We start from the raw sequence: 72,089 nt of genomic DNA, 5'->3' as shown, positions 1-72,089 counted from the left end.
ATAGAAGAGATTCAAATTGGAATGGATAGCCAGGGCTAGCCTGAGATCTTTTTCAGATGTCTTCAAGAATGGGAAAGGCTACCAACTACTGTCTCCCTAATGCAGGTGCCTCATAAGATCACCTTGTAAGATGTCTTCCTCATCCAAGATTCACCAGAGACACGGCTGGGCAACAGCTGTCATGCTTAATTTAAGAAGCTGCTGAGTGTGGTCGGGGTCAGAGGCAGTCCCTTTTAAGGGTATGTTTTGTTTCTGCTGCCATTTGGTAAAGGGAGGCACTGGGCTGGGAGACTCGTTTGACAACGGGGTCAGGAAAATGCCGATTGTGGATCCCAGGTGGCTAGAAAGCCTCCCAGGGAAGGTAAACAGAAGTGGAGATAGATCGGGGGTGAGGGGGTCACTCCATTAGGAGGCTGACAAGGCCAGCTGTCTTCTGGAGTGTCTGGAGTGAGGGACGCTGCTGTGATTGGCCTCAGTCTCAGGATGGGACAGAGAAGGAGTCAAAGGATGAGAGCACAGGGTGGAGGAAGGAGGCCCCAGCAAGCATGAGAAAGGGGCATCTCTAGCCCAGATGATTTCTGCGGTAGCATGGAGACTGCTAGCTTTGGGCAGGTACACCTTGTGCTGCAATTGTGCCAAATGGAGTTGAGTGGTTGGTGCAAAAAAATAAACCCAACAAACCCAACCCCCCCCCACTTACTCATTTGCATGTGGGTTTTTGCATCTCATTTGCATACTATTCACTTAATGTCAGTGCACATAACTTGCCAGCTCCTGCTTCTTTCCTTCCCCAATCCTCACCAAGCCTTTCCTCTCCTTCCTGGCTAACACTTCTCCCTCCACCCCCATGGCATTTTTTTTTTTTCTCTCCATGGTGTGCTCTTCCTCTTCCAAGGTAGTGCCAAGAGCACAGGTTTGGCCCTGAGTAGACTTGTACTCTTACCTGGCCTTCTGTGCTTACCTGTCTTTTGACCATCAACAAACCTGTCGTCTCTTATACACTCATCTCTAAAATGGGAACAATGATACCTACGTCTCAGAGCTGTTGTAAAGGATAAATGAAGTCAAGTCAGCATAAAGCACCTGGCCCTACAATAGGAACCTGACAAGAGATGCTGGTTCTGGTCTGGGCTCTCTCTCGATGGCTTCCCTGTCAATCAGGGAGTCTGTGACACTGGTCCCTAGTTGGTGCTTTCTTTGGAACTGATGGATAAGCCCATTGATTCTTTAAATTGTTGTCTTCTTGGTCACGTGTCCGTGCTGCATTTAGAGCCGGGGAAATCGGAGGAGGAACAGTGGTAACACCAGTGTTCCTTTCTGATATCTGCCAGTGTCCTCTGAGGGCTTTTCTCATTCATCTTCCATGGTGTCCGAAGCCTGAGGACGCCCCGGTTCCTAATCCCCGGGCGGGCCTGCTTCCCCTGCATCCTCCCTCCCAGGCTTCTCATCAGCCTAATCCCCAAAGCCCGTGGCACATCACCTAATCCCCGGCTCCACCAACGTCCCCGAGCAGGCCACCTGCCCCAGCCTGTCAGAGATACCCGGACCAGCTTCCGAGAACCCGTCGCCCCTTTATCCACATGACAACCTGGCTGCTCTCCGGGCATTAGCTTCAGAGGTTATATTTTGCGAGATATATAGCAAGGAGAAAACTGTTAAATCTCTACTGAGGAGTCACTTCTGTGAAACTCCCCTTACCTCGTCCAGGCAGCCATTTTTGTTTTCTTTTGTTTCTCTGAAGCAAGGGGGAGGGTTGTGTAGCTAACACTAGAGTGGCATTTACTAAACACTCTATGTGTATCATTTCATTTAATCCTCATGACAACCCTATGGAGAAGATATCATTATTATCCCCATTTTACAGATGAGACTGAGAAGTTAAATAACTTGTCTAAGGTCTCATACCTGGGAAGGGTGGAGACAGGATTTTAACCTGGGCAGTCAGCTCCAACAGCCATTCTCGTAACCACTGCTCATAGTGGATTAACATGGAGGAGATGTGTGCAGAAGAAAAAGTAATTATTCTTGATGGTTTCCAAGTACGGGATAACAGACTTATCATGTAGTAAGTTGAATTAGGTGACATCAGGTAGAACTTCCTGTTTCAAAGAATCAACAGCAGGGCTAGCATGATCATATGTATGTCATGCTCAGGTACTAAATAGTGGCTCTCTTGGGGTTTGCAAAAACCATGTGTCCCTCTGTAAGGAGGAAAGTCGGTGTCTATTAGTGAGGAGTTGGGACTGGGAAGAGGATTAAGGACTTCTGGAAGGTTATCAGAGAATCAATCAATTAATATTTGTTGAGTATTACATTTAAGGTATAATACTTAAATGAGAATTTACTGAGATCGTCTTCTGTACAAGTTCCTATGCCAGGCTCCGAGGAAGATGGGCTGGGACACCTCCTTGGGTCCTTTCCAGATTCAGAAGCCCACAGAGCCTCATAGTTTAGGCAGGTGTAGGGCAGACTTAATGGCCTCTAATTTTTCCTCTTGTTTCTGCCCTGATGTGGTCCAGATCACAGTCTATGCCTTCTCGGGTGCCAGAACCCTTGCTGCTGGGCTGGGGCAGCCCAACAATCTCTGGACTCAATCTGGACTTAGCTCCAGACCTCCTTCCCAAATGGGTTTGAGCAGAACAACATCCCGGATCTGCAGGTCTGTGAGGGCGTCTTCCTCAAGTTCCCTTTAAGGGCTCATCTGAACCTTGTCTAGTTGGTTCCTAGTAGGGTTTAGTGTCAGTTCTGTTTGACCTCTCACCTGGATGTAAATTTATAGGAGAGTCACTCATTCACTTAGCTATTGGTTCATTTATTCTCCAAACAGTTATTAATAGTCACATATGTGACAAATTCTGTGCAAGAGCCGAGGGATGTAGAGATCAAAGAGTTCTGTCTGTTCTTGCTCTCAAGGGCCCACTGTCTAGTGGCAGAGACAGACAACTTCAGAACAGGTGGCACCACATCCCCAGATCCATCCCGGCTTAGGGGGACAACCTAGAAAATCTGTCCCTTGATCAGGGACCCCAACGGTCCTGTATTTTTAGTATGGCTACATTTGCCATCCATTGTACCAATTAATTAATTAATTGCTTTTTATTTTATATTCTGGAAGTCTGGGTGTTTTGAAGGGAAAATGCAAATTCATGCAAATCAGCACATAAATTTATGCGAAGACAACATGGAAATGTGTCCCTAGATTTGCTGGGAAAAAAATCTGGAGGCCTCAGCCAGTCCCTCAGCAGGCTGCCTGTTCCCAGGCCTGTCCGGTCTTCCTTTTTGTGTGGGTTCTTAATCTGTGCTGGGCTCCCCGCCTGGCCACTCCGAGGTCAGTAATGCAGGTGGGCAGGCAGCAGCCTGGCCATCCATTATCCTGAAACCTCTCAGCTTCCTGAGCCACCAGAAAACTCCCTCGTTCCCTGTAATCGGCTTTCATTTGAAACAATCAAGAGATTTCCTACCATTTTCCCTACGACCAGGTCTCGGAAAACACCCAGATGCTGAGTTTCAGGTTTGGAGCTTGACTTGACAAAGGGACTTAATGGGCGAGGTTGGCAGTGTCTGCTTGTGGTTATTGAAAAATAAATCCAAACCATTTTACTGACCATCTTCTGTGTGCACAGCCCTGGTTCCCCGGAGAGCCGGGAGACAATGGTGCGGGGTGGGGAAGCAAGGGTTGGGAGGACTGCAGACACCGTGGCTCTGCAAGGTAAGGCTGCCCAGCAGGTGTCATGGTGATAAACAGCCTGTCTCCTGCTCTGGACAGCAAACCTCATGGAAGCCACATGGTGGAAGGAGGGACCGTGAGGGCAGAGGCTGACAGAGACAGCACGAGACGGGGATCAGCCTCGTCAACTTGCAGAGTGTGGTCAGGTAGGCTGTGGCTTTGCAGAGTCAGAGAGCAAGGGGAGCTGGACAGAGCTCAGGGCTCAGCCAGGGTGGAAAGGACAGCAGGAGGGAGCGCTGACCCGAGGGAGGAGCTGGCTACCCGTGGCCAGGAGAGCAAGGACGCAGCACGGTGTCCAGGTCTGTGCTGAGGCCTACGCAAGCACATGTGTCATCAGTTGTCAGTGTGGCCAGTCCCTCGTGGAACGTGGAAGCTGAAGGCTGCCTGAAGGATTCAATTTAGGCTGTGAAGAACTTCCGGAGGGTGGGCGTTGTGAGATACCAGAACAGGTGACTAAGAGGATGCTGCATCTCCTTCCCTTGGAGAGTCGTTGAACAAATCGGAAACCCATTTGTTGTGTGGGAGAGGAGGCACAGTTCTGTTTGGAGACAGCGAGATGGACTAGCTGACTTCTGGGAGTCCACGCAGACTAACGATAGATCTACCCAAGTGGATCTATGCACAGCATCAACTTGCCTGCTCATGTGTCGCCGTGTCCAGAGACAGAGTTGGGTCTTCTGTACTCTCTTTCCCTCCCTCCCTCCAGAGAGAGTCTCAGTAGATCAGTGGGTCAAGCCATCCCCTCCAGTGTGAAAAGGAACTCTGTTACCTCGGGTCATGCGTGCCCTCTGCCTTCGCTCTGTGGATGCAGAGCTCCTCCACGTCTCTGGGGGAGCTCCCTCCAGGCCAGCAGCGCTGGGCAGCCTTGTTGCCATTCCGGCTGGACCTGGAGCTCAGCCCTCTGGAGGGGCACAGGGCAGCGTTCTGGCAAGCGAGCATGTCAGAGCGGCTCTGGCGTTTCCCTAGAACAATTCAAATTGCTTTTTTTACACCTCACTGCACTATGCCAACCCTGATTCACATTATTTGTGCACTCGCTAAGTGTACATTATCTGATCCGTCACCCTGTAAAACGCTGCAAGAGGAATCTGTGGCTCCTGTCTGCTGCCGACTGTGGGTCAGGCACAGAAGTCTCTGTACAAATATTTTTGCAAAATGGGATGGAAGGAATAAACCCAATGCCACTGACAACAATAGCCCACGATGGCTGTGGGCTGGGAGAGAAAGTCCATGCCTCCAACTCAGACTCTCCTAGAAAAGACAGCTCAACCAGAAAGCTCCAGAACCTTTCCTTCCATGGCCTCCTTTCTGTGTCACATTATTTAACAGGAAGAGACAAGCAGGAGGGGAAAGAAGTCTTTGAACCCAGCTATGCAGATTCCCTCTGACTGATGCTAAGGGTCTGGAGAGAGCTGGAGGCAGGAGGGAGAGGGGGGAGGCATTGAGAACGAGCAGGAGGGACAATACTCTCTGTCTTGTGAGTGTCTCAGCCTCTCTAGGGGTGAATAGGGCTCCCTGTTCTGCTCAGCACAAGGTACTCTGAAAATTGATCAAAGCCCCTGGAATCCTTCCATTCTGGGTCAGCTGGGAGCTTTGCTAACTGGCAGCTCCCCATACCAAGCCCCAGAAATAGCTTATCTGTAGGAAGCCCAAGTATTCTAAAGTTAGTAGAAAATTGATGGCTCTTGCTTAGGACCAGACATCATTCTGCCCTTCTGCCTATCTCTCCTGTAAATCTGGGTAAATAGGACACTTTTGTTCTTTGAGATCTCACCCTATTCCAAATGGTCACTGGAATTTTGGAATTCACCCCACTGAAGGATCAGGGTCTTATTTCTAAATGGAAACAGCTAGGAGCTCCTGTAGGTTGGCTGAAAGCCCTTATCCAAATTTGAAAGTGGATCCCTCTCTCTGCAGGGAGAGCTTCAGATTCATCTTTACGTTTAAGACAAATGACTTTCTCTGCAAGAGTCCAGGTTTCCTGCACCATCTCAGCTCTGCATTTAATTCACTGCATGTGTACGGAGAACACGCAGGGTGCCTGAGCCTATCCCAGGGCCTGTGGAATGGAGGAAGCGGAACAAGAAAAAGACCGGGTTCCTGCCCTGGGGTTGCTTATGATCTGGTTGGATTGACAAATAGCTGTCTTTCCCAGCTGTTCCTGATTTGGCTCGAGCCCCAGGGCTTCTGAAGGGCATTTTGCAGCAGTGAAGCCCAGGGGTTGCCCAGCTGAGAACCACGTTTCCTTTCTTTTGGCAGGAGCCGGCAGCGTCCACATGGGAGCTCACATCTCAGTGAAAACAAGAAATCTGATGCTTCACTGACAACTCATTTTCTCAACCTTCATTCTGGGGAAAGGCGACTTGGTGTTCCAGCTGCCATATTGTAGCTGCAACCCCTGATGCACCATCAATTAAAAACAGCAATAATTATGCATGGGAAAAAAGCCACAGATAATAGGCTTCCATTAGATTAAGTAGTTATATGAATAAAAAAAATAAAACCTATACTTTGGCTAATTAAACCCACTCACCATCTGATTAAGATGTGTTGTGAGACCATGGAAAAGTACCAACCACTAACTGTAAGTAATCCGGCACAGATGGGAATTAATAGTATATTCCCTGGCTTAGAGATAATGGATCTCCATGGAGGTTGATCGGAATCGTTAATAAGCATGGACAGGATGGACAGTCCCAAACAGCTGGTGCCTAATGCTGGGGTCGGGGCAGGCCGTGCTCCCAATAAAAATGGCTTCTCAATTCCACTCCACCTGCTGCGAGGAGGGGTAGGTGTGCTGCCCTCTTGAGATGCCGTCAGCGTTGAGGTTCTGCTGGAGTTCTAGACCTGCTGCCTGGGCCCAAGTGAGCTGAGGAGGAATTACAACCCAAGCAAAGGGTGCGAAGTTAGGCCCCCGCTGCTCAGCTTTGCAGGGATCTCTGTGCTTCAAGGGTAACTGGGAGCCCGAGCCCCAGTGCTCCGGGAAGGCGGGGTATGCCCATTGCTGAGAGCGGCACTCTCCTAGGGGCAAGCAAGGCTTGGGTTACCATGGGAACCAGGTCTCTTGCGGGCCTGGGTGACTTAGCCCAAGGATGCTGTTTTTGGGGCTGAGAATCCAAGGCAAGCCCCAAATACTGTCTGGAAGAAGCAGCACGGGGAGTGAGGTCAGGAGCTGGCTGGCCAGAGCTCCCCCAGACAGAGTGTGTCCAATACCCATTTAGCAGCTACTCTCTGGCCTCCAGCCTCTGTCCTTTAGAGCAGCTGTGAGGAGAGCTCCCGGGCCCTGCCTTCTAATTACCACTAATTAGGTAAATGCTGAGATGCCTCGCTCTCCCTCCCCCCACAAAGGCAACAGAGAGATACACAGAGAGGTCAGAAAGAGCCTTTTCCAAATGGAGACAGGCACGGATGACACGGCCTGAATGCCAAGCAGCTGCTGCCCAAGGGAAGGGGAGAGGGGTGAGGGCAGCGCAGCTTCTGAGAGTGTGGCCAGCCTTTAGGGAGGTGCCGGGAGAGGAGAGGGAGGAAGCCTGGACACAGGCGAGGGGCTGCGGTTTGAGCTCCCGCACTTTCCCAGCCTGGGCTCCCAGCTCCTCCCCTCCGAGCAGCAGAGCTGTCTGGTTGAGGGTCTGCTCCTTCCGGAGTCCTTGTCTCAGCATCCTTGAACTCCTGGGTCTTTCACGTCTATCGGTTTGGCTCTTCGCCTGCTAGTCTGGATGGGAGGGGAGGGGCGAGGCCTGCTCAGGCTCTGTGTAGGGTCAAGGGCACTGTGGACACCACTGGAGAGCCCGGGGCAGGAACAATAGCGCAGGCACACCTCAGAGAGAGTGCAGGTGGGTTCCACGCCACTGACATAAAGCAAATACTGCCATAAAGCGAGTCACACACAGTTTTTTTATTTCCCAGTGCATACAAAAGTTATATTTACACTATACTGTAGTCTAGTGTAATATGCATAGCATTATGTGTAAAAAATAGCATGATGTCTAAAAACATACATATCTTAATTAAAATATACTTTATTGACAAGAAATGCTGACGCAGAGACAGGGAGTGAGCACAAGCTGCTAGAAAAACGGTGCCGATAGACTCGCGTGATTCAGGGTTGCCACAGACTTCAGCTTGTAAAAACGTCACATCTGTGAAGCACACTAAAGCAGGTGCAATGAAACGAGGTGTGCCTGTAGTCTCTCCCCCTTTCCCTCAGGCTGTGGGGGGGAGCCAGTGCCTAGCCCCGAAACACGCATAGAAGCACATGGATTTTAGGTTTGACGTAATAAATTGGCTTCGAAAGGATTTTGTTTGTTTGTCTTCATTTTTATTTTTAATAGAATTCCCTCCCTTACCTTCCCTGTAGTCCTGTGAAGCTGGAAGTGAAAAGGGAATGACTGTCCCATTTTACAGTTAGAGAAAGTGAGGCCAAGAATGGGGGTGTCCCAGTGGCTATTCATTTTGACTTCAGAGTCAAGACAAAACCCAAAGTGTCTGAGGTTCCAGGCAATCTAATAATTCATAATGTTCAGAGAAATACTGCTTTGGTTTGAGGAAAACATGTTTGTTCTCAAAAAATGTTTTCCAATAGTATAGAAGTGTTTAAAATAAAAAGTCAAAGTTCCCAAGCCTACTGTTTCATCTCCTAGGTCCCACTAGTTATCCTTTGAGAAATTTTCCGTATCTACACAAGCAGTTTATCGATATATATTTTCCTCAAATAAAAAAACTATTAATATAATGCTGTATTACAACTTTATTTTTTCCATTTGTCTATTATACTTTTATTATCCTTTACCGTTTATAATTCTCACATTAACTCGTCAAGGTAAGTGGGATGGGCATTATATCCCAGTCTTCAGGCAAGGAAACAGACTCAGAGAGGTTAAGTGATTTGCCTGCTGTAACGTAGCTGTTTATTGCTGCAGTCAGAACTCAAACGTGGGTGTCTGGGTTCCCCTCCAGGGCTCTTACCACAATGACAACCACGGCAAACACCGATACGGGACTTCACAATGATGACAGGAAACGCTCACATGGCGCTGGCAGAGTGCCAGGGACATCTCCAGGGCTCTGTATCTATTTCCTGGTGGAGTCCCCGCCACAACTCTATGGGATGAGCACTATTATTATTCTCTTCAGTTCCCAGGTAAGGAAACCCAGGCACAGAGCCCTTAAATAAGTTGCCCAGGGACACGCTGCTAGGAGTGAGAAATGCTGGCGTTCAAACCCGAGTTTGCGCCCAGAGTCTTCGTTCTTCACCTCTGCACCTCACTGTCATTTCCTCTGGTCCAGGTACTGTAAGACGCTCTTTACATACGGTTACCTCCTTTGATCCTCATGCCAACCCTGTATCAAGTGCTAATAACATTGGACCACAGGGCAACTTCGCCAATGTCCCAAGCTGAGAAATAGGGCATCTCCCAACATCACTGGGAAACTTCCAGGCCACATGACCGACCTGGATACTGAACAAATCTAGCAGGGGCCCAAAAGGAACACCTAAGCAAATCTTAGTTAACACTAACAATAATGACATTAATAATAATAACACTAATAATAAGAACACTAATAGTAATATCAGCTATCAGTGACGGAGTGCTTACATCCTAGGTGTGTGCTAAAGGCTTTATTTCATCTTTCTAACAATCCTGTGATGGAAGGATTGTTATTCATATATTACAGATGGAGAACTCAAGGCTCAGAGAGGTTAAATGTCATTCCCCAGGTCACACAGCTTTTAAGTGGAAGAGCCAAGATTGGACTCGGGCTTACCTCATCCTGAAGCCTGACTTTGTTTCTTCCCACCCACCCTATATCTTGTTTTCCAGACTGGTTGGGGCATCAGTATCTCCTTTCTTTTCCATTCCAAGGCTTGGGACCACTTCAGCTGTCTGCGTGGGGAGGAATGGTCAGTCTATGGCCATAGCTTCTTCTATTTCAGAAGAATAATGGTTCCTGTCATGGATTCAATCCGCTCTCTACTCTTCTGTAAAAGCACCCCTATACTAATTGCATTTATAGGCTGGCTGGCTGCAGATATTGCCAGGGTTTGAGCATCTCACTCCCCCCTTTGAACTCCTACAGCATTTGAGATGCATTTCTTGACACTTTGAGTCTGCCCTGTATTACAGTTAGTTGGGTCCTTGTCAACTGTCCTACAAGGATGCAGGAATCACTGAAAACCCCCAAAGCATGTAGTCCAGAGCTTGCAAATAATAGCTGCTCAATAAACGAGCCCTCCAGTACCACATTGACTTGAGATTTTAGAGTCGCACTTTCCTGGCAGGAGCTCTATGTGTGAAACATCCTTCACGATCAGCCTGCATTTGAGGTTCCACCCCCAAATATCCTTCCTCCTTATGGCTTGCGCTGGGGAGGAGAGACTGATTCCATGGCCGCCCTCTCTCCCCCGTGCTGCTGCAGAGGAGGCACCTGGTTCCCACCAGCACAGCGCCATCCACTGCAGGGTTGCAGAGGATGTACAGGAGGCGGTCCTGGTGAGAGTTTAAGGTTCAGGCCAAGGAAGCCGCTGTGCTTCGGTTTTCCAGCATTCTCAGGGGCCACAGTGCATGAGGCATACAAAGCAAGACAGCCCAGAAACGTGAAGCCTGCAAGTTGATGAACAGCTGTACTTTTGTGCAAGTCAAGGAACGAAAATGTGCGCATGTATATAGCTCTCAAACACTGTTGTGAGGCAGAGGCCAGATGCAACTTTCACTGGTTATACTGGAGAATGGGAGGGGTGGAATGGAGTTTAATCTCACTCGGGCGTGCTTATGGCTATGGGATGACTTGTGCCCTCATGTCCTGTGGTTGTGGGGGAGGAGCAGACTGCTGCACTACCTTAGATGGCTCGTAGGGAATATCTGAAGCCTCCCTATTGCGTTGTCCCCTCCAGAGACCCTGGCTGTCTGTGCCAGTGCAACAGGGCACAATATTCTCTCCTGGGGTCTGCTTCCCCAGCAGACAAGGTCATGCCCTACTCATCTCCCTACTCCAGGTGCCTGGCACTTAGGAGAGCCTCAGTGAATGCTGCTAGTGAATCGATGACTTAGGCCTGGATTCAAATCCACCTTCTGTTACTAACCTGAGTGACCTTGGGCAACTTAATTGACCTCTCTGAGGTTCAGCTGCTTTAGCTCTAAAGTCATAATAACAGTTCCTACATCACAGGGTGGCCACAGGGAATTAATGGCTATTACAAATATAATTATTAGTAATTTCTTTCTTCCTGTTCACTCTCTGCAGAGGAAAAGGGAGGAACTGGAAGCATGGGGCAGATGTGACTTGAATGATCCCTGCCTCCTTTTTCTACTGGGTTACCAAGTCCCCAGCACCTTGCTCTGTGATGTTTTGATCAGCCTGATGCAGGTGCAAGTTTCTGGAAAAGGATGCCTCTAGGCACTGGGCATGCTTTGCCCCAAATAGGTTTCCCTTTAGTCTCACCGGCTCTCCCTCTCACTCACTCTCCCGCCCTCAGAACTTCCTCTCTCCATGAAAACTAAGTGCACCCAAATAGCAAACAGTCCTTACCCACGGCTCTACACACTCCCTAAGGCCTCAGGCACAGAGGTGAACCTTTTTTCACTTTTTTAAATTGTCCCATAATGCATGGATCATAAAATTTACTGTCGCAGCCATTTTTAAGTGTACAGTTCAGTCGTGTAAGTACATTCACGTTGTTGTGCAACCATCACCCCCGTCCATCTCCAGGACTCTTTTCATCTTGCAAAACTGAAACTCTGCACCCCTGAGACGCTAAGTCCCCATTTCCCCTCCCCCGGCCCCTGGCAACCACCGTGCTACTTTCTGTCTCTGAATTTGCCTGCTTCATATAAGAGGAATTATACAATATCCTTTTGTGTCTGGCTTGTTTCACTTAGAATAGTGTCATCGGGTTTCATCCATGTTGTAACATGTGTCAGAATTTCTTTCTTTTTAAAACTGAATAATATTCCATTGTGTGCATTTACCACATTTTGTGTATCTGCGCATCTGTGGATAAACACACAGGCGAATTAGGCTCCATGTAGGTGTCTTCCCTTTCCACACGCACGCAGCCAACTGCCCACCACTACGTGTTTGTGCGCTCAGTGAGCACTTGTGGAACATCCACACGGTGCCAGGTGCTGGGGTAAGCCTTGTCCATGCCGAGGGACATAAACAGTGGCCCTGCTGTCCACGTGCTCTCAGACCTAGTGGGGAGCTAGTTTTTTATTTAGGGCTCAGTGAGGGCTGTGTGGAGGAAGGGTGGTTGATTTCTCTAGTGGGTGGGACAGGGGTGTGTATCAGGAACAGCTTCACAGAGGAGGTGACATTTGAGCTGTGTCCTGACACAGGAGAGTAGGTGTCTGGTGGGCCAATGGGCCTGGGAAAAGTATTCCAGGTGAGGGAGCAGCCCAGGTATGAGGGAGCAGCGTGGGTGGAGGGTGAGACAGCAGGGTCCCCGGAGAGGCTGCAGGCAGTGCCAGTGACGGGGTTGGGGGGGACAAGGCCCAGGGAGAGGACAGGCTCCCAGGGCAGGAGGGGGCCAGATTAGTGTGGGGTCCTGTTCACCACGCAAAGGGGCTGCAGGCAGCTGTAAAGGAGCCAAGGAAAGCCTCACCGGGGAAGCTTCCAGGGAAAGAGGATTTGAAACCACGCTAGACAGTCTCCTGAGTGGGGTGGCATGCCATTTCAGCAGGGAGGGTGTTGGGCAAAATTATTTTTGAGGTTATTATACTTCCTGAACTTAGTGATCCAAAAATGGAGGATCTGTGGCTTAAGGAGAATTAACTGGGTCCCTAGTGTGGGCCTAAGTGACGAGCTCTTGGAGGTTCAGTGGGGCTGGCATTACAGTTGGTAGTGAGGCTTTGGATAACTGAGGGACACAACCCAGCTACACGCTTGAAAGCCCACAAGCTCAAAAACCCACTCTGGGCCAACGTGGCTAAGAAAGCCAGTTCTAGCTTTCAATTAGGGAGGAAACAGGAAACTCACTGAATCTGAAACATTGTCAGACTGAACAGTGAGAAGCAGCCTGGGGCTATCTGCAACTTACCTACGAGAAGGGAGGGAGACCAGTCACCAGCTGTGTGACATGAGAAAAATGGCTTGACTTCCCCTGAACCTGTTTCCTCGTCTGTAAAATAGGGATGACAAGACCCACTTTACTTATTTTTCATTAGGTATTCAGGAATGATCCAAATAGATAGGATAGTGTAGGTGACGAGGAGTGTGAGGCACTGTCATCACTCTGAGCCTTGTCTGGTGCAGACATGGGTCTACACTGGAGATGACAGGTGGGGTGGCTTGCACAGTAGAGCAGGGGAGTGTGAAGGAAGGTGAAGGAGTGGAGCTAGGACTCCAGGGGCACAGACATGGGGGAGAAATCCCTAACCTTTGGGTGTCGGTAGCAGAAATTTACTCGGACGCTGCTCTGAGATGTGCTGGCGATGGAGCCTGGACTGAGACCCCATGGGGGTGACAGTGTTGCCCTCATGTGACTCTGTCCCCCACCTGAGGAGGACGCTGCCCAGGACCCGTCTCTGTGGGCAGATATAACTGAGGTCACTGACACTTAGTGCCACAGTAGCTGGTTGCAGGAACAGAGTACCGAATCTGACTTCAGGAAGGAAAGCCCACATCTGAGTCCTGGCTCTGCCACTTGTGGTCTATGAAACCTTTCTGTGCCAGTTTCTCATCGTGACTCTGAAATTATGCCTACCTTATCTTGTGAGCATTAAATGTGAAAGTGCTTTTGAAATGGTAAAGAGCTGAAGAAATGCTCATTTCTTGTATCCCCTTCCCCATTCAAGCAGCTGAAGGATGGTGCTGTCTTCACAAAAAACTTGCAGCTGTTCTCACCAATGCTGGGGCTCTGGGGCCCGCCCATCCGCCCAAGACACTTTGCTGTTCGCCAGCCTCGGCCCCCCAGTCCGCCTGTAAAAGCTAAGAATACGTTATAAAACTGCTGTAAGGTTTTATGAGCCCTCTTTCCCAGGGACGGATCTTGGTGCCGTGAGTCATGCCAGCGCTTGCGTGTGGGGCTCAGAGCGTGGGTCCGGGACCGGGAGAGCAGACGGGATGGGGAGAGGTAGCCTGGAAGGGGGTATTTGGAGCAGCAGGATTGTGCAGCCTCAAGAGGGCGCCAGCTCTTGGTGACCTTGACTGCTTCTCCTGCCTCCTTGGTTGGGACGTTTAGTCTGGTCCCAGAAACGGGAATGACAAAGAAAAGGCAAAGGGAACAATAAGACATAGTAGCGCAAGTTTGGAGTCAAACAGACCTTAGTACGGGTGTCACCACCTCCATTTTCTAGCTGTGTGACTAGGGCAGGTCACTTAACCTCTTTGAGCCTTAATTATATCATCTGTAAAATGGGGATAATAATAGTACTAAACATATAGGGTTGTTCATGTGAGATAATGGATGTAAAGTGCTTAGCAAGCTGTCTGGAACAAAGTGATCAATATTATTATATTAAGACATAATAATTTTTGATGATTAATTTACATTTTAAATATTATTTTTGTGCAGTGATTACTAAGTAGCCAGTGTCCAATAAATATTTTCCAAATGAATAAGTGAATGGCTGAATGAATGAACAAATGCCCAAACTGAAAGAGTTGAAAAAGACGAAAAAGGGAAGGAAAAGAAAATCTCACTGGAATGTCATCTTCCCCATGAAACCCTCTCTTACCCTTTCTAGCCTTCATTTTCCTCACCCATAAATTGAGGATTTGAGATTAGTTTATCTCCAAGCTAGTTTATCTCCCAGCTCTTATCTTTGAAGGCTCTTGATTCTTTACTTAATTCACGTCTTTATCCAATATTTGTTGAGCAACTACTATGTGCTCAGCAGTATTCTAGGTACTGTGAACAAAACACACAAAACCCGTACCCACTCAAACCTTGTTTTCTAGTGGTGGCAGAGGTGAAACGCACAAAAAATATGATGAATGAATAAGTTAATATGCTCAACTAGACGTCATTAAGTGCTAGGGAGAACTAGAAAGCAGGGTAAGGGGTTGATGAATGCCAAGTGCCAGAAGGTTAGTGCAGTTTTAAGTCCGGAGGTCAGGGTAGGTCCCCACCGACATCGTGTCCTTTGAGCAAAGACTTAAAGGAGATGGAGGAGTAAGTCGTGCTGATATCTGGGAAGTGTCAGTAAAAGTAACAGCCAGTGAAAAGGCCCTGAGGCAAGAACTTTTCTGGTATGTAGGAAATACAGCAAGGAGCACCCAACCCCATCCTCGCTGACAAAGAGGGCAGAATATGAAACGCAGTCCCTTCAGTTGACCAAGGGAGGACTCCAGCTGTGGTTCATCATGCTTCTTCCCTACCTGTACACCCCCATTCCTGTCCCCACTTTCCCCATGTCCACCCTGGCCAAGCCTCTCCTCCCTGAGATAGATAGTGTTGAGGAGGGAGGTTCTTTTTAAATTGGATAACTTAAATATTATCAATTCCTCTGCTGGGTGGAAATGAAACCTCATGCCTTTAGTTGAGCAGGAAGGATTGAAAGGTCGCTGCTAATTATGCATCTTAACCTGGAAGAAAGAAGCAGGTGAGGCAGGTGGCCAGGGGTAGGCAAAGGCAAGGAAGATGAGGCAGTCTGGCTGGGCCAGTGGCAGAGAGCCCGCACCTGCTTCATCCTGCCTTGTGGTGGACTGGGAAGTCAGGACACCCGGGGCCAGATTGGACCCGGCCACCAGCATGCTGTGAAACCTTGCTCAGGTCATTTTACCCTCTGGACCTCTGTTTCCTCCTCTCTGTAATTTGAGCGCGTTGAACTTGGAGATGTCTATATTCTCCAAATCTAGTGGGCATGTGTCTCTCTTTTTCCACAAGACTATAAACTCCTAGAAGGCTAAGTGAGATTGGTGTTTGTGTACTGAGCATCCGTATCACCGGGAGGGTGTTTGATGAATAAACAGAGGGCTTGAGTCTTGGGGGAAGGAGCTTCCCTACAGCCTGGGTCCTTGGCCAGGAGGCTCTTATCAAAAGACAGCCCTAAGCTATAGCTCTTGCCTGCTTTGGCCTCAGACATCCTGCTTGATCTCTTCAGCCCATGGGACCTTCTATCAAGGGGTAGTTGATGGGAAAAGCCAGTTTGTTTACTTTTCATTAACTTCTCTCCAGTGTGTGTAGGGGAAAGGATGCTGGGAGCTGGTTAGGTGGGTGGATAGGCCCAGGTCAGCCTCTCCTCCTCTGAGAGACCATCTGAGGCCAGTTCACCTCTCTCTTCCTCACTCATCCTCAGTTCAGAGCCATGGTGCCACAAATATCTCCCCCCGCCACCCACCTGGAGCTCAGCTGCCCTAATGAAGGAAACCTATGCTCCTGCATGCGCCTCCACACTCCTCCCGAGAGAGCCCTGCTGGCTGCACGCAAGGCCCAGTAATCGCCCAGCTATTGATCTGTGGATGGTAATTCCCAAGCAGCCATCGGAGCTCTGCGGGAGAGCTGTGAGGTGGGGACGTGGTGATTATGGAACAATGGCCTCGACTGCCAAGGAGTGTCCAGGAAGCTGCAGTGGCCTTCACCAAGGTTCCTGGAGATGGAGCCTCTCCACCCCCACCCTCCAGACCGGGGCAGTGGGAGGGTGGGGAAGGCAGGGAGGAGGCTTATTTCTGATGCTGATTGGTTGACCAGGTAGGAGGTGGGAGAATAGGAAGTACTGTGGCCTCTGCCTCCAAGGCCTGCCAGGGCCTCTTCCCATCAAGGAGCTGAGGTGTGTTGGTGGGACCCCAAAGTGACATTTCAGGCTGGCGGGCCAAATGAAGTGCCCTCCTGTGGGAAAATAGCTCCATATGACTGCACCACATCCAAGCAGAAAGAGCACCTGAACCACGGACTTAAAAAAGTAACTAGTGTTAAAAAAATCACGAAACCTAGCTTCAGCACCTTGTTTACATGTCGTCAGTCTGGCGTGGAGAAATCCCCCAGCCCTGGCTCCCCTCCCCAAGAAGGGCTCCAAGATACAGTGCAAAAGAACATGGACCTGGAACCTTAGGTGTTCCCACGACAAGTTGGGAGACCTCTGGGGCGTTCTTCATATTGTCTTAGTCTTGGTTAACTCATTCGAATATGGGGATACCAAGGGAACAGGGTAGGTGGGAGAACTATGCGAGACAGCAGATGGGGGTGCTTTATGAACCGTAAGCGCTAACAAAAGTTTGCTGCTGCTGCTGTGTTCACTTTTAGTAGCTCCCAGTACGTAGCCTTTCAAATCAAGATGCGTAATACAGAGAAGCCTTTTTCTACTTGGGCCACAGAAGCTGACCATAATCTCTGTGCCGAAAAGGCAGCCAGGCTTGGAAGGGAGCCCAGGTTTGAACCACCCCCACGCCCTTTCCACCTTCGGCCCATCCCCATCCCTCTGCACCTTCCAGTTCCTAAGTTTCTTGGACAAGTGACCTAACCTCTGTGAGTCTTACCTACAACACAGGGATAATGCTGGAATGGAACAATCTGTAAGCCCTTGCAGCTCTGAGTTATACAATTCACCCAAATCGCAGCTTCTGCCACCCTCTCTCCTCCACTCCATTTCTTCCCCAGCCTGTCCGAAATTTTTTCTTCTACTCTCTGGGGGTGTACATTTGACTCCCTGTACCTTCTCTTTGACACCTCCACCCCCACAACCCTTCCCTCATTTCCTTTGGTCCTTCCAGGTTTTGACAAGAGAGCTCTGTCTCCTTCTCCAAGAGGTGGCCCTGAGAATTCTTTAAGTGACTGGGAGGGGGAAAGGATCTCATGTATTTTTGGTACCAGAGATAATCAGATAATTGTGCAATTAGCAGTAATTTTATCGCTCCTGTAATTTCCTTCTAACGAGAGCCCCCTTTAAAAAAAAATAAGAGGGATTTCTTTTTTCAATCCCTTGTTGTTGTTTTGTCTGGAGTGTCTGTCATCAGGAATTTGGTCCGACACCCACGCGCTCGGGGAGGAAGCCAGGAGGGGGTAAGGACGCGGGAGGCAGAACTCCTGGGGGATAGAATCTGCCGAGCAGGCAGTTCCTCTGCCCCCCGCAGAGCCGACTGCGGGAGGGGCCCCCTGCAGGAGAAGGCTGCCCCGTCTCCAGAGAGGTCTCCAGTCTCCACAGCGACTCCCCCAGACCCCACCCCCACCCCGTGTCCCCGGGCCGCTAGGGAGGGACACTCTGGAAAGACCCAGAGGCTGGGACGGTGCAGCTGGGCCCCTCGCGGGGACTTGGTGAATGGGAGGGAAGCTTTCTGTTACTCATCGCAGCAGGGGCGCAGGGGGCAGCGCTCCAGGGTGCACTGCCCGGCTCCACTTGCTTCGCACTCGCGTCCCTTCTCCACTTGGGCCATGGCACAGGGGAGGCAAACACCCCCAAGGCCTTGTGCCAGTTAATTACAAAGCAAATTCTCGGCGATTTCCTCTCCTCCGCCCCCCGCCCCCCGGGCAGTGCCTGCTGCGTGCTCCCTGATTCGGCCGGGCTGTGCAATCAGCCCCAGGTAACCTGCGGGGACCGTAATTGCTCTGGACTTGCCCGGGACTTTGCAAGGTAAGCAGGCGAGGGCGGCGCTTCTCCTCGGCCCTGGATGCGCTCGGCAGCGCCTTGAGCCCGCCCTCCCTGGGCTGGACGCCGGACCCGGGGGCTGCGGGGAGCCAGGTGGGGCGCGACCTGACTCCACCAAGAGACAGCGCAGCTTCGCGCTAATGGGGCCAGGTGGAGGAAGCTGGTGCTGAGAGGAGCGAAGGAGGGGAGACTTGCGACTTGAGGCAGAGGAGGGGCCACCTCGCCATGTCCCTGGGGAAGGGGACCTTGGGGGACATGGGATCCTCCTGTCCCTTCCCTCCGGTGAAGAGGCGCCTCATTGATGAGCCTTGTCATCCATCCTTCAAGTGTAATTTTTTTAAATTGCAAAAATCTTACAGAGCTATTAACCTCAAAAGAGTTTAACATATGGCAGACCGAGTCTCCCTCTTACCCTAATTATAAGGCTTGCAGTAATGGGGCTGTCTTTTAAGTTACAGCTGCTGCGCTTTTGGCTTTCGCTAACATTACATCCTATTAAAGAGCTACATTAAATGCATGCAAATTGCCAGAGCGACCGCGCTCTCCCGACCAATGAGGGGGACGGATTGTAGCCCAGGCGGCGATATCGGGGTCAGACTCACCCTGCTGCGAGCGCCATATGATCTATCAATCAAACTCCTCTCATTAATTAACTAATTCATTAAATATCTTTATATATGAAGGCCCGGCCAGGCGGAACATTGTGTTGACAGGGACGTCCCGTCAGCACTTAGCCCTGCTCTCCCCTCTCCTGCCTTCCTGCACAAATCACCCGGTGACTAAGAGAGGTCAACTTCCCAGTGTCTGCGGACACGGAAGCAACCACTGTGCCCGCTCTGGGGGACGCCCTTCTTGGGCTTTCTTCAGCTGCGTGACCCCCATCTGTCCATCCTCTCCTGGAGCGCCTGGCCCCCCTCCCCAAAGTATTGTTGTAATGACGGTGTGTGTGTCTGGTGTCTCCCCTTCCGAGGCAACCCCTACAGGCCCAGGCCAGACTGAGTCTGGCTCATCTGGCGCCCCAGTGCCTAGCACAGGGCCCAACACCTGACAGATGCTCTGAATGCTTGTGCTGAATTGGAGCGCTTTCCTCTCTCCCGCACTTCCGCTGCTGTCCCAGGCCTTCCTTCACTGCGCTCTGGAAGACTGGTCACTCCAGGGAGGAGGGTAGGACAGCTATGTTAGCAGATGGCATCCCTGAAGAGGAGGAGTGTGGCATATTGGTGCTACTAGAAAAGGGACGGGGATGGGGTGGCTGGGGAGCTTTTAAAGTTCACAATACCCAGACTCTGAAACAAACTCTTGTGCCTAGGAGAATGAGATATGTCATTCTACAGACAATAGAGAGACATTTTAGGATGGATGCTGGGTTGCTTTATATATGCATTATATATAATTTTATGTATACTGTATATATCAAGTTCCTTTCATAATTAACTAATTCATTAAATACCTTTATATATGAAGGCCCAGCCAGGCAGAACATTGTGTTGACAGGGACAATGCTATAATACATAGATATTAATAGATGGATGTGCGCATATATATGTATTTGACATTTGTTGAGCAACTATTGTATACCACTCCTTTCCTATATTATCTCATTTAATGTTGACAACAACTTTGCCAAGTGTTTATTTTTACTTCCAGGCTATGGGGAAAGAAATAGAGAGTAAGTCACTAGTCCAAGGTCAAGTGGCAGAGTCAAAATTCAGACTTGGGCTTTCTAGGTTCAAAACCAGTGCCTACTGCTATGTCATCAGAATGTAAAGAATGGCAAGATCAACAGATGTGCCATTCTCTTGGTCACCTGCTGCCTCCTTTGTCCACACTGTTGTCTTTCTCTTCTTGCTTTGCAGCAGCCCACTGTCGCCACTGCCTTCTTGGCTGGGCTGGTGGGTTTAGGAAGATGGAGGTGGCAGCACACCCTGTAATAAAGGCTGCTGGCTCTTGACTGTGCTTAGAATGGGTTGGAGTGATTTTCTGTGCAGAGTACCTGGGGTGGACAACGCCAGCTGTCTTCTGCCTCTGGGTTCCCACACCTGGGCCCTGAGCAGCTGGGTACGGGAATGGGGATGGGTTGGGCAGCCTCCAAGCCAGATCCTAGGGAACACCTGTCTATCAGGCTCTGGCTCCAGCTGGGGAGAGCAGTTACTGGTGAGGACTTTAGGTCAAAATGAAGAGGGTCTATGCAGGTGTTAACCTTAGCTCCTGCTATTTAGCTCACCCAAGTTCCAAGTGCACCCAAATGCACCAAATGAAGTGGTGTGTGGGCAAACTTCCAAAGCCTAGGAATTCCTGGGAAAACATGCCCAGATCCTTTTATGTCCCCTCTCTCTCCCCCTTTCCGTCTCACACACTCTCATGCCCTTCTGAGACATGGGGCTAATGGACTTTGGCTGTTAGCACCTGTGATGTTGGGCACCAACCTCGCCATGGGCCTCTACAGCTTCTCCTAGTCCCCTTGGTTCCCAAGAATAGTTTTGGAATGGGGCATGCTGGGATAATGGGAGTTAATGGTAACCTCGGAATCAATTTTCCCTCCCAGAAGAAAATTCTCCCAGCTTAGGTTGCACACACTGTAATAGTGAAAATGGCTCTAGATTTGAAAAATTGGCACGTTGTAGTCCAACAAGGCAATTTTTGAATTGTTCCATGCAGCTGTGCGCCTCTGGATGCTATGCTGCTTGCGTCCTAAAGCCACAGGATAGAGAGCATTTTCCAGCCAAAAACAGCTTTGAGGTGGTTTTTTCCTTCTCCCACACCAACCTAAATTTATTTTTTTGTTCACCTGCCCAAAACCCTTGGAGCTTTGGCCTCTACCTTAGCAGCTGCCAGAGCTGTTGGGCAAGGAGAGAATGTGTAGGCTCTGTGCAAAACCTCACTCCTGCAGGCCTGAGGGCAGAGGGCCTGGGAAAGGGGGCCTCCTAAAGACCACAGGTCCATACACGGGCAGTCGGGAAGGGCCAGAGCAGCTCAGAGCACAGGTCCCAACCAGCTTTTGCTGGCTGGTGTCAAAACGAGGCCTTTCTTGGGCTGAATGACGAGAACCCAGAAGAGGAAATGTCTTTGATCAGTATGCTGTGATACCTGATTTTGATGAGTTGTTTCTGCTCTAAGAGAAGAACTATTTTGTCCTGGTTTTATAAACATTAAAATGCAAAACAAGGCATCCTAGCATAAAAATGTGTGATATAGAATTCAAGTAATAGAAGCATAGAATGTGAGGGCTGCAAGCCAGATTATCGATTACTTAGTAAATGTTCTCATTGCACAGATGGGGAAGTGGAGGTGCCCAAATGCACACATCTGTTTGGTGGGGAAGAACTCGATCTCATGACACAGTGCTGCAGGCTTTGTGAACCATGACTCAGGTGGCCAGGGAAACCCCTTCTTCTATTCTTTGGCTCCTGTGGCCACAGTTCTCTTTTTTCAGTTTATTTCCCCTTTCACGAGTTCTCTTCCTGGTGGGCCTTATTGGATGATTCCAGAGTAGAACCAAGTAATGTGCTGAAATGGGACAGGGGACAAGCGCCAGACTGGTGCATGACCTGGTCTCGCTGCGGCTGCCCTCAATCTGGTGCCCACACTAGGTCCTATGACCTTCAACGTTCCCGTGGACCTTATCACCCTTTCTCCTCAGGATGAAGTCCCGTTTCCTCCCTGTGGCTTACCTGGGATTCATGACATGACCTGTCTGTGTCTCATGACCGCTGCCTGCCTCCCTGCACCACCCCATCCTCACCCATCCTCCCCTGTTGTCCCAGCTTACTGACATGGTTTTCCATTTCCTCAGTGCATCTTTCCCTCGCTCACCTCTGCATTCTTCATTTCATCTGCACAGTCGGTTATTCCCTCCTCCTAGAAGTCTTGATCTGTCCCCCTCCTTCCCACCTGCCCTCACCTGGTTAGCTGTGACTCATCTTTCAGTCTCAGCTGAGACATCAGTTTCTCTTTACTGAGCCGCAAAGTCCAGACTAGATGCCCCACAGTGGCCTCCCAGAACACCCTTGCTTTTGCTGCGCTCTCCCCATTGTGTACTGCAACCGCAGAGGGACCCATGGGTGCGTCCCATTGGAAAGGAAGCTCTAGGAGGGCAGGGCTCGCCATGCGTCCTGTTTTATGCCAGTCACCCTGCAGACCGCCTGCCTTGCCATAGGCACTCCATGAATAGATTAAAGAGCCGTATAAAAACGATGCTACGACCGCTATAAAAAGTAACAACAGCTGACAAGAGTGCTTTCATGTGCATTGTCTAATTTATATTAGTTCTTGTATTAATTGAGTGAGATGAGAGACCAGGGTTCTAATCCTGGCTCTGTCACTAACTGACTCTGTGACTTTCAACGGTTACCATGGTTTCCTCATCTTTAGAGCAGAGGAGAGAAAAGGGGGCAGACTGAACTCAACTCCTCCATTCTTTTTCTGAGGCGAAGAAGGAACCAGGGGTCAGTCTAAGTGGGCCTGGGGGGAATCCACCCTCAGGATTCAGAGAACCAGCAGACGGTGGAGGGTCAACTCTCTAGTCCGGGAGCAGGAGGAGACGGAGCTGGCAGAGGCTGGGAAGGGCAGCGGGTTGCTCTCCCATGCTGTGGTAGAGCTGCAAAAGAGAGAAGCCCGCTGCTAGCTGAGTCATTAACGCTGGTCTCCTCGCCGTCACCTCAGGCATTGTCTGATTTAAGTGTAATAGCTTGTTTGGTGGATTTTGCTGTCTATAGAAATCCCCCCAAGAGTGAAGTGCTGCATTCAGCCGGGAGAGCACAGGCCTTTGTGCACTGATGGCCCGGCCTTGGCTGAATGTGTTTGGAGTTGGTTATCAAAGGGGAGGATAAATTAGAGCACAGGGCTGGGAAGAGAGGAAGAGGGGGCCCTTTCATGAGCAGGGCTGAGCACTTAGGCAGCTGACTTGGGGCTGGGAAGCCCCAAGGCTCACCCTCTTGCCATTTGGCAAGGGCAGTGCTATAGGCAGGGAAGGCTGTACAGTGGCAAAGCCCAAATTCAAGGTCCAGCCAGGCCCTTGGGGGCTGGGGGGTGGGAAGTGGGGGAGAGTGACATTCATAACAGAATGACCTCCAGTGCCTGGAGGAGGGCTGCTGGGGCTGGAACGGATCATTTCCCCTCCCTCTCCCACCCTCCTTTCCCTGTCAGCCCAGTGTAGACATTTGCACAAGCATTAAACCCCCTCTGGATTTATTGGAATCAGGTTCTGATGATGCTGCAAGCTCCAAGGGGCCTCCTTAGTTTTACGGACACAATTCAGGGGCTTGGACTCTTCTCTTTCCTGGCCCTCCCCCCACCTGCCTTCCCCCAGCCCCTCAACACGCACTTGTCAGTTTTATGGAGTGCACTGATCAGCCACGAATATGGAGCTCCCAAAATAAGAGAACCTGGGCAACTGTCCCTCTCTATGGACTTGGCTTCTGATGTCCAGATTCAGAGGCCAAGCTGGGCACAGCTGTCAGCTGAGTCACTGGCAGGGCTGCCTAAATAATAAATTGCACCAAGTGCTCAGTTTTTTTCCTGCAAGAATGGCTCATTCTATTTTTCAGTGCATCTTCTACCCCCTACCAGTGGTCCTGGGCCCCCAGTGACAGCTTCTTACCATTTGGGATCCAGATCATCCAGGATCATTCCTCCAGGAGCCAGAGACCTGTCTGTTGCTTGCCCATTAGCAACTGACCCTTAATAACAAAATCTTAGATGCACATCATCTTCCAGCTGGAGGGAGCCCGAGACACCAAGCTGTATACCTATTAATAAAACCTGTTTTGAGTTGCAGATGTTTTTAAGAATTGTCTGAAAGTTATGACCCCTCACCCGAGCAAAACTCACATATTCTCATGCATGCAAAAATTCACCTGCCATTTCAGGGGTGCTATGTCCTCCAAATCTGTGTATACGTGCCAGTCTGGCTGCACATTTGAATTCTCTGGGCACTTTTAATAAAATTCTGAGGTCTGAGCCTTATATACAGAGACTCTCATTTAATGTCTCCAGGGTGGAGTCTGGGCATTAGTGTTTTTTTCCTAAAATACACTAGGGGATTCTAATACAGTTGTGTTAAGAATCATTGTTCCAGGGGCTCTTAGGACTCTGGCTCCCCCAGGTAAGAACCCTGGCTGTGGGCAGGCAGTGCCTGGACAGAGAGGCACAGAGGGAGGCTTGTAGTTGCTGGGAGCGGGTTAGACACTGCGAGCAGAACTGGGGTTAGACACCGTGAGCAGATCCACCATTTTGCCCACTGTGTTTAAAATCCTTTCCTTCTTCTCTCCCCCCTTGAGGGGTGCTCTCTGGGTGTTCACGTAAAATAATTGAAGCATACCACGGTGGGAAAGGAGCTTGGTTGCCTTGATGTGCTCCTGTTATTTCAAGGGGCTCAATAAAAATTTAGTTTTGGGGTTCGCGCAATGCCACTTCCACGTAGAGGTCTTGTGTTGCAGACCAGATTTGCCTTTTCATCTGGTCACCCCCAGGGAAATTGTGTATTTGAAATTCAAACAATATTTGGGCAAAAAGAATTTCTCATTACGTGCAGTGGGGAAGGGCAAGGGGAGGCAAGTGGGGAGAAATGATTGAGTGGCATTTCTATTTGCCAGTTTGACTTCTCCACCAGTGGCAGCTGTGGTTTGGGGCTGCCGGGGAAGTTCAGCTTCCTGATGTGGACTGGAAATGCCAGGCCCCTGGAAAAAATAACGTGGGGGAGGAAAATGTGAGGGGCTGGAAACGGATTTGAAGAGTCCGCGTGACCTCAGGCTGATGTTACTGGTAACAATAAGTCTAAGATAGGCAGAGAGTTCCGCGTTTTGCACGCGTTCCGTCTAGGAAGGGGACTGTTCCCATTCTACCCTCTCAAGGTGGAAGGGAACTCAGAATTCATCTGAATCTGCCTTCTCTGCTAGGCAAATCCTCTCTAAAACATCCTGACGCTAGTGGAGCACTTAAAACATTAATCGAACACCAACAGTGTCTGGCAGTAGGCCAGGTGTTCAGGGAAGTTCAGGGACTGAGGGGACATAATGCCTGCCCTTGAGTAGCTTAGTTTCCTGGAGGACGCAAACAGCTACAGTGCCCGAGTGACAGTGATGAATGCTGAGCAGGAGGAAGCTGAGGGGACGAACATGAGCCTTGATTGAGAGTCCACTGGGAGCCAGGTGCCTTCCCAAATGACCTCTTTGAATCCTTCCAACAGCTCTTGCAAATAAGTGCTATTATCGTCACCCGCTTTTACAGACAGTGAGCATGCTAACCCTGCGTGTCCCAGGCCTGTGCTCTTGCCACCAGAACAGCTTTGCTAAGAGGAGTTCAGAAAGGACAAAGTCTGGCTTTGGGCTGGGGTGGGAGATGAGAAGATGGGGATTTAGACAAGTAGGAGAAGGAGGCACAGGGAGAAGGAAGGCTGCGAATGAGGTACCAAGGCTGGGAATGCTTAGGGAAGAAAAGATAGCACCTCGGACTGGAATCCGGGGGGAGAGGATGGTACAGAGCAGGAACGGGTGTTAGAATAGGTATTCAAAGGCGTGGATGCTAAGGAGTTGGGATTGGTGGTGGGATAGAAGTGGGGAAGTCCCTAAAAGTTTTTGAGGGGAGAGTGAGTATAACGTGATCATTGCTGCTCTTGACTGATGAATAAAAGTAGAAATTTTGAATTCTGGCTCTGTATTTCCTAGCTACGTAACACTGGGCAGATCAGTTCCCTCTGTGCCTCAGTTCCCTCATCTGTAAAATGGGAATGATACATAGTACTTGCCACACAGAATTGTAGGGATCAAATAAGCAACACATGGGAGCAATTTTTACCCTTTGGGAATTTAATTCTGATAATGGTGTTTTATAGCAAGGAGTAAGAGGGTGCCAGTTGTTAGGATCCTATCGTAACAGTCTGGTGAGAGGGTGGAAGGGCTTAGCCACTGGTATTGATGGCGTGTTCGCAAGGGGCGAGAAGCGCTGGGGAGGCAGAGCATTGCTTCCCCGCTTCTGCCTGGCGGTGGAGGTGGAATCAGGAGTGGCCCTGGATAGCTCAGCTGGGGGCAGAGTTGTGCCAGTTACAGAGCTCAGGGCACCGGAAGAGGCAGGTAAGTGGGGGAAGAGAAATTTGGTTTCAACACATGTTAAACAAGGGTGAAAACCAACCACAGGATTGGTGAAAACCAACCACAGAGCCTAAAGAGGAGACCCAGTGGGGCAGCCTCACCTGGTGCCAGGCTCATTCTGGGATGGCTGTGCTGCTGCTTTGCCCCTCCTGGGCCCGGAAAGCCCCGTCCCCGTTCTGCCCTCGACTACTGCACCTGCAGCGCCAACACGCACCTTCCTGGGCCCTGCATACCCTGGACACTGCTTCCCTGGATGGTCAGGGCGTTAGCACCCTGGGGCCCTGTCAAAGGACCCTATTTCCTGCTGTTGCCTTGAGGCAATTGGGTAAGGGATGGGTGGGCACAGTCCCAGGCTGAGTGGACTGAGAGAGGAGAGGGAAGGATTTGGGGGGCAGGGAGAGTCAGTAGCAGGAGGAAACAAGTATTGTGCCTTGGGAGGAGAACACTGATGAGTGACCAGCTCTAGGCATTTCAAGGGCTTCCTGCTGCCACAAGAGTCCCTTGATGTGGGACCCGGTGCCCTTCTGAATTCTCCGCCCCCATCTGATAGAGTGCATGTGGCATTGTGGGTGTGGTGGGTACCAGCTCACTGAGGGAGGCTAGATGGCTGCTGGTGAGCAGGGGGGCTCAGCCTGGAGCCCCCAGCCCTCCATCCTGCCTGTTGGCCACATTGCTGGGCTGCTGCCACTAGCGTACATTCAGATGGTGCCCTGAGTTCTGCATCAGGGATTCAGACAAAGGGAGCTTGCAACTGAAGGGGTGAGTCTTATAACAAAATTACCAGCCTGCTGTCAGCCAGGCGCTCTGCCTCTGCAGAACAGACTCCAGACAGGTTGCAGCATGTCAGGCCGGGCCTGCCTGGGCTTGGCAGGGGGTCCTATGGGCAGACAGAGTCAATTACCCAGAAAGGGTTCCACTTAACATCCCCCGCTGCTCACAGACCCTGCCCTGGCCCCCACAGCCTTTCTGGCCTCTGCCAAAGCCTTGGCTGCCTGCCAGCCCTGTCTTCGGTATGTGTGGTGACACCCATTCCAGGGACCAGCCTCCTGCCCTCGTCAGCTCTAGGGCTCCCTGCACTGGCCCCTGGCCAGTGGATCTCCATTTCTCCCCCTGCAGACCTCACCAGATCCTTAGGTGGAAGGGACAGCAACAGGCTGCCTCATCTGTCATATCCACTGGCAGGTGACCTAAGCATCCCACATGATCCTAATTCTCAGTCACCTGTCCTGGTGCATGGGTTGTTGTGATGTGGGTTCTGCATTTAGACAGACATGGGTTTGAAGCGTGGCTCCGTCACATGTTACTGTGTGACCAGGCACACTGCTTTAACCTCTTTAAACTTGAATTTCACCACTGGTGAAATGAGGATAATAATAGTATATGTCTCATAGGATTATTTTGAGGATCAAAGAGCACAGTGGATGTTACGTAGCTCAAGTGCCTGGCACATGATAAACCCTCAACAAATAACTTTCCTTCTTTTTGTTCTTCTTCCTCTTCCTCTTCCTCCCTCTTCCCCTCCTCTTTCTTTTTTTTTTTTTTTTTTTTTTTTGAGACAGAGTCTCACTCTGTTGCCCAGGCTAGAGTGAGTGCCGTGGCGTCAGCCTAGCTCACAGCAACCTCAAACTCCTGAGCTCAAGCGATCCTCCTGTCTCAGCCTCCCGAGTAGCTGGGACTACAGGCATGCGCCACCATGCCCGGCTAATTTTTTCTATATATGTATTTAGCTGTCCATATAATTTCTTTCTATTTTTAGTAGAGGTGGGGTCTCGCTCTTGCTCAGGCTGGTCTCGAACTCCTGAGCTCAAACGATCCGCCCACCTCGGCCTCCCAGAGTGCTAGGATTACAGGCGTGAGCCACCGCGCCCGGCCCCCTCCTCTTTCTTTATTTACAAGTCTCATTGATTAGGAAGTTTGTTTCAGTTTCTCCTCTCTGCTTTAGAGACCAGAATTGGCAGAAAACCTAGCTTCCAGTTCAGGCTTATCTACTAATTCTCTTCATATAGAATTTAGTCTACAACCCCAAAACATATCATGCAATTAGGGTAAGGACCTTGGGCTATTTAAAGTGCTAAGGGCCACTGGCTTCTGTTTAGCCACTGAAGTTTCATATGGCACAGCCATTTCCTCTCTGTGCACCCTCTCTACAAGCCCAGCCGTCTCCCACATGTGTGCTGTTGGTCATAAACATCCAAAGGATGTGGGTTAGAGCTCTGCAAGGACAGCACTGTAACAGGACACCAGCTTCAACTCATGTCCAATGGGTGGAAGGCAGAACCCACAGTCATTTAGCCATTAAGCCACTCAACAAGCACTTATTGAGAACCAACTGTGTACCTTGAAGCTGAGGGTTTAAAGGTAGGTAAGACACAGCCCCACCCCTCAAAGACTGAGCAATCTGATGGGGAGGTGGGTAAGTAAACAGAGCACTTCAGTTGAACACACTGTCCGCTGTGCTGATGTAGAATAACCCCGATGGAGGAGAAGCCTGGGAGAGGCTTCTGGGACTCAGTGGGGAGCCATGTTTTGCAGGGCAAATAGGATTTAGCTGAGAGAAGCTGGAAACACGGAAACCTCCATTGTCCCTCCACCTTCCTGGGGAGGTGTGGTTCCTAAGGATGGGACAACTGACTGCTTAGTGGACACTAATCCAGTCACCAGTGATCTTTCTCAATCTGGTCTCTTGACATCTGTCCACAAGGCCCTGTGTCTGAACGACCTTGTCCCCCAGGGCCCAGCCGAGGCTGGAGCAGAAGGCTCTCTGGGTGCATCTCAGGTGTGGGGCAGAGTCCCTCACCTGCCTCCCTTGCCATGGAGGTGCGTTGGTGAGGGGGGACTGACGCATTCTGTGAGCAGTGACTGCACCCCAGCACTATACTAATTGTGCTAGACAGAGCTGTTTAAATACCACCAGACAGAATATTACTCAAATTAAAATGAGGCCTTAAATGTCATTATTTGTGTCATTATTAATAGCCCCTAATTGTGTTCTCTAATCATCATGAAATTATGTTAGTATTAATATTCACGTCAAAGCTGCCTAGGGAACTTGGAAGATTTAAAAAAAAATGATACCATATGTCAGTTCCCATGAATGTGAAGCGAGTGCTGGTTTTAGTGCTTTAGTTCAGGCTGGAGGCCTGCAACAGCTGGGGACCCAGTAGCCCTCATTGCCGGCCCCCCAAGTGACTGTCTCTTGGACCCCTCCCCTGGCAAGACCTTTGGAGGCATCTGGGGGACCTGCTTTTGCCAATACCTGGTAGGCCTCATGCCAGCTGCTCTGGCTGGTGAGGGGTTGGGTAGTGTTCGGTGCTCTGGGACATGACACTTTTTCTTCCTCTTCTCTTTTCTGACTTTGAGACTTGCCTCTGTCTAGACCCCGTCATAAAAAATACGTGGCAATCTTGCCTGTCCTCACACGCCAGCTACTCACAGACTCCACCTAACTGTATTTTGGAACCTGCCCAAACTGCCCTCCGTTGCCTGGAGAAGTAGCACAAAAGGAATAGGGTTGAATCTCCCAGAGAAATGTATTGTATAATATAACGTAGAAAGATCTTTCAGAAAATGTACTTAGGGACTCAGAATTTAAAGTATATATAAGGTATCCATAAAATCTGGAAACAGGTGAATCTACCTATGTCTTCCAGGATATATCTCCCTACAAGGAGGAGTAAAATAATATTATCCTTATTTCCACATTTACGGACAATGGGTACTTTGCCCAAAGCTAATCTTGCCGGGGCTTCCTTGGGGAAAAACAGTGACTCCCAGTATTAGGACGGGGCTCTGTTTGGATGCTTTCTTTTCTTACCAGAGGCACCAAGAGCGAGAGCCTCAGTCGGGGTGAGCTGAGCTATGCCCCTGTCATGTCACATGGGACTCGTTCTGCACCAGCTCCGATTGGCATCGGGTGGACGAGGTGGGGAGGTGACAAGGCAGGCGGTACTGCCAATTAGAGCTTCCTTCCCTGGGGGGATATGTGTGGCGAGTGCCCTGGGACCCCCAAAGGCATCAGCCTCCTGCTGACATCACTCACTGGCTCCTCTTCATCGCTTCTACAACATTCCTTTAGGCTGCCTGCTCAACGCCTCAGTCATCCGCTAATGGAGTCCACGTGACCGCGATGTGTCAGACAAATCTGGGGCAACCGCCTCACTCTCTTCCCAGAGCCCTTGGAATTCTCTGGAACTGAGAATATTCAAATGCCTTTCTTGGTGAAACAGCAGGCTTCCAACCCCCCAAATATTATGACTTGAGTTAAATATAACCCAGAGCATGAAAATAACGGCACAACACAAGAACAGGGAAGCCATGGAGTGAGCGGTTCACACACACACACACACACACACACACACACAGTGTCTGTCCCCCTGGGTGTGGCAGGGTGTCTGCAGACCCCACAGCCACACTGGCAGAAAACCCACAAAATCACAGAGAAGGCATGGTGCATTCTGGGCTGGTGAGTCACTATTTCAGCCTGCATGGGCCTTAAATCTGCTGGTTTCTAGAAGAAAAAAGAAAAAAATATATATATGTGTATATATATATTTTTTCTAATCAGATGTGATGTGACTTAAAGGAGGGGGGCCCTCTTAACTGTGATGTGGAAGGGGAGACCGGCCTGCTTTCTCAGAGGTGAAGGGAGGCTGGGGTGGGACTGGAGCACTGGCAGGCAGTGTCAGATGTGGCCAGGCAAGCTGATACTTATTTCCCAGCCCACAGGGCAAACAGCATCGCCCCTCAGTCACTAGATTGTCTTTTGAGATAATCTAGGAGGAGCCTTGACCTGCAGAGCGGAGCCTGTGTTTGGGAGGAGAGCCAGGTTCTGCAGCCTCTCTCTGGCTTCCCTTGTAATCGCATGCATAAGTTTGTGGTGCAAACTCAGTGGGTCGGAGATAAGCAAAAGGTCTTCTGAAAGTCAGACTCTCTGAATTCCAAACCCAATGATTACAGTAATTGTTGGCCTAGGGCTGGATTTGAACCAGTGAACCTAGAATAGCAGAGTTGAATAGGCCCCCTTTCAGAGCAGTCCACCGCCAGTTACCCGGCAACACAGCCACGTGGCTGCTGGCTCCTCGTCACTACGGGCCAAGCAGCAAGCAGCTCAGGCCATTCCGAGAGAGCAGATATGTTGGCATCTCCTTTGTGCTACTAATACCTTATGCATGTAGGAGGATTTATAGCTTGTGTAACATGCTTTTACTCAAACGACTGCCTTTGATCCTCCTAAGATGAGTGGAGCAGATACAATTATCCTCCACTTCATGGATGAGAAAATTGAGTCTCCGGACGGGTGCTGGTCAAAGGCTATATGGCTTACAAGTGACAGAAGTGGAGTTGACCCCAAGCCTTTAGATTGCTAGTGCTACATTCTGAATTGTCCCTTCTTAGAAGGTACACTGCTCTCTGTCCCCAACCTCCACTCACGGGCAGCTGGAGAATTCTGGGAAGAGTCAAGGGGCTGGCTAGACCGTTAATTCTGTAAAGGCAACAGCAACAATGTTGTTAAGCTCCCTACACTTTCCTGAATCTATTCTTTTTTCCAGCCATCTCTCAGGCGCGCGTGAGATGAAGTCCAGAATGATGCATGGGGAGGTGTGAAAGGAAGTGGGGAGAAAGATTCAACCCTCTCTGCATTTGTTCTCTGTGGTTGCTTCCTCCCAGACAGTCAGCAGAAACATGCTCCGTTCCTCTCGAGTCTGAAAGCAAACCACACAGGCATCTCTCCCTCCTCCTGCCTCCCCAGTCGCCAGCTCCTGTGAGAGGGCTTGGGTGGAGGATGGGGATTCCTGCTCCACTTGGCTGCTGGTGGGAGGGCTTTAGGAAGAGGCAAGAGCAATATTGAGGATACCTACTCTGGATTCACACCTGGAGCTGTCTACCTGCCTCTTCCTCAAGGAACACAGACATAAAGCTGTTCTGGTGGGACTCACAAAAAATCCTGATCTCCCCAGAACCTTCTTGCCTCCTGAGACCCACTGTCCAGTTTCCCAGCTCTGTGCCCCATAAGCCTTCCTCCTCCCCATCTTCCGCTCTACCAAGCCCCTGCTAGAAGTTGACAAAGCTGACTGGCTGCTTAATGTGCTACAGGTATTGTTGCTAGGCAACCACCCCACTCTGCAGCTCAGACTCTGTCAGCCCAGATCAAACCCCTGGTAGCACTTAACCCCGTAACTGCTTAACACGAATGCTAATTACCCAGGCCCACCAAACAGCACATTGCTAAGCCGGGATCAGGGGTCAGGAGGGGGGATTCTGAGCACCTTCAGTCCTTCGACCAACACTTCCTACCACTGAGCCCCGGGTCAGGCCATCCCAGGCAGGATTCCCAGGCCTTTTGCTTGTAAGTGACAGTTCCTGTGTTCCGGCCGCACCAGGCGGACACAGCATTGTAGTGTTGGCCATCCCTGTTCACCGGACTGGATTCTATTGAAGTCAACCAAGTGCCTTCAGTTGCCGGCTCTCTGGTCTCCAGGGAAGAGGTTGCTGAGCCTGTTCCTGCATTTAAACTACTTCTAGGTTAAGACTTTTGGCCTAAAACCTCACAGTTATATCTGAAATTTCATTCTTTGATGTCTGTACTCAGTTGAGCTGGAGATGACCACCGATTCTTTCAACACTTAAGTGTTTTTATGTACTCCTGTACTGAAGCTCGTTTCCCCACGTGAAATAACTCTCATTCCTTTAGCTTGACCGGGAATTACAGAAAGCTCTGGATGTGTATTATGCATAGATACTTACATCAAACTCTGGTGGAATTGGTCTGTTCTTGAGGCGTCCTCCCCCTTGCAGGCTGTGATCACACTGCTTACTCATAATTGGTGCTCAGAAACTCCTAGTGAATGCATGAGCGCAACAGTGTTTTCAATTCCTGTTTCCTAAACCACAGAGTGGGGTTGACAGGGACGAGAGACCATTAAGTAGCACAGCAAACTCCTCCATCTCTGCTTCCTACCTGTCTCTCCTGAGACTAAACTCTGCCTGTACACCAGATGATAGGAGGTTCCCAGGCAGCGCCGAATCCTCTTTCTGGGGCAGTCCCAGCTGTGGCGGGGCAGGTCTGGGCCTGCTCCCCATCCATTTCTGGAAGGCAGCTTCCCCAGGTGGGCTGAGCACCTCCCCGTGATGCCAGAACACTGGTGGGAGTTTCAAGGGGTCACTACTACCCTCTTGCCCAGCTGGAAAAATCAGTTAACCCTTCCGCTACTGGCAAGTGTTTAATTATTCAGGGGTGAAGGAGGAGAGAGATCTTGCTTTCTTTGAGCATTTAGCCTCATTATTTATTTAGCAGCAAATATTTTGACTTCAGAGCCCCATCTCCAAGTAAGTATGATGCTTCATGTGAATGGAATGTGCCAGGTACTGCATTAGTGCCCGTGTGCGTGCTCCATTTAACCTTTGCCACGCTCCAGCTTGTGGACATGAGCATCTCTGTCCTCCCTGTGAGAACTGAGGGTCAAAGAGGCTAAATAACTTGGTCTAGTTTATACAACAAGTAGGTGGCACAGCCGGCATTGCAAAGCCCATTTCCCCACTGCAGCACACTGCCTCCGGGAGACTGGAAAGCCACAGCTCAGAGAGGGTGAGAGACTTGCCTGAGATCCAACTGCCAGTGAGTGCTGGGGAAGAGATTTGAATCAGGTATGATGTGTTGTCTTCTGCCCAATACCACCTTTTAGAGTATTCTTCCAGTTTCTGTGTTGAATGGTGCCTCCTGACAGATGAGAAATCCACGTGTCCGGCATGGAGAATTAGGTTCTAGGAAGCAGCAGGGACTGTGCTGGGGTCAGACCGTATCCTGAAGTGGGGGCCTCCTGCCCATTATTTTCCATGTCCTTGAAGGGGACTCATTGTGGCGGCTGGTGGGGATACAGAGAGAGAGAGAGAGAGAGAGAGAGAGAGAGACTTCTTGTTCTTGCAGCCCTGTGGTTCCTGTTTCCCTCTCATATCTTGAGTCGGTAATGCCTTGGCTTTAGGCTCAGCCACTGTTGCCAGCTGGTGGCATTAAGAGTTGGGACTGCCAGCTCGGTCACAGGTGACAGGATTGGGAACATCATCATGGCCCTGGCTCCTTCCCAGTAGAAGCAATGGGTTATGGAAAGCCCCAGTTGGGGAACTAAATGGAGGCAAAAAGAGACTGTATCTTATGGGTCCAAGTGGGAAGGGGGGGTGAAGGGCTCGCCCCATGAGTTTAACACTTTCATGCATGTGATTTCTCCATAAAGTATTAATAATGTTCCTATAATTGATACTTCAGGGCAATAACCTCTGACAAAATGGCCCTGATTAGCAGATAATTGAGTGTGTTGGATTGTGTCCTGAGAGAGCTGAACGCCAGGCAAGGCCCATTAGCCCATCATAATGACCCCTTTTGTCAGGTATTAGTGTCATTAAGAGCCTGCTCTCTGAAATCAGTCCCTTTATTTAACTCTTTTCCCTAATTATATGGATCATTTTACAAATCAAAGCAAATGTTTGCATACAGCCCCCAGTCATGCAACGGGGAGTGAGGTGATGAAGATTCAGGCTGGAGACTTCTGAGTGGAGAATTCTTGGTGAGGAGGATGCTCGTGGTCACTGGGAGCTCTCTGGGGGTGACGGGCGCCCTGGGGAGTCCAGCTGGCATCTCACAAGGGTGTGCTGCACCCTGTTGGCTCGGGTGCCTGGAGGAGGGAACATCTGGATAGGAGGTGCCTTTGCCAAAAGAGCTTGCAGGCCACAACACCTGAATCCATCCTGGCAAAACATCAGGCCTCCTGGACTCAGAGTAGCTGGATTCTTAACACAGAGAGCGGTAGGATGGAACAGGTTGGCACCTGCGCCCAGCCACGGGGCACCTGGAAGACACAGGACTCCTGTGCTAATCATCTGGGTTGTGCCCAGAGCAGACTCACATCTCTGTCAGGAAGCAGGGGCCTCTGGGAGTGGCAGGGGAGGAAAAGTAGAAGCTGAAACCTCCGGGTCTGGGAGGATGTTGCCACAGTGGACAGGTGCCCATGCTTAGAGCTGCCAGCTAGGTAAGCAGCCAGTGCTCCTGGGACTCTCGGGGACTTAGACTGTAATCAGCCCCCAGGCCACACACATGGAAGCTGACACAACAGGAAGCTCAAGGGACAGAGAGCCATTCTCTGACCCGTTCTCCCTGGTGTCTTCTCACTCATTAAAAAGTATAGACAGTTTCCCATTTATTTGAATCCGGTCACTGCCTGGGACATTTTCCACCCTCCCCAGCTCTGTACAAAGCTCTTTATCCCAGGGCAGGTTCAATACGGGTGAATCAGAAAGAAGTCGCTGTCTCTGGCATGAATTGCTTAGGGACAAGGGACTGAGCTTTTTGGCAGTTAGGAAGGATATATTTTTATATATACCAAAGATGAAGGTGAAAGTCTATCACCTATTACAGGAAAGGCCCAGAGGTTGCTGAGCTGGAGATAATTTACTTATTTGGCAAAGTGATGGGTGAATTTCCCAAGAGGAGTTGGGACCTGCTGGGAGCCCTGGCGTGGTGTCTCCGGACCGTATCTCCTTCTCTCCCTCCCCCATTTTTGCAGAGCGGATGCTCCTGGAGTTTGCTTTCCCTTGTTTTAATCACAGAGGGGCTCGTGCTCCCATGATTTGCACTGGGCCTTGTGAATTTCCTAGCGCTGGCCTTGGGTGGAGAGCTGCCAGCCATGCAGAGAAACTGCTGCTGCTGGGGTTTTTGCCGAGGAAGCAAAATTTTGGTAGTGGAGTGTGACATTCTCCTCTCAGAAATAATACCTTTCATTTAAGGTAGGAGAGGAGGCTTGACATCCCATGAAAATATGATTTTCAGCCCTGTTCTGCTTGGGGTAGACTTTTTCTGTGGGGCCGAGTTGCTGAACCAGGGAATGGAAGCCCCTAAGCAGATGGTGAGGAGCAGTGGTCTGAGGGACGCTGCACAGGACTCCTCTGAGAAGGGGGCTGGACATGGGGACATCCTGCTCTCTGGCTGCAGCTCTCCCAGGGGTCCAGTTCTGCTTGAACCCCAAGGACTCCTACTCCCAGGGAGCAAAGCTTGTGCAGCTCACCGTTCTGAATACTGAGAATGGAGCGACAGTCTTTTCTCTGTTGTGTGTTTAGACAAATCAATTAATGGATATTCTCTGTTATGCTAATTTGTGAGTAGTAACATAGAAATCTATGTTTATTCAATCAACAAACATCTTTTAAACATTACACTGCCTGGGCCCTGAACCAGGCTTTGAGTCTAGGTAGAGGAACAGGCCGTGAAACCTGCCCTCGAGTAGCTCAGTCTCCTACACGTGTGGTCATGTTGGTGGTGGGGCATGTACAAGACCCTTAATTCAGCCCATTGTATTGATGCCGTAACAGAAATGCAGGTTGGGTGCTATAGGAATGCAGGGAGGCTGGGGAATAACTAACCACCCCTGCCTGGGAGAGAAGGGAATGGCTTTCCTGAAGATGCAATGCTTATGCTGAGATTTGAGAATTTTTTCAGACAAAGGAATAAAATAAAGCATCCGGATAACAAAGAACAGCTACAATTTATTAAGGATTCTAGCGTAATAATCATAATCCTGACCTTAGGAAGCAATGTCTGTGTGCCAAATGCTTTGCATCACCTACCTCATTTGATCCTCATCGCGACCTTGTAAGATGGGTGTTTTTGATACCATCTCTTTACAGTTGAGGAAACAGAGGTTTGGAGGAAATTTATAAAGAGTAAATAATCTACTAGAGTCACATAGTTATTAAGTGTTGGACAATCAAGATTTGAACCCAGACTTCTGAAGCCAGGGCGCAAGCTCTTTTTCATCTCCTCCCCTGCCTCCCTAAGCACCGTACAAATGTTAACTCATTTAGTCTTTACAATGACCCCGAGAAACAGGCATCCTCATCCTCATTTGCAGGTAAGCAAATCTGGAGTGCTGAATGGTGGTCTGCAGTATGAGCGGTACACTGGGCACAACAGTTACATGTTACAAGTTACATGTTACAGTTACAAGTTACAACAGAAGTAACTTGTGTGGTTTCCTGCAGATCTTTATTCCTACCGTCCTGGCTCTTCAGAATAATGGCTGAGAGTCTCATGTCCTTTACAGTTAAAATGTAGAGTGTGGGGTGAGAAGTGGAAGGAAGTGAGGTTGGCAATAAGCAGAATAATGGTCCCCTAAGGATGAACATGTCCTAATCCCTGGAACCTGGGACTATGTTGGTTACTTGGCAAAGGGGTTGCAGAGAGAATTAAGGTTGCTAATCAGTTGACCTTGAGACAGGGAGATTACTCTGGTTTGTCTGGATGGGCCCAGTGACATCACAAGGGTCCTTGTAAGTGGAAGAGGGAGGCAGAAGAGAGAGAAGTGGAGAGGAGACAGTGTGAGACAGACCCAGACTGATGTTCCTGGCTTTGCAGATGGAGGAAGGGGCTGTGAGCCAGAGAATGCAAGTGGCCTCTAGAAGCTGAAAAAGGCAAAAAAAAAAAAAAAAAAAAAAAAAAGGATTCTCCCCTAAAGCCTCCAGAAAGGTATGCAGCCCTGCCAGCATTTTCATTCCAGCCAGTGAGACCCACTTCAGACTTCCGAACTCTGGAGCTGTAAGACAATAAATTTGTGTTTTTTTAAAGCCACTGTGTTTGTGGCAATTGGTTGTAGCAGCAATAGATTTGGGATATAGGAAGGGCAAGCTTGTGAAAGACCTTACATACCGGACTAAGGAATCTGGTTAGTGATTCATCAATTTTAAAAAAATGAATAAAGTGACCTCAACCCTTCTGAGTTTGTCTGTGACCCAGAGCACTTTAGCCTTAGGAGATGCTGCCCAAGTCCCCTCGAGAGCCAGGCTTAGGCAGCCCACGCGAGGCCATCAAGATCTGCACATTGTTTGGAGACCTAGGAAACAAAAGGTCTTTGTTACTTAGTCATAACCCCATCCGTATGGACTGAGGGAATGGGAAGGTGCTAAGCCAACCCTGGGGAAGACTGAATCTGCTGATCACTGAAGACATATTCTAGGGCAGGGGATTTTTTTTTTTTTTTTTTATTGGCTCATTCATTGAAAAATTATTGACTGGTGACCTGTTATATGCCAGACACTGTGTGCAGAGGATACAATGGTGAACAAGCATGGATTCACCATAGTTGCTATGGAGCTACGGTTCCATGAGAGTAAGATATTAAATGAAAAATCACAAAAATAGTTGTAGGTGTGATGAAAACTGTGCGCCAGGAGGATCTCGTGTACATTGGTGATCTCATGGGAGGTCTCTCTCGGGAGGTGACATTTAGGATGAAACCCATGCATAAGAAGGACTTTGTGGGGTAAAGTGTGAAAAAGAGTATTCTAAGGCATATGGGAGCAGCACGTTTGAAGGTAAGAGTGTGGCACATTCAGGGAACTTGAAGAAGGCCTGTGAGGCTGGACAGTGAGGCATGAGGGGAAGGGCACAGGATGTTGCTGCAGAGGAAGGCGGGGGATAGTGGGGGGCAGGGGGGGCTTTGTAGGTCCTTGGACCTAACCCTGAGCAGTACAGATGACCATTGAGGGGGAAAGGCGTGGTAGGATCCCACTTGCACCTGATGAAGATCAGGCTGGCTGTAGTGGGAAGAATGTTCTAGAAGGGCCTCAGAGAAGAAATAGGGAGAACGGGAGAAAGCTATCATGGTAGTCTAGGCAAGAGACAATGGTGGCTTAGACAAGAGTGGCAGTGCTGGTGATGACTGGGCAGCTTGAACATTATTTTGAAGATAGACTCCTCCAGACTTGGGTTGAATACGGGACGTAAAGGGAGGGACAGGAACAATCCCCAGAGTTCTGGCAGAAATGGCCAGATGGATGGAGGTATCATTTATCGAGATGAGGCAGGTTGGAAGAGGAGAGAAACTGTGATGGGGGAGAACTCCAAGGGTTTTGTTTTGAATGTGTTAAATTTAAGAAGCTTTTGAGATACCCTTTAAAGATGTCAAGTCAGCAGTTAGATAGACAAGATTGGTGCTCAGAAATGAGGCTGAAGTCTGGGCTAAATGTATAAATTTGAGAAGTCTCATTATATAGATAATAAAATCATGGGGAGAAAGGATGAGGGCCCAAGACTGAGACTGGAGAAACTCTAACATTTAGAGTTTAGTATTGCATATATTGTTAGGCTTAAAGAATTCACACTCCCCAAACTTCCATCCAAACCTCCTGTAAAACCCACCCCTCGCCCCTTCCTAGGGGTGTATTAGGCACATAGCCTTTGCCAGACTCCTAGGGAGATAAAGGAATGAAATGCAAAAGGAGAACTTACTTTCCTTATCCCTCCCAGTTGTTTGAAAAATGTTTACTCCTCTCAGAAAAACCCTTTATAAAACCCAAGGCTCTCCCCTTTTCTCTTGTGGACACCTTTTTCAGCCTCCACCCATCTGCACCCAGACGCTCCAAATAAATAGCATTTTGCTGCACATGAGGCTTCATGTGTCTCTCTCTTGGCTCCAGACCTAACATATATAGTATCTTAGCAAATATTCCATTTGTTCCCCAATATTTCCCACCCTCCTTGCAGTTAGGTGGGGCCATGCGATTAGTCTTAGTCAAAGAAATATGAGTAGAAATGACAGTGAAAAGCCCATATGTGATTTTCCAGTCTCTCTCTCTCCTTCCTGCAGCTACTAGTTGTTGAGGCCTCTATTGCTTGGGTCCCTGAGTGCCCGTGTGGAGGAGATTCCCTGAAGATATGTCCTTGGACATATAGCATGAGGCAGAAATAAATTCTTGTTCCATTAAGCTACTGGCATCTTGAGTTTGCTTAGTGTTACAGCCTATTCTATTTTATCCTTACTAATACAGTTAAAGAGACAGCATAATGTTGTATTTAACAGCATAGACTTAGGACTCAAACTGTTCAAATCTTGTCTTCTGCAGTTACTAGCTAAGTAAGCTGGGCAATGTTTCTCTATATGTCTTAGTTTTCTCATCTAGCAAAATGGGGAAAATAATAACTATGTCACAGGATTGCTTTGAGTATTGACAAAGTTAAAGATATAAAGTGCTTAGAATTGTACTACTAATAAGGAGTTGCTCAAGAAAGAGGAGGCCTCAAAAATTATAGCAAAAGAGGAGAAAACCAGGAGCAAGTGACATCACAGGAACAGAAAGAAGAGAGTGTGTGTAAGAGGGGTGGGGTGGGGTGGAGGGTCAGATGTGGAAGAGAGTGATGTGGGTTGAAGTAAGAAAATTCAGACAGCACCTGTATACAAGCCTCTGGGGCAGAGAAAGGGTGGTTATTAGAGATAGAGGTAGAGCCAAGAAGGTTTGATTATAAGACGGGGCAATTCTAGAGCGTATGTAAATAACAAAGGGAAGGTTGAAGCAGGGAGTGGAAGTTGAACATTTGAGAGTAAGAGGCCATAATCAGTGCAACAAGTCCCTGGAGTATTTGGAGGAAGTGAGATCTGGAACTTGGGTGGAGGGCCCCGCCTCTACCCCCACTGGGGAGGGAGGGGGAAGGGAGGACAGGTGCAGGTGCAAAGAAGGTGAGGGGTTTGCAGGCAGGAACATAAGGAAGGGCTCTTCTGTAAAGAGTGGAACTGAAGTGCATGGGAAAGCCCCGCCCCCGGTGGTTAGATGCCGGGTGTCAGGCTCCCAGTGAGGAGCGGTGGCAGAGTGGTCCTCAGGAGAGGGCTGAACAGGACTCCACTGCTCACCTCCAGCGAGCATCTATTCAGAGGTTTCTGCCACAGATCTGGACCTGAACCTCATCCGTGAACTCGGTCCAGCATCCTCTCATCTTTAGAAAGATCTAGGATGTTATTCTCTAGTAGGACAGAGTGCAGCCCAGGGCTCGATAGTGGTATTCTGTCCTCAGTTCATATTTTCAAACAGATTTCCCACCTCTGCTCCAGGAAAACTCTCCTTTCCAGCCATTCTATTCTGTTCAATGTTTCTTGAGCTCATACTGAGTCTCTCTGATCAGACCCTCTGCCTCACAGGATTTTAGCCACGTGGACTCTTCTACACACATTTTCCTTTCAACTAAACCCACATCATCCTTCTAAGCTACACTCAAGCCCCATGACTCTGGTGAAGCGGCTCCATCCCGTCATCCCATAGTGACCTCTCCCTCCTCTGTTCTGCAGCACTTGGCATGTATCTCCTCCACTTGGGAATAACACATTCATGTCATTACATCCAGGGCCGCTGTGTCGTGTTCCATGCGAATGGACTCCCCAGGGTTGTGTAGTTCACACCTGGGTAGCTTCCGACATGCCCTGGATGGCAGCCCCTCAAGAAAAGTGTAAGCTTCTTCAAGTGAGGATGGGGGTCATGACTTACACGGCTTTGAATTTTCTGTGATGCCTCATTCATAATAGGTGCTCACTAAATACTGGCTGTTAGATTTGCCATGGTCGGCAGTTGTGAGAAAAGCTCAAAGAAGAGGATACTCTGGCTTCACCTCGATTTGTTTTCTAACTGGCAGCATTTTCCTTAAGCTCTGAGCCTAGTTTGCAACATCTTCAATTGTGAGAGAGAAGGAACTCCATTCACACCCCACCCTGCCCTCCAGGGCAGAGGAGTGGGCCAGGAAAGGATCCACAGTGACCTTTGGCAGAAAGTCCTTGGATGATGAGGGCTGTTATCAGTGCAAATAAAGTCCTTGCATGTTGGTCAGAGCTTGCTGAGTGCCAGCAAGGAATGGCAAAGTTGCTGGGCTTGGGCAGGCAGTCCAAGGCAGGGTAAGAAACGTGTTTGTGCAGAGTCAGTGGCAAGATGTGGGTCCCTTGGCTATCAGGCTGAAATCTTCGCCTCTCTGCTGGTTCCCCATCCTGGATGTCCCGGGAGCACTGCGAGGTCTGCAGTTTGAGATAACACAGAATGTCTTGGGTTTGTTTGCCTTTGAATACAGTGCCCTGGGAGTGGGTAATGGGTGTGCCCACCTGGAGCTAGTGTGGGGCCTGGAGGCAGGTGAGCTGGGGGAGCTATCTAGCGCTTCTACAGCTCAGCTCCCCTTCAGGGACCCTCAAGGTCACCCAAATGCAAGCAACCATTTAGGAGACATGCCAATGCTGGGGACAAAACCAAGTCACACGAGAGTCCAGATACCAATTTAGACACATGGTGTCCATCACTCTTCTCCTCTGCTTCTCTTTCTGCTCCTGCCAATGCCTCCCTCCCTCTCCTTCACCATCCAGAGCCTTGGCTTTCCAGAGGTGGAACCCTATTAAAAGAGAAATAGGCGTTGTCCTAGCAAGGGAAGGGGCCCTCAGTGGTGAGGAGAAAGAAGAAAGTAGATGCTCAGTGATGCTGAAATGACTTGAAGAAGTCATGGGGGTGCAGCTCTAGCAACAGAGGGGCCAGTTGGTTCCTGGAACACGTGGGCTGCTCTCCGGAAGGAGTTCTTTACGAAAGGAGCAAAAGGAATTGCTGAGTGAGAGTCGCAAAACAACCCCGTCAATCCTTTCAAAGGAAGGATTTTTTTTTTTTCCCATCCAAGACCCCTCTCAGAGTGAGAAGGCCTAGCTCGATGAGGTGTCCGTCCCCAGCCCGCTCCCCTGCCGAGGGCTTCCTAGCCTGCCTTCCCTGGCTCCCTTCTCACCTGTCGTGCTCCTGGCGCCCCCGTGCCCCAGTAGGTCACCAGGCTGTCTCTTACATTTTTGTCTGTTTCGGCTAATGGGTCTCTGACAGGCAGGCAGTAGCGGCTCCGCAGGGTCTTCCCCTTCCCAGGAAGATTGCTGTGTCTCCAGCGAGGCCGCCTCTGTCTCCCTTGGAGGGTCCTGAGTGTACGAATCAGAGTCCGGGTCTGGGGACAGTGCCATCGCACCTCAGGGTGCGCCTGACATGGAACCTACTCGGATTGGGGATGAGGAAGAAAGCAGGTTTAGAATCACAGATGCGAACTGCTTAAGTCGCCGTCCTTCTTGATTCCTTATGCAAAAGGAACAGAGAATTCTGAACTCATCTTTTCTAAGACGGTGCCGCGGGTGAACCTTCTGAGTCTGAGAACCAGAAGCCGTTTGAAGGGTGGAATTCAGTTGCTCCAACAGTGAAGGGCCTTGGGGGAGGCAGTGGGGCTCCTCTGGGGATTCGCAGCCCATGCTTTTTCCTGATTCTCCATCCCTGCCAATCTGGGAGCCTGAAACGTGCTTTGGCGATGGGCACTCTTTGCACTCGGACTACAGAGCGAGATTTGTGGGTACCCTGATCACCTCTTTGACTGGCAGCCCAAAGCATGACGCTGACGGCAGAGGAGACCTGAGGGAGAAGGGAACGAGGGGATATGGCTGTGCTAGAGGGAGGCCAGGAGTCCCTGTTTTCTCCATTCCTCCCACAGATGACCTCATACATTATGGAATAGGGTTAACTGACATTGAGTCATAGCATGCAAAGGGAGAGGGAGCCCAATCGATACCTCTCCAGAGCACCTGGGGGCGGTGGATTGCTGAGTGTAGGGTGGGAGGAAGCAGAGAGGGAGGAGGAGAGAGTATTTAGGAAATGATCTGGTGGAAGAAGTGGCTCTGGAGCATCTGTGCTTTTGTTAACCGTGGAACAGGCGCATCTAATCTCAATTAACTTCTGCCACCCGCCCCCCCTCCAGTCTCGGCTTCTCTGTTCCTGCCAGTGCTGAGACCTGAGCTGCAGGCCAGAGGGACCTCACATTACCTGTGTGGGAAGAACCAGATGGGCTCGCCCTGCAGGGCACCAGTGACGGTGGAGAAGAGGCAGAGTGGCAATGGGGTTCTGTCCCCAAGCTCTTGCCCCTGCCTCCAGCTCTTCCAGTTCAAACTTAGCTGAGGGACTGGGATGGCCTTTGTCTTTAAGTCTCGTAGAGGGACTCTAGTAACATCTCTTGGAGTGGAACTTCCAGTGGGATATGCACTCCATTTATGCACCTGAACACCCTAATAGGATTGAGTCTTGATGTGCTACCTGCGAAGGCCAGTGGATGAGCTTGGGTGACGTCCAAGGGCTACTTCTTTGGCCCTTAATTTCCTCTGCTAACCAAAGAAAGAATTTGATTAGGTGATCGACAACTGCACCGTCCAATATGGCAACCACTAGCGACATGTGGCTATTTGCATTTAAATTAATTAAAAGCAAATTTATTAAAAAATTCAGCTCCTCAGTTATAGTAGCTACATTTTATTTTTTAATTTCAAAATATTAAGGAGGTACTATTGTTTTTGTTACATTGATACCTTTTATAATGCTTAAGTCAGGGCTTCTAGTGTGCCTATCACCTGAACAGTGTTCATTGTACCTAATAGGCAGGTTTTACCCTTCCTCTCCTCCCCCGCTTCTTGTTTTCCAATGACCTTTACAGCTCTTTGTGCCCATCTGTGCCCATCGATTAGCTCCCAATTATCAGAGAGTACGTGTGGCATTTGTTTTTCCATTCCTGAGATATTTCATTTAGGATAATGGTCTCCAATTCCATCCAGGTTGCTGCAAAAGACATTATTTCATTCCTTTTTATGGCTGAGTAGTACTCCATGGTGTACGTGTACACACACACACACACACACACACTCTACATTTTCTTAATCCACTCATGATTTGATGGGTACTTACATTGATTCCACATCTTTGCAACTGGGAATTGTGCTACAGTAAACATTTGAGTACAGGTGTCTTTTTTATAAAATGACCTCTTTTCCTTTGGGCAGATACCCAGTACTGGATTGTTGGGTTGAATGGTACGTCTACTTCTATTTCTGTGAGAAGTCTCCATGCTGTTTTCCATAGAGGTTGTACTAGTTTGCAGTATCACCTACAGCGCAGTAACATGCCTTTCTCATCTCATTGTGGTTTTAATTTGCATTTCCTTGATGATTAGTGATGTTGAGTATTTCTTTATGTTTGTTGGCTCTTTGTCTATCTTCTTTTGGAAAACTTCTGCTAATGTCTTTTCAGCTCCTCAGTTATACTAGCTACCTTTCAAATGCTCACTAGCCATGTGTGCCTAGTAGCTATTATATCAGACAGGGTAAATATAGAACATTTTCACCATTGTAGAAAGTTTTGTTGGACAGCACCCATTGCTAAGGTTGCTTGTAATTCTGCATTGTGTTATTCTATAACTGTCCATCATTAAGAGTTTTGTAGAATTAGTTTTTTTGCCCCCTTGAGCTTCCACCTCCTATCAGCTCTTATCATGTACTGTCACACAGCACACAACACATGTAGCAACACACAGAGAACACACGTATGCACAAGCACATTGCTCTCTTCCATCAGGGCAAGGTTGAGAAATCTGATAGCCTGGCTTAAGAACAACTGAGAAGTCTTATCTGCAGTCCCATCTTGATTGTAGCATTATTCACAATAGCCAAATAGCCAAGAAGAAACAACTCAAGTGTCCATGGACAGATGAATAGATAAAGAAGAGCTGGTATATACACACAGCGGAATGCTATTCAGCCTTAAAAAAGAAGGAAATCCTGCCATTTGGAACAACATGGATGAATGTGAAGGACATTTTACTATGTGAAATAAGCCAGACACAGAAAGACAAATATTGCATAATCTCACTTATATGGGGAGTCTAAAAAAGTTGAACTCATAGAAACAGAGTAGAAGGATGGTTACCAGGGGCTGAGGGGTGAGGGAAAAGAGATGTTGGTCAAAGGGTACAAACTTTCAGTTATAAAATGAGCAAGTTCTGGAGCGCTAAGGTACAGCATAATGACTTTTGTTATAATTACATATGATATACTTGGAATATGCTTTGCTAAGAGAGATCTTAAGTGTTCTCACCACATACACACACACACAAAAGTAACTACGGAAGGCGACAGGTATGCGAATTAGCTGGATTGTAGGAATCATTGCATACTGTATACATGCATCAAAACATCATGTTGTACATCTTAACTATATGCGGTTTTTATTTGTCAATCACTTCAATAAAGCTGGAAAAAATAAAACGAACAACTAAGAGTGGCTAGTTGGGTGAGCTCCTCACTTCTCATTAAATGTTACGAGTTTGATACTTCCTGTGCTTATTCATTGTACACACATTTCTTGAGTGCTACTACACGTCAGGAATTGCTCTGAGTGGGAGTGGAGTGTGGAGTTTGGAGATGATCCTTTATTATACATCATTCTTTTGCAGTTGAGGAGGCTTCCCCACCGTGAGCATCTACAATCTTCTCTACTTGCTCGTAATGTTGTACAAAGAAAGCTGGGCAGAAGCAGCCCACCCTTGGGGGCTTGCATTATGCAAACAATTCTCTGTCTTCGTAAATACCTGATATAAACAGCAGAGAGACTGTGAAGAGTTAATGATCGTATAGTGTGATACGTACTCTCCTGGAGGCATAGACAGTATGTTGTGGGGGGCAGGTAAGAGAAAGTCACACCCCTACTCTGAACTTCGGTTCTCCCATGTGATATGAAGGGGCAGGGCCCGGCCAGATCTCCTCCTTGCTAAGATTCTCTCTTCCAGGAGTCTGGATGTTTGAACACTCTTTAGAGGAAAAGGCTTACGAGGTGCCAAGTTCAGGTTACACAGGTTTTTCTCTATTTCCCAGTACTGCTGCCCTTTCCTTCTTCCAAATCCTGAGGAGGCCTGGAGGCTCCTTCCGTTCCCTGTGCCGACCACCCTCCCTCCCCTCCCTCCGTGCAGGTTGCACAGCCCCAGCCTAGTTCTTGTCATATTTCCTACTGGATCGGGTGTTTAATTAAAATCATAATTAAAATTGATCTCCTCATTAGCATGCACCTGCTCTGCCTCTCACATCCTCGTGTTCCATTATCCACTGAAGATGTCAGGACTGACAGGTGAGAGCCAGACCCCAGGCCAGTCCTGCCGGATCGGCCGGCTGATGACAACATCTGGGCAGAGAGGACTTTGGTGGAGAAGCTGCATTTGCAGTTGAGCAACAAACAGTCCGCAGCATGTGGGCTCCCTGGGGAAAGGCTGGGCTGAGTAGTGGCCTGCAGGACACTGGCTAGATCTAGGGGTCCCTCTGGAAGCACAGATCTTACTTCCTCCTGCTGACCTCCAGCCCTGTGCGTGTGCTATGAGCACACGCATGCACACCCCTCGGGTCATCTGTGACAAGCCAACAAACTCCTTGCCCAGGAGAATTTTGAGATGAGAGAGGAGGGAGCCTCTGATTTCCCTTTGGGGAAACCAGATTGTGCCCTCGAGGAGCCTCCAGTGGGGTTGTGTTTGACGCTGTCCTGATCGCCCTTGAGGGGGTGCCAGTAGGAGTGAGCAAGGCTGACCGACTGGCGCCTGAGCAAAGCGGGCTGGCCGGGCCTCCTTCCCGGCTTGAGCAGATGTGCAAAGAAGTGCAGGGCAGAGAGATGAGCCTGGAGGGGTGCTGGCACCCTGGCCTCTCTCACCCATGGAAAGGGGAGGGGGCCCAGGAGGAGAAAACCAACAGGGACAGAAGCTAGCAGGCCTTTCAAGAGTACAAGAATGGAAGCTCCATGAGAGAGAGAGATTAAAAATAAAATCTTTAATTGTGGTAAAAACACATAAAATATACCATCTTAACCACTTCTAAGTGTACGGTTCTGGTTCCATAGTTGTAAATATATTCACGTTGTTTGGCAACCAATCTCTAGAACTTTTTCATCTTGTAAAACTAAAACTCTGTACCCACTAAACAAGTCCCCATCACCTCCTCCTCCCAGCCCTAGGTAACCACTGTTCTACTTTGTGTTTCTATTAATTTGACTACCCCTTGTATCTCATGTAAGTGGAATCATACAGCATTTGCCTTTTGGTGACTGGCTTATTTCACTCAGCCTAATGTTCGTGTTGTAGCATATGTCAGAATTTCCTTTGTGAGGCTGCATAATATTTCACTGCATGTATACACCACATTTTCTTTAGACATTCATCTGTTTTTGTTGAGTTGTTTCTACCTCTTGGTTATCATGAATCATGCTGCTATGAACACAGATATGTGATATCTTCAAGACCCCCTATTCAATTATTTTGTATATATGCCCGGGAGTAGGATTGCTGAAACATATGACAATTCTATTTTTAATTTTTTGAGGAACTACCACACTGTTTTTCATTGTGGCTATATCATTTTTCATTCCCACTAACAGGGCACAAGAGTTCTAATTTTCCAATTTCTCTACGTCCTTTTCAACACTTGTTACTATTTGCTTCCCTTCCCCCCATCAAATGACCATCTAAAATGGGTGTGAGGTGATGTCTCATTGTGGTTTTGATTTGCATTTCCCTGACGATTAACAATGTTGAGTATCTTTTCCACTTGCTCTACCTTTTTTTTTTTTTTTTTTTTTGCAAAACCTATGCAAGTTTTTAAAATTAGAAATCTAGGTCAAAATGACCTCACATCTAAGGGGCTTTTGATCAAAGGGGACATCCTATAGTGAAGGGAATTTAGGTTTTGGGGTGAGAACTCAATTTATATCCCACAGCTCTGCCAGTTACTGGCTATGTGGCCCTGGGCAAATTACCTCTCCACGCCTCTGTTTGCAAGTATATAAAATGGGGATAATAATGTCTACTAGTAAGGTCACAAGGAAGAAATGAGATGATAAGACCTGTAACTAATTATTCGTTTTCTTGCTCTTCTTCCTTGTTACTCTGAAACTCTGCTGATAACATCCTACAAATGACAAGAACACCAGGACTTACTTTGTCCTTATGTTACGCAAATGGTGTCTACGGAGTCCCTTCTCCACGCACAGCGCTGCACACAGGAGGATGGAGAGGTATGTGACACACGGGATCCACACCTGGGACAAGGTTGGGGGTGCCGGGTGAATGCCAGGCCTGAGTAAGGAGGGGACATCTGTTATGGAGCCACCAGAGCTGGCTTCTCAGGAAGGGCAGGGCTCAGATAGGCCAAGAGAGTACCCTGGAGTGGGGAGGGCCTTGAATGTCAGGCCCGTGGGTCTGACTTCCTCCCACCACTGGGGGTGACTGAGAGCGTGTGAGCAGGATGAAAACTGGCAAGGACTGACTGGGCTGCAGGAGGATCTGTGGAAATGATCTGCCGAAGCCAAGCCCCCTCACTGGGAGAAACTTCCTTTTCTGGGCTACTTAAATTCCTTCTGCTGGAATTGAAGTTTGTTTTCTCTTCTGCAGTCTTTGGGGAAGGAGAGAAATGCTAATTACCCTCCTCCATTACCCTTCATTGATTTATGGGAGGGGAGCTCTGCCATCCTCTGGTCTTCCTTCCTTTCCCAGTGTGCTTCCCTCTGCATGTGCTAACAAGGGCTTAACCGGAGTCGAGTAAGCGCCAGGGCAGCCTTAGCCTACAGTACCCCTCCAAAGTTCCTCCGCCCTCTCTTTCTCCTCTCCCCTCTCTTCCTCCACCCCCCACCGCATCAGTGTCTGTCCTTGGGGGCTCAGGGCAGAGGTCACCATCCTGGGGGAGATGATCCCCTAGTCCTGCCCAGGTGGGCTCACCTCTGCTCCTCCCCGGGAGCAGCCAGCAGGCAGCCAGGGAGCCCTGGGAAGCCAGGTCAAATGCAGACGATGTAGGAGCAGGAGTCAGGGGGAGGCGGGGTGTCCACTAGGGAGGTGATTAGCTCTGCGGGGCGCCTCTAATAATAATCTGCCGGGCTAACAAACAGCATGGAGGAGAAGGTGAGCGCAGGCCCTGTGCTGGCTGTTTCTGTCTTTGTTAAGGTTAGAGGAGGAGGGAGACCTTGTTAATTGCAGACTTATCATGCTTACCGCCAGCCCTCAGCTGGGAGCCGAAGCCGCAGGAGGTGAAGCCAGGGATTAGTGAGGAGACTTGGAGGGGCTGAGAGCCGATGGGGTGGGGTTTCCTGTGAACCCTGGGGACCCAACTTGTGAGAAAACTCTGGAATTCAAAAACTCAGGTCATCCATCGATCAGTATTGACTGGCTGCAATGTGTTCTATAGAACATTCAAAACATCATGAATTTCATTTTTTGAAATATGTGAGCCAACAAAGATGGGTCTCCATCTATCCCATCATAGGTTCCCCCAGACACACACTCTCTCTCTCTCTCTCTCACACACTCATACACACTTGGTTCTGAGCCCTCCCATGTTAGGCACTCTATAAATATCCATGGCATTGCGTTAACATGGAAATTGGAGCTAGAGAGAAGGGGTGTGGCTGTTCTCACTCTTGCTTCCCTAATTCCTTTGCTGCTCGATCTGATCCTGATCCCGTGGCTGCCTGGAAGGGAGGAGGACACAGAGGTGATGCTGGGAGGACCTACCTCAGCTAGGGGTAGGAGAGGCCACTGGGAGCCAGCTGGCCCTTCCTGGGGGGCAGCAGCAAAGGCAAAATCAGGACCAGGCTGGGCCCCAGGGGCTGGGAGAGCTCAGACAGGACACCAAACCCAGTCTCAAAGCACATGCAGAGCTTTTGGAGCATGGCGAGAGCGAGAGCCCTGGCTAACGTCACACAGAGCACACCAAGACCATGCCCTGCAGACGGGACCCAAAAGACAGAGTAGGGAGAGGAGGTTGAGCATCTAGGGTTACCGAGTGCTAATACAGGCAAACCTTAAGCATGCAGTGCTCTGTGGCTGGCCCCTGATGGAGAATGGGCAGGTTTTACCCTCGTGGGTTATAATTTAAAGAATTAGGGGCACTTAGAAATATGAAGGTTTGTGGAGGATGCTGGAAAGGGCAGTGTATGGGGACAGCTGGTTATCCAGCGACCACACACGGGCTCTGACCTGCCTCACCTTCTGCGACTACTGCTTAGAATTTTCCTTAATCCATTCTCTCCCCGGTCCCCCTCCTCTCACTTCCGTAGACCTCCCTGCTGCCTGCAGTGGCCTGAAACCTCACCCTTTCCCTAGGCCCCCAAACCTGACACCCCTAAGATCTGATCTTTGCCAGCAGGACTGGTAGTGCTTCCATGAAATAATAGTGATAATAATAACGAATAAATGAATTACCGTTTATTACATTCTTAATATGTGCCAGGGCCCTGAGCTGTGCTTTATAATGCAGTAGTCCATGTAATCCTTTTAACAATCTCATGAAGGATCATTTAATCATTTATAAGATCTGATTCATAAATGAGGAAACTGAGGCTCAGAGAGATCACACAACTTGCCCAAGGTCACTCAGATACCAAGCTGCTAAGCCGGGGTTCCAACTCTGAAGTGCGTGCTCTTTCTCCTACCTAGAGAATCGAGGAGCAGGAAAGGTCAAATTCTGGGCTCAACTTTCTCTTCTTTGTCACCAGACCTCGGTGGCCAGCCTGGATACATCATCCCCCGATTCTACCCCACACGGCCAGAAGCTGGTCCCTTCACCTCAGCGGGAAGTACTTCACCTCCATGAATACCCAGGACCCACAATTAGTGCTTGTATGTGGTTCCTGTTTCTTTTTTTGTAGTTTCATTATGAACTGATTGAAAGACACATTGGAGGAAGTTACTTTGATGTCGTATTTGTTTCCACTTGTTTTGTTGGGGAAAAAAATGTTAGACAACCTCAAAGTATTTTCAAGGCTGTCAGAGTGGGGACACCATTCTTTTCTACAATTGGGCCCCAAAAGGAGGAGTTCCCAGTAGAAGTTTCTCTGGAGTTTAGTCAACAGGAAGTCCCTCTCTCAGGGCCCTATGTCCTGTTCCCCAGGACCTGTGTCCCTTTGCTTTTGCCGTCTTTCTCAGCCTCTTGCCCTGCAGGCCCTGCCCCGAGCTCCTGCATCACAGTCGCTGGGAGCTGCTGAAGGTGTCGGGGCACTTTCCCACAGCCCCGTCCTTGCCTGCGTGTTGGCTTTTCCAGTGATACTTAGGAGACTGTCATTGCTGCTCCTGGAACACTTCGCGCTATTCTGAGTGCCTTAGTGCACTGATTCGCTTAATCTTCACAACAATCTGGAAGGGTGTGTATCATTCCCATTTTACTGATGAGAAAATGGAGGCACAGCAAGGTGGAGTAACTTGTCCAGGGTCACAGCTCGTAAGTGTTGGAGATAGGACATGAGTCTTGGCAAGCTCCTGGAACTGGATGCCGGGGACATTTAGAAGTGATTTTTCTTTCTTTCTTTTCTTTTCTTTCTTTCTTTTTTTTTTTTTTTTTGGCAGGCTGGCCTAGGAAACTTTCTGCTGTGAGTAACACAGCTCTACATGCCAAGTTCCAAACAGCTGACATATTAATGAGCATGGCTGTGGCCTGCCTGCTCTTTTGTGTCCCCCTCAGAACTTGAACAAAAGACATGCTCCATGGGTGTTGGGTGGGTGGTTGATTGATTGAATTTTTTACCGGCGGGAAGCTCCACTGGCTTCCACAGCTGCTGAGGTTGGAGAAGGGAAGGAGGGATGGAGGCGTGGTGGTCTATGTGAATGGGTCCCCCGCACGGGCAGCTCAGTCCTGGGGCACAAGCCACACCTCTGCCTTGGGTGGATTTTTGGAGGCAGATGCCGTGGATCCTGTGACGTTGGTGCAGCGGAGGTGCACTCTACCCCCTCTCAACCTAGTGGACCCTCATTCTGCTCCTTCAGCCTGGGGCCTGCCAGCCCCGGCGTGCATATCTGCAGGGTGAGCTGAACTGGCCCGTGCTTATGGAAGGTGCTCCTTAGGGCTAGATGGCCGCTGTACTGGCTGTTCTAGGCCTGCTGTGGGTTCCAGCTCATGGCTCTCACAGGCCTGGGCACAGAAAGGGCAAATAAGAGGAGGCTCCCACCCTGGAGGGAGCTCAGGCTATGGATAGAGACGCACCAGTTAGTTCTGACAGGCATTTGGTATCTGCCTCTGGCTCAAGGTGCCCACACCTGCAGCTCCTTGTCCAGGCACTCAGCCCACTCAATCCCCACTGGGGGGAGACCTCGGAGTGGGGGAGGCCAGGGGGGAAAAACTGGGAGGAGGGGGAAGGAGATGGAATGTACTGAACCGAGAGCACTCAGGGAAATAAAGGATCTATTTTTTTCCATTTGTTCTCAGCAAACATTTGTCATTTAATTTCTTCCTAATTACACAATTACGTAATTATGTAGTATTAGTAAAATAAAGCCTAAAGACGTTTGAGTAAAGAATTACTTAAGTAAATAATGTCTGACTGAAGTAATTATTTCCTGGGTTTTCTTTTTTAAAATAGAATTGGATGAAATTAGTCCAGGCATTGTTACGAGAATGAGTGGGGGGGGGGGCGATGCATGGCAGGTGGAGGGCGGGGGTGGGGGGGACGCAAAGACTCCTGATGCCCCCTGGGGTCTAGCTCCCAGCATCCCTTCTTTTCTCTGCCATGACGCTCAGATGACAAGTTCCAACCCCACTCTTGGCAGGTGGCTTGGGAACCAGCTCCTCCTTTGAGCCCCTCAGTGAGGGTAATTCCTGGCTCCAGTGGGCAGAGAGGGTGAAGCGAAACCTGTTACTGAGGGCCATGTCTCTGCCACACCAGGTTTACAAAGAGGCAGCAGCGTGTGAGGCCACCACATGTCGTGATAAAGAGATCACCCACCCGCTGTACCATCAAGTGTCGGGGTGGTCATTTGGTGGCAGTGGTGGAGGGGACAGGAGGGAGACCCTCAGGGCTGTCAAGCTACCTGGAGAAGTTATGTGGGCAGGCCCGGCCCTGCTGCTTCCTTCTGGCCTGAGGGTCTGCGGAGGAGGCAAGCTTCTTCTGGGTTGGCACTCGGCTCCCCAAAGCCCTGGGTGCATGGGGGTGGGAGCCTGGGCTGGACCAAGTTCTCTGGCTGGAGGGGCTGCCAGGCCTGGGTTAAGGCGACTCTCGAATGGGGGCGGGTAGGGATGCTGCCACATGGCCTCCCCAGTGCCCCGCCCAGCCTGCCCTTCCTCAGCCTAGAGGAACCACAGCAGCCCCCTCTGCCCCCACTGCAGAGCTTCAGGACAGACTGATTCAGCAGCTTTTGCAGAGGGTGGTTCCTGGGGAACTAGGCCAACCTCTGCCCACTGAAATGTCCCCCTGTCCCCCTTCTTCCACAGTGCTTGATAATCCTTCATAAGAGAGTCATACATTCCTTTGATCTGGAAGGCGTCTTACTCTCTGAGACTCTCCTGTTACAATGCAAGTAGCCCTGGACTGGTAAATCCTTAAGACTTAATCAGCTCTCTCCTGAGGACAGAGGAACCAACCTACTCTTACCCTGGGGCTGCTCTTGAGCTTCCTGAGGCCTTGTGTTCTTACTTAGTCCCTGGGAATTTGAGGGTTCAAGGCAGTGGCCGTCTTTAGTCATGGTGGCAGGGGTGGCAGGTGGGATTGTGCATCATGTTCCCCTGCCTGATGCGAGTCTCGAGAGCTCAGAGGAGGAGGAGCTGCTGGAGACCAGCTGGACGTGAAGCAGGGGCACTGTTCAGTCACTGAGGCCACAGCTTGGGGCCTTTGATGGGTGCCTCACTGAGCCCAGCATCCTTTGGGAACACAAAGGAGGTTCCAGGAAAGTGACTAGAGCCACAGGAGGGTATTGGAAAGGAATGTTGATTTGGTCTTTCAGGCCAAAACCCGCCAGGTGGGTTAAAAAGATCAGCTTTTCTTGATTGGTTTATCTGTTGTTCTTCACTGAGTAGCAAAAGTTTGGCCACATTTAGTAAAGTTGCAGATGATCTTTTCCTGCAACCCAGCAACTCCACTCTTAGATATATACTCTTAGGCATAGAAAAACTCTCACGTAAGTGCATAAAGAGACACGTACCAAAGGAATCACAGCAGCATTGTTTGTAATAGCAGAAAAAAAGCACCCTAAATTTCTATCAATAGGAGAATGGATAAGCTGTGGCATATTCATTTTCAATAAAATTCTTCACGGTAATGAAATTGAATGCAGTAGAGCTATATGTATCGACACAGTTGAATCCTATAAACACAATATGTAGCTAAAAAAGCAAGTTGCAGAAGACTATATACACCACGATGCCACTTTTAAAAGTTGTAAACTATGTAAATGCATACTCGATACTATTTATGAATAATATATGGAATTGTAAACACCAGATTTGAGATGGTCAGTTTCAATAGAGTGGGAATAGGGGTGGGTGGCCGGTTGGAAGGGAGGGAACGCAGTACGTGGGCATCCAACTTTACTGTGATATTTTATTTATCACACTAGGAGGTAGATAGAGCATATTTATCATATTAATATTACTCTTCAACATTTATGAATGGTTGAGATATTTCATAAGAAATAAAAAGATGCAAATCCAAACAATAACTAAGGATCTCATCAGCTATCCCCAGAAACATTAGGATGTGTGTGTATGTGTGAGAGAGAGAGAGAGAGAGAGAGAGAGTCTGAGATGGCAGAGGTGGGCGATGAACAGTGGGTAGGAGGAACAGTGGAGAAAACTTCAGACAGATGGGCCACAGCTGGCTCCTTGGAAGTTTTCTGGGTTGAATAATTATTCAATAAAGTTTTCTCTCTTCACATAGTATTTGCCTACGTAAGAAGCTAAATATTCATTGAGTAATTAGCCGGTTCAAATTTGTGGTATGAAAAGACAATTCTTTCTAATTATAGGGATGTCAGTTAAAAGATGCCACCCTAGGATGCCATTCACTGCCAAGAGTCTTAATAAAATTCTCACTGTGATTCAGATTCAAAAAGGTAAAAAAAAAAAAAAAAAGACACTATTATTTTTGATAATTAAATATTTACCAGAGCTGAGAAAATAAGTCACACAAATGTTTCAGGCAAATCAAAAGCTCTTTTTTTTTTTTTTTTTTTTTAAAGTCCCAATAAAGATATTGTTTCTCTCAGAGCTTTGCTGCCAGGTTCAAAAATTTTCTGGGCTAACACAGGCACCATGGCCAACTTGCCTGCAGTGTCGGCAGCCCAGCTCCAGCCGGTCCTCACTTCACATGCCGGCAGTCCCTCGGCATCCATCCCTCCTACAGGCCTTATTTAATTTACAGTTACTTTGCTGCTTTTTAATTTTAAATAGTTCCACTGTGCATTTTGTCCCTCTGCCCAATGCAATTCTAAGTGTCCTGTCTATCAATCTGTGTCTTTTTTAGGGTTGGATAGGGGGATGGGAGAGGAGCTATATCACCCTTAATCTAATTCTCTCTGTCTAAGGAAAGCTCAATGAATGCTAAATTAATATGTTAGTTGGTATCGTAGAAATTGCACCCTCACTTGAGACCCATATCCCCAACTGCGAAACTTGGGACAAGTTACCCTCTCTTCATCTCAGTTTTGTTCTGTAAAATGGGGATGATATTATATATAATACAATACGGGGTTCTTGTGAAGCTCCAATGAGGTAATAATGGTGAAAACAGATTGTATATTGTAATTTGCCACACAAGTGTAAAGCATTATGCAAATATATAATGATATTATTGATGACAATGACATGTGCCAGAAATGGAGAAATTAAGGTAATATACTCCCACCCCTTCTTATAGTAGAAATGTGGGCGTTGTGTACTCATCTCTCCTTTTGCATCCAGGAACTGTTCCTCTTCCTCCGCAGGCAGCAGTCAGCACCAGAACTTTCCTGTTTCCCTCCCCACCTAGCATTTCCTAGGACATGCTTCCAGGACCATAGCTGTTTGGTCCAGGGATAATACTTCATTTAACCTGGGTCAGTCTAAGAACTTTCCCAGGATTTTAAAAATAAGACTTCAGGAAGCCAGTTAAAGATGCTATAGAATAAGAAATACCCTCATCCTAGTACATCAATTAAGGTTGGATTTTGCTGAATTTAACTCCCAACCTCGCCCATGCCATAACAAAACAAAAGTAAATGGAAAGCAGTGGGTGAAACATAATACACACGGATGTCACTCTTATGTAAAAGGAGTCCAGAGATAAGCAGCGTAGGTAGGGCAGGCAGAGAGCTCCATGGGTCAGGGTCCTAACTTTGTAGCTCTCCACTCTCATGGCAAAGTTTCCGGCTTCCGTCAGCTCATGTTTCAATAAATATGCAAGAACTTCAGTGATCTCATTTGCATTCTGCGCTGTTGGAATCACAAAAGGAAGAAAAAGAGCATGTCCTTCTTTTTTTTTTTTTTTTTTTTAGGAGTCCTAACTCTCTGCTTATATTTCATTGGTCAGAACTCAGTCACATGGCCATGCCCAGCTGCAAAGAAAGCTGGGAAATGTAGTTCTTTAACTGGGAACCATTGCTGCCCTGAATAAAACTGATATTGTCACTAAAGTGGAAAAAACAAAAATATGTAATCTCTGCTACATGGAGTAAATCTGCTACATGGAGGAAGCTGGTCTGTTGTAACATCTGCATTTCTCAAGATTTGGTTATTCAAGCAGCCTTCATTATAGGAAATTCTCAGTATCCTATTAATAAATTCCTTCTTTTCTTCCTTTCATTAAAAAAAGTATCAGTTACTTACAACCATACGTTGTCCTAATATTCTGCTCTTTAAGACCGCTCTACAGCTCCCTGCAACATTGGACTTGAGAAATGGAGGAACTTACTGGCCTCCAGCTGTTTTTTCAGCTTTCTTTTTCAGCAACCTTTCACTTTCAGCAATCTTTCCTCCACTCACTCACAGTCACATTAACAGCTGATAGGAACGGACCCTAACAGATCTTGTAGCCCAACAGGTGACTGTTATTAGAGGATGGGCTTCTGGGTAAGTTCATTTGTGCAGTGCTTTGCCCTCTTGCCAGTTGAACTACTTTCTGCTTTTTTAGGTCCTAAATCCAAGTCTCCCTGGCTCTTTCCTTGGCTCGGGATCAGGAACATTGCAGAGAACTTGGAGTTGGTTTCTGCATTCTTATTTCTAACAGTGTTTCTGATATCATTGTCCCTTCTCTCCTCCACTCAGAAGCATGGGGAGAGGACTTGAGCTCCAGTGACTCAAGCTATAAAACTGCTTTCTTTCTTCCTGCCTTGCAGGACCTCAGGGGATATGTCCAAGTCATTAGATGGTCTGTCTGTGTCGCGCCGGAGATCAGCACACCCTTTTAGTTTGGCAGAGAGCAAGGTAGAAATAAGGGGGCGAAGCTTTCCTTTGGAGTTTCTCTAGAGAGTCACCTATATCACGGCCCTGGTGACATCTAGCTTGGGGGTTCAGTTGACCTTGGGAGAACCTGGAGGTATGTTTTGGGAGGAGGGCTAGGCATCCTGATTATTATTTTTTGGCCAATCCAGTGTCTTAGTCTATTCGGGCTCCTATGACAACAAAACAATCATAGATTGGATCCTTATAAACAACAGAAATTTATTTTTCATAGTTGTGGAAGCTTTGAAGTCCAAGATTAAGGTACAGGCAGATTCAGTGTCTTAGAAGAGCTGTTTCTGGGGTTCAGAGACAGCCACTTTCTCATTGTGTCCTCACACAGTGGAAAGCGTGAGGGAGCTCTATGGGGCCTCTTTTATAAGGGCCTAATCACATCATGACCTAATCACCTCCCAAAGGCCCCGATTCCTATTACCATCACCTTGGGGGTTAGGATTTCAACATATGAATTTTGGGGGGACACAAACCTTCATTCTATAGGACCCAGTAACTGCGTAGAAACAGAGCCCACCCCTCATCCCATCCCAGGGAGGCTGGAGGTAGAGCTCCAAGCTGATCCTGGGAGACTTGCAAGGGCAGGTCAGTGTGGTTAGTTGACGGACATTTGAGAACACATTTCATGCTGAGTCTGTGGGTAAAAAATACTTCCCTATGAGCTGATTTTATTGCTGCAATGAACCTCATCTCTGTGAGTCAGAAGGTCATCCTCTGCAGCCGTCACGTGACTGGGAATCAGAGAAAAGTGGAATCAACGGGCCTCCAGAGGTAATTTTATACACCTCCTGCCTCTATTCCATTAAATCCAATGGGCTAATAGCTAACAATTATTGAGCACTCATTATCTGCAAGTCCCATGCTAAGAGCATTATCTTCTGTAATCCTCCCCACAACCTTCCGAGTTCCTTCTCATTACGTTTTAGCGGATAGGAAAACTGAGGCCCAGAATGACCCCTCAGGTTGACAGAGCTGCGATGCCAAGCCCAGCCTCCTGCTCACCACCCTTCTGCAATGTGCCGAAGGGCCACAGGGTGCCTAGAACTGTTGGTTCCTAGATGCCACTGGCAGGGCGGGCTTAGTCTGGAGTCGTTCCATTCCTCCCTTGCTACTAAGTCCCCTTGTGTCATTACCCAGAGCTGATAGAGTGATCAACGGTAATACAATGCAAACCCATTTAGATTTTACGTATTCTCGTAGGCACATTAAAAAAATGAAAAGAAACAGGTATCACTGTAACACATGCTGCCCGCAAAAAATATTTAAATAATCACATTACAGTGGTACATCGGTGCATAGAAGAAGAATCGCTCAAACTGAATCAGTCCACTGACACCGACATTGTCAGTGATGTGTTTTTGATACTGGAAATGACACATGTACTGTAGTGTAACAATAATATTTTATGGGATGCGACGGTTAAAGTGAAATGTCATTCTATCAGAACAACAAGGTTGTGTCTAATGCGAAAGCTTTTTACACTGCTTTCAGTTTTGACTTTAAATTTAAATAAAATTAAAAAGTTAATGCCTCAGTAGCATTAGCGACATTTCACGTGCTCGGTAGCCACCTGTGGAGTAGCTAGTGGCTACTGTGTCACACGGTGCAGGTCGAGCATATAACTGAAATTCCCCCTGAAGGAAATGCACTTCTTGTGTCCTGAACAGGGAGAGGGGAAGTCAGGCTGCAGGAGAGGGTCTGTGCAGAATGAGGCTGGGGTGGTGTGGGCGGGCGGCGAGCGGGGAGAGAAACCACGGTCAGTTTTTGTAACAGAGAATCACATAATGGGAATGGTGCTTTAAGGAGATTCTTCTGGCTGCACTGAGCAAAGAGCGCGGTGGGGACACAGATGCGAGGCAGGAAGGCCACATTCACGGGAGGGCAAAGCCCCGACGTACAGTGAGCATAGCCAGAAAAGGAAAAGAAATGGCTGAGAAACACTGAAGCCTTACGATGAGTCCGTGGGTGGATGGATAAGGGGGAAAAAAAAGGGGGAAGAGGCGAAGAGGATCCTGATGTTTTAAGCCTCAGATAACAGAAAATAACACCACTGACAGGAGCGGAGATGTCGGGGCGGGAGGAGATAACAGATGAGCTCGGTTCTGCGCAGGCTGAGTTTGAGGTTGTCTCTTCCATGGTCTCTCCTCACCTTTTTTCTCTCCCCTCTGACTTTTCCTCCTCTCTTGTTCTCTCCCCCTTCCCTTTTCTTCTTCCCCCTTTTTTCCTGCCCCTTTCTTCTCTTGAAATGCATTAACCGAGCACTTACCATGCACTAGACACAAGCCAGCTTAATGAACATGGCCCAGGCCTGAGGAAGGACCCCTGAGGGGGGTTGTGGGCACTTCTTCATCAACGACAACCAAATAAACTTTCTTCCTTAAACATCGCCTTTGCCCTACCGGCATAACTGCTGGACTTTGGCCTGGCACGGGGAGAGGAGGAGGCAGGACGGAATGAGAGCAAAAACAGCTCATGTTCATTGACGTTTCAGGCATAGTTCTAAACCTTGGTGACTAGCATCTTACTCAACAGCATTGCTTCCCATTTCGCAGGCGAGGAAAGCAAGGCATGGTGTGATAAAGTCACTTGCTTAAGGAAACACAGCTGCTAAGTAGCGGGGCAGGAGTTGACTTGTGCAACATGTGCTGAATAGCTGCCGTGAGCTAGGTAAAGAGTGGCAATCTCCCTCCCCTGCTCGGGGTGCCCTGGCACTCCACACCCCTCTGAAGGGCAGACTCTTCACAGAGTGGGCAGATCCTATGAAGCTGCTGGGAGGTTTTTCCTTCTGCAGGTGGGGCTGGTGACCCACCAGGGCGCAGAGCTCTTGTCGGGAGCAAAGTGACTGAACTTCCTCTTCCTCCTAGTGGAAGGAGAAGCAAGATGGGGAACAAGCTCCTCAAGTGTCTTTCCTCGTTGTCAATCAAGTGACTGCTCCAGGGATCTGTGTTTCTGCTCTAAATGCCATGTTTTGATGGTGTTCTTCTACTATAGTCACCCACCTGCAAGTACATCCCAGGAAAAAAGGCCCTTAAATGAAACAGGAGCTTGGGGCAGGCAATGGAGGGAGGAGGAGAAGGGAAATATTGCACTGTTCCTATACAACAGCTCGAGGGATTCACTCCGGGCTGTCGGAGCCAAGTGAATATTGCTTATTCATGTGCAATCTAATCCTCCTCTTGGCCCAGAGGCTGAGGCCAGCAGGGGTGACCTGGTTGCAGAGGGACAAGGAGAGGGTGGGGGCTGTCTCATGAGCACGTGCTCATGAGGGTTGGCATTGGAAGAAATTGTTACTTGAATGGCTTGGATGGATGAAGGGGCCATGGGGGACAGCAGATAAATAGGGGCTGGAGGTGGATTGGTGATCAGAGGAGTCCTTGGTGGGCTGAGGAAGTGGTGTGGAGTGTGCGGCTCAGACCTCGGGACACAGATTCCAGGAGCCCCTCCATCGTGCTCCCTGGGGAGGACGGCCGAGCCACACGCAGATTGATGCACACTCCCAGGCAGAGAACGTCTTAATAACCCACGCGGTGGGTGATAGATCATCACAGGGGGAGCGGCAGAGCTATGGCTTGGCCACCCCGAAGCTCCGGCTCGATAACATGTGATAATTCACTCAGGGGCATGGGGATGGAGAAGATTTCCCAACTGCGGCTAACCAATGTTGAAGACCCGAAAACAGCCACTTGGGACTGCTTTTATGTTCAGCTGTCGGCTTAGAAGCAAATGTCTAAGAGAACCTGGACACAGATCAAACAAATGTGCTGGGAACCACATGCACTGCACGAATCTGCCCTTCTGTCCCGCTGAGGGCGTGTGTGCCCAGCCTGCCCCCCTCCAGTGACACAGGAGGGGAGCACTGGGGGAGGGGAAGACCTCTTGCAAACATCTGATGGGTCCCGCACTGCAGCTGGCCTGGGTTTGGGGAGCGATTCTACCACAGAGATGGCATAGAGTGGCAGGCAGTCACCTCTGCAGGGCACAGTGATTGAGCATGAGAGACACAGTGGCACTTTCTCTGACCCAGTGGAAGCTAAGGGGTTGGTGACCAGGGCCTGGGCTGTCCCCACAAGGGCCTTTGGCAGTGTGGGTGTGGTGAGCACAGTAGGAGGAGCGCTTTGTCTTCTGTGGGACGGGAAGGGCTTCCTAGAGCCACTGGGTGAATGGAAAGAAGACCTCTTCCCCACGAATCCATCTACTCTTCTTCCCTCCACTTCTGCCAAAGGAATACTCTGCAGTGGTTTTGTTTAAATAAAAAACCGAGGAGCTTGGGGGCTGGAATCCTGTTGTTATTCTAACCGTGGAAAGAGGTATGCTGCCACCTTCCCCAGAACAGAAGGTGTAGTAAGAATAATGGAAACAGCAGCAGGTATCATTATTGAATGTTCGTCATGTGCCAAACACTGTGTTAAATACTTTGTGAGCATAGTCACAACTGATTCTCCAACAGCCCTGGGTATGGGCATACTCCCCCTCTGACCTTACAAACATTATAAACACATTCCTCAGGGTCAAAGAGTCTGAGAACTCTTACTAAAAGTAAACCCAGGTAATTTCTGAGCAGGTGTGTGTTACTTTGGATTGACTCTAGGTGAATTATTAATTGGCTGATGCCTTTATTGGCTGGCTCATAGCAGGTGGGGATGAGAAACAGTAAAGCAACTGAACAGGTGAGAGGCGATGAGACACCTGACACTGAGGTTCAATACTGTAGCAACACACCACGTAAGCAGTAGGTTGTCCTTATGGAGATATTCTAGGCCAGCAAAAATGCATGAAGAAGGTAAATAGTCTTGTACTCATTTCACATATGAAGGAACTGAGGTTGAGAGAGGTAGAGCCATTTTCCCAAAGTCACACAGCAAGTAAGTCACAGAACCAGGATTTGAACCCACATCTGGCTGGCACCAAAACTACACATCTCTACCTCTAGACCAAATCCCATCTCAGAGGAAGGCATTAACAACTCCATCCTGCATACGAGGGAGGCATTCACCCCCTCAGAATTCAGACTTTCTGATAGATACTGCTTTGGGGATGAATAACAACAGGGAAGTGTTCTGTCGCTTCTGATATAAAATGCTTTTATAGTACTGGAGGGTCATTTCCTAAACCAATTGCTCTTTTTTTTTTTTTTTTGGCTACAAGTCACAGTTATAGACTCTCAAAGATGGAGGGGACCTTGGAGGACATATAGTTCAAGACTCTCTTTTTATAGAATGAAAAGAAGGCTAGACAGAGGAACCGGGCTGCTCAAGATTACACAGCTAGTGCACACAGTTGGTGCATAATTGAGCCTAGAATTTAGGTATTCTGACTCTTAGGCCCAAGCTCTTTCCACTGCTCTATGAAATCTTTTACATCTTTGGGTTCCTCTTGCCATGAAGAAAGAACATATGGCAACTTACATCTTAGTCTCAAGATGAAACTCTCCTGACATATTTTTCTACTCTCTCACTACTCCTCCCCCATTCCCACCCAACTGACTTGATGGATGGTTTGGAACCAGCACAGCCTACCTTGAGGCAAGGGTAGGGGCACACATTTCTTTGTTCATGGATTAGACAGGTGTTAGTGTTGGTTTATAAAAAGGTATCTTCAAGACTTATATAAAACTATACATGTTGAGTATTCCTTATCTGAAATACTTGGGAACAGAAGTGTTTTGGATTTTGGACTCTTTTGGATTTTGGAATATTTGCACTATACTTACCAGTTTGGCATCCCTAATCCAAACATCTGAAATCTGAAATGCTCCAATGAGCATTTCCTTTGAGTATCATGTTGGTACTGAAAAATTTTGGATTTTTAGATTAAGGATACTCAAACCTTCAGTAAATAAGACAGTGTTGTACAGGTGAAATGATGCCCAAATAGACCAATCAAACAGTACAGTTTAGTAACAGACCCCCACACATATTCACTCACCCCATATGCTAAAGGGACTCTGCAAAGTTGCAGGGGTAAGGGTGACTTTTTCAATAACTGGTGCTGGGTCAACTGGACATCCTCATGGGAAAATAAAAGAATGGTAATCCCTATCTCACACCAAACAGAACAATTATAGATCTAAATGAGAAAGGTAATATGATAAAAGCTTTTGGAAAAAAAATAGGAAGATATCTTCAAGACTCAGGGTAGATAAAGCTTTCTTCAACACGACCCAAAAAGCCTAACTATAAGGAAAAAATTGATTAATTGAACTACATTACAGTTAATAACTTCAATTAATCAAAGGTTATAGTTAGAAAAGCAAAAAGGCAAGCTATGAAGTGGGAGAAGATATTTGCAAAACATATATTTACCAAAGGACTCATATCCAGAATATGTACAGCACCCTACGAATCAATAAGAAAAAGGCAGACAGCTCTATAGAAAAATGTGCAAAAGACTTGAACTAGACTTTCTCAAAAGAAGATCATTAAGTGAGCAATAAGCATATGAAAAGGCACTCAACCTTTTCAGTAATTGAGGGCTTGTAAATTAAAACCACAGTGAAATATCATTACATTTTCATCAGAATGGCTAAAATAAAAAAGACAGACCATAGCAAGTGTGGGTGAGGATGTGGAACAATGAGAACTCTCAAATACTAGGTAGGAGTACAAATCAGAACAAGTGTTTTGGAATACGGTTTGGGAGTATCTACTAATACCGAACATACACATATCTTATAAACCATCAATTCTACTCCCAGGTCTGCAGCCAACAGAAAAGCATATGCATATTTATCAAAAGACACATACAAGAATGTTTAGAGCAGCATTTAAGTAAAAGCTGAATACTGGAAATAAATGTTTATGAACAATGGAATGGATCAATAAATTGAGTATATTCACATATAGGGATACTATATAGAGATGAGAATGAGCAAACTGTAACCAATGTGGTGACATGGATGAATCTCACAGATACAATGTTGGGTGAAAGAAACCAGATGTGATGGAGAACATGCTGTATGATTCCATTTATATAAAAGTCGGAAGCAGTTACAACTAATCTTAGTGTTAGAAGTCAGGATAGTGGTTACTCTTGAAGGGACATGGTGACTGGGAAGGAGCAGAGGGAGGGGGCCCTACAGAGGGGAGGGTGCAAGCATTCTATTTTTTGGTATGGTTTCTGGGTACATGGATGTGTACATTTCGGGAAATTCACTGAGTTGTACACTTATGTTAATTTTTAATATTAATAACACATATCTTCATTTCTTTTTTTTTCTCTTGCAAAATGGGAGTGAGAAGAAATGAGAGTAAGATCTGTTTATACCCACTTTAGGCCTGCCATTGTGGTAGATGTTTTACAGGTGTTAGCTCACGTAATCCTCCCCACCATTCTATGACATAGGAATTAGGTCCTCCATGTGACAGATGAGGAAACTGACACTTAGGAAGGGTCATTTTCCAAGTCCATGCCCTTAGCAAGTGCTGGAACTAGATTTAACCTAGGATCCTAATCCAGGTTTGTCTGGGTCCAGAGCTCATCTTCTTTCCTCCAAATCACGTTGCTTTCAAAGAAAGAGCACTAGCTTCAGAGTCAGAAAATCTTGTTTTGAATGCTAGAGATGTCATTTACACTGTGTGGTCTTGGGCAAATCACTTCGTCTAGTCTGTTCTTAATCTCATTTTAGTTTGGGGAATGTTTGTGGGGGTGGAGAGGGAGGCACTGGGAGAGGGACCTGGCAGTGTACACCAGGCATATAACAGTTATATGTGCTCAGCAAATGCGCAATCCTTTCTGCTTCATCTAACCCCTACCAGGCATGCATGCCCTTCCTAGCAGGGGTGTGGAGTTCAAAGTAAAATTCACCATGCCCCTCTCCGTGGTGTCACCACTCTAGTAAAGTCAGATGAAAATGTACATCAAGGGCAACTTTGGTGCGAGAACGAGCAATGTTCAGCCCGAGGGTGTGTGTGAAAGTGGGCAAAAGGCCTTGCTTTGGAGTTGAGGGAGTGTAGGGGCCCGATGATATGCAAATGAATTTCAGGTTTGTTGTTTTAACACCAGCTAGCAAAGCTGAGTCTGTTTGCCCCCTTTGAGTCCTCTCCTTGTAGGAGAGGGTGGGAATGCAGAGAAGGAACATCCAAAGCTTGCTAGAATCATTCCCTTAAAGACAGCAGGTTCTGCAACCTCTTTTTGCAACAGAACTGAGCTAAACATTTTTTTTTTTTTCAGTCCTCTAAGAATAGTGAGAAAAATGGATGGAAGGTAAATAGCATCTGTATTTGTTCGGCATGTTGTCACCTGTCCCCAAGCCTCCTTATCTCTGCTGAGGAATTGGGAGCTCCTTGGGGTTGGGGAAAGGCTGGGGACACGGGAGCTCTAGCTATGCCCTTCAGGGCAGGACATACAGATGGCATTTTATGTGAACTTATGGTCATGGTCATGTTCTATACGTGAAGTGCATGGAAAAATAGGTGTCAGTTACTTGCCTTGCCAAGGTTAACTTGGAAGAGCTGTCCTTCTGTGTCCATGGGTGAGAAGACCTTCTTTCCTTTTAACGGCTCAAAGCTCAGTGCTATGGGGTGGGTGGGGAGAAGGGAAAATTTTAGGAGGCTCTCACTTCCCTGCCCCCACCCCATGCTCTCGCCCTCACAGAGGTCTTCATTTCTCTGTTCCTAAATTGCACACATTGATCTGCTGTGTACAAAGTTGCAAAGCAAGTTGGCAGGAGCACTGGAGTGTATCAGGTCTGCTAGGGAATAGATATACTTGGGTTTTTAGTTTAAATGAGTTGAGAGCTGGGGAATGGCTTGACAGCCATGGGGAGCCCCAGCGTTGGTTTCCCACCAAACAAGCCCCTTTGTAGGTTGGAGCTGTCAGTCAACGCTGGCCATGGGTACCTGCCCCTGGGGACAGGAGTACCCACCCATACTGTGGGCCTACCACCGCGGGGAAGAGGCCAGGGTGAAGCAGGCTAGGGTGGCCGGACTGCGGGGAGAGGAGTCTTTTGGACACTGCTCATTCAATGTCTTGTCCCTAATGTAGGAGCCTTTCTAAGGGGAGGGAGAGGCCGGGTCCCCTGAAAACAGACCCTGGCCAGAGGCTCTGGGCTCTTCACGCCTTAGCAACCTGGGCACAGCCTGTCTCCCATGCCACCTTTTCTAATATTAATATCTTGATTAATTCCAGACCAATTGTGGTTTTTCTTTTATTTCCTAGCCTTGTTTTTGCAAACCACCTACTCCTCTCTGAGAGTGACTTTGATTGAAGTCTGAAGTTTTAAGGTTCAGCTGTTTTCTAGTTACTTGTTATTAGAAAATCTAGCAATTTCCCCCTAGTAAAGAAGGAAAAGGTCCTTCCTCCCTCCCCTCCCCCCTCTGCTTCTCCTGGTGTATCATAACTTTAAAAAGGCCCGCAAGATAGAGTTATTTATTCTTCTCCAGCCTTCCCTCCACTCGATGTTGGGCTGAGGCCAAAACTTGGGGGAAACAAAGAAGCAGCCATCCGAATAGTCTCCTTCAAAGCACAAGTGTTTGCGCCTGTGACTGCTGCCCTCCTGATGCTGCTGTCTGCCGCCTGGGGTGGGGGACGGGGAGATAAGGGGGGCAAGGGGCTCACTCAGCACCCGCCCGCGCACGGGCCAACCCGTGGCCGGGCACCGAGTGGTTATGAAAGACCCTCTTGTGTTGGGAGGCAGCCAGTCCGGAGGGAGCCTCCTCAGAAGGTAATTGCCTACTCGCAGGGTTGGCCTTGCTGAAATTTATAGCTCCGCTCAATAAAGCTATTGTGCAGCTCCTTAGGAAGCCGTGGGGGTGGATTATTGCTTGGGAACCTGGAGACTGGAACCCATGCCGGGCTGCGGGTCCCCTGCTGGGGCAGGCACAGACAGAGAAGTCAGTGTCCCCCTCCTGCCCACTCCCCCCAGGCTGTGCCTCTGTTCAGAAGGGGGCTATGGGGACCCACCTGCATACCTTCGGGAGTGCTGGGCGGCTAGGCCCAGGTTCTTTGCCCCTGCTCCAAGGGACGGGGAGGCCCTGGAAGGGAGGACTTACTCGGAAAGGATGGGTGCAAGGGGCTGGTCCCCAAAAGGGAGCAGGAGCTCGTCCTGCCAGACCAGCTGCACTTCATTAATGAGTCAGGCCAGAAGTTCTTCCCAATCCACTGCTACTGGGTCTCCCCTGACTTATTTTATTGCTATTCTAAGAGGTAAACACACACACACACACCCCAACAACTCAAAAGCATAATGAAGAAAAGATTGGTTTCAGAAAGCCGGAGAGGTCAGAGAAGGGGCCCAGAGCTTAACCTGGAATTTCCCTGCAGGGCGGATTAAAAGCAATCTGCCCAGGACAGGAACCACCCCATCAGCTGGTTGATCTCCTCTATGGTTCCAGTCTTCTTAGGAGAGCAGAGCTGAGTTCAGGAGGCCATGCTGGAGCAGGCAGCTGGAAGGCAGACCAGGCCAGTGCTGGGAGAGTGGGATGATGGGCCCAGGACAGCCCAAGGCTTGAGTGGGGAGGCTGTGGGAAGGAGGGTCGGCAGAGAGGGCCAAGGCTGACTCGTAGGAGACTCGAGTTTAGGTGGGGTGAGGGGCTCAGTCCTGGCTCCAGGCATCTGCCAGCAGGGCTGTAAGGTCTCTGCTCAGAGTGGTCCCTGGGGTGGGGGTGGAGAGAGGCCTGCAAGGGCCCAAGCAGTTGGGAGGTGCTCTGGGAGGGCCAGGCCTGGTGGGAGCTCAGTCCTGCTTATGCCTTGCCATTATCAGCACTCAACGAGGCTCAAATGAATCACTCCTGCCTCAAAATTAAAAAGGAAAAACTATCAACAGTCCCACTGATTCATGAGTCTTGCTCAGAGTTGCAGCAGTAGCTGCCCAAGGGGAAGTCGCAAGGCATCCCAGCTGGGAGTTCAGGCAGAAGTGGCCTGTGCGTGTAAACGTCGTGTCCTGTGGCCTATTTTGGTGTAGTAAGGGGTATATTTGTTAAATTCCAGTCGATATCCAAGGGGCCTTGTGTTTACTCCATTAGGAAACCAGATAGAGCTAATCAATGCTGGAAGGACTCTAGTTAACTCCTGAGGGAAGGCAAATATAAACAGCAGCATTCAAATCAATGTAAAAGTCCCCCCACTGCACTTGGTTAGGTGGCTGCCAACAGGCCTGTGCGGCAAGCCTGGGCTGTCAGCAGGAGGAGGGCCCCTCCCTGGCAGTGGTAGTAGACAAAGGGCCTCCTGGATATCAGGGCCCAGCTGGATTCCAAGGCTGGCTCAGGTTCCATAGAACCTGTGGGCCTTGGGCAAGTCAATTGGGCTTCCCTGGCCCTCAGTCTCTTCATCAGAAGGGTAACCACTAATGTTGAAATGCACTTGCAGCTCACCAAGGGTTTTCATGATCTCACTTGATATTCACCACCCTTTGGGATGGGCAGCATTATTGTTATTTCCATTTCACAGATAAGGAAAATGAAGTTCAGAGTCATTAAATGACCTAACCAAGGCCACGTGGCAGATGGAAGAGCAGCATCTTAAATCCATGTCCTCTGACTCCAAGCGTGCTTCCCTAGGTCACAACAGTCCTTGAAGGCCTTTCACGTGGTGTTAGTGCCTATCATCTATCTAACACCACGAGGTAGTTACTATCATTACGAGCATTTTACCAATTACAAAGAAAACCCCCAGGGTTCAGAGATGTAAGAGACTGGTCCAAGGTCATGTAGATCAGGGGTCCCCAACCTATGGTGAGTTGTATGATTATTTCATTATATATTACAATGTAATAATAATAGAAATAAAGTGCACAATAAAATGGAATACACTCGAATCATCCCCAAACCATCCCCGCTCTCCCTGGTTCATGGAAAAATTGTCTTCCATGAAAACGTCCCTGGTGCCAAAAAGGTTGGGGACTGCTGACAAGTCCTGGGAGTTGACACCCCATCATACCATCATACCTGCCAAGGGAGGCATTTGGAATAGCTGACATCTTACATAAAACATGCTGTGATACTTTAATTTTCTTTTCCAACCTCAGCTTCTTATAGAATTCCTTTCTCTGAGACCACCACGGTTATGAATTAAGGTCAAATGCCTGTACATGAAAGGCAGGGACACATGGAGAGGCTGGGCCCAGGGTGGTGCTGAGAGGAGCCACTCTCTTGCAATTATGTTTTTCTGTTGCTCCACACCTGTCCTCCCCAGCTCAGGAACATCTCCCTCTGGTCTGGGGGCCGTCCTTCAGGAGCAGCCATTCCTACAACTGTCCCTCTAGGTTCGCATACAGAGGTCACCTGCAGAGCTCAGCCGCCAGCAGCCTGGAATCCTTACTGGACGCTGGACCCAGGGCTATGCGACCTCCATAGCTCCCCAAGGCCAGGGTTATGCGCTGTACCAGTAGCCAAAGATTGCTCCCTAGGGTGAGTTCACCGTCGAGTTAAACTCTGCTTGACCACTGTTTCGGTCATTGCTGAGTTTCAGCCTCTTTTTGTGGAGTGGTGGTTAGTTCAACCCAAGTCTCCAGGGAGAACTTCCAGGATTTATTTGAGAAAAGATTTCTCCTCCCTCCTTTGAAAAGGCAGCAGCCAATAGAGACTTTCTTTCCCAACATCATTTCCTAGAGTCCATCTTCGTCCCCTGCGTAGTGACCCTGGAAGAGTTAGCAAGGACTCCCTGATTATTATTGATCGTCATTTCTTACTTAGATGGATTGTCTCTTATGGAGTTTACAGATGGTGTCCGCCTGTACTCATGGAGCGCTCAAAATCAACACGGGGTAAAAGGTTACTTTTATTTTCTGTCCTATAAATAAAGAAACTGGGACCTAGGGAGTCCAAGCGATTTGTCTGAGGTCATGAACTAGAAAAGAGCAGGGCAGGATTAGAACTCAGACTCCCCAACTCTGATTCTGACCTTTTTTCATATAAGCATAGCTGCTCTTCAAGCTGTCCTTTGATATATTGTGAAGGTGACGCTTGGAATGCAGTGATCTTGGGGACCATGGTGTCCTGGTTGTCCACCTCCATTTCATAAAAGAACCAGCTACGGCTTGAGTGGCAAGAAGATTTTAGGTTCTGTCCATTCCCGGGATGCAGGACAACACTGCACACATAGTAGGGCCCCATACGTGTTTGATATGCAAATGAGTGAATAATAATGGAATGACCAGACCTCAGATTCCTGGTCAAACATGCCTCCCAGTACCCCACTCTGCTTCCTGCACTTTGATTGATCTGAAAATCTAAAATCAGTTTTCAGACCTTAAAAAACCAACCAAACAACAATAACAAAAACCCACAATGGGCCTTTTTTTGCTAAGTGGAAACACAAGAAGCAGGTTTACGAGGTGGGGAGAGGAAAGAGATTTTTCTAGGTGGAGAAATTGAGGCAGGAACTTGCTTTGCACTGCCGTTGAAGGACACCCAGCCCAAGGAGCTGTCCTTGATCGCTTCCCCGATTTCCTGATCTCTGGGGAGGAGGAGGCAGGAGCCAGTCCCAGCGTTTCTGCTGTTGGACACATAGGGCTTTGGCCTGCAGCCAGAGCCCACGCTTCAGAACAGAGGAGGACCACTAAGCAGGAAATGTGGCCGCCTCGTTCAAATCCTCTTCTGAATTTTATTTGTGACAAACCACTCTTCATAAACCTCAGAACTGCCCATCGTTGCCGGGGTGAGGGAAGCAATGCTGCTGAGAGGGAAAAACAATTAGAAATACAATTAGTGTTATAAAAGCTGGTCATAAATATTGGAGTTCTCTCTCTGGAGAGGAGGGACAAGATGACAGCTCACAATTCCTTGTATTGACAAAAGAGGAAACAGTCCATGAAACTGGTCATTTGCCTGGGTATTTTTATCTATCAGATCCCAGAGTAGGAACAAGGGAAGCATGAATGATTGGATTAGCTGCCCAGCCTTTATGTGCTTTTGCAGCATCAGCAATATGCAATTACTGCAACCTCACACAGACGTGGGCTTGCACACACACACACACACACACA

Source organism: Eulemur rufifrons, chromosome 6 (assembly GCF_041146395.1).
Source record: "Eulemur rufifrons isolate Redbay chromosome 6, OSU_ERuf_1, whole genome shotgun sequence".
Lineage (NCBI taxonomy): Eukaryota > Metazoa > Chordata > Mammalia > Primates > Lemuridae > Eulemur > Eulemur rufifrons.
The sequence above is the reverse complement of the archived record's forward strand: the minus strand, read 5'-3'. Positions refer to the sequence as shown.